Raw genomic sequence first — 72089 nt, 5'->3', positions numbered from 1 at the left:
TATTAATATTAATTACTATATGATACACAGAATTCAACTATCGAATTAGAAATCATGTCTTCACAAAATAAATGTGCTTAAAGCAACAACTTTAAACCACTCTATAATTTACTTTCTCGACTTATTCCATACAATTACCCAAGTAACAACAGTTGTTGACACCTTGTGAAATCAAGTGTCAAGCTAGAGATAATCACAACGAATTTAAGTATAAGATTGGTGTTGACTTTTATATCAGTGGCCTGAATAATGGGGACTAATAAAGAATAAAACAATGAATTGGGATTGGACTGAATCTGATTGTCTCAACAGTGGATAAGCGGGTCAGTCTTAATTCTGGATCATGCAATCAATGATATAAAGAACAGAAAATTCCGTTGTTTTAAAAATAGTCTTAATAGCGGAGTGGTCTTAATTCCGGTGGGTAAGGTCTTAAGTAGGGATTCTAATGCATATCGGAATTATTTTGCTCTTCACAAAGTAAAAGATATATTCGTGCCAAGACAATAGGAATATGATGTTTGTCTGAAATATCTTGCGTTTAAGTTTCATGGGTCGCAAACAATTTGCAAAGCTTCACAAATGTCTTGCAATTTTTGTGAGACATTGTGTCGCACGAGTTTGTTTAACAAGTTGAAAATTTAAGCATCAAGAAAACAAATCATTTAATATGAAGCTTGTAAAGCTTTGACTTTAGAAAGGGTGTGCTTATAATTCTTTAGAAGTTGCGCTTTTATTGCGACTTATGTGAGAACTCTCTTAATATAAGCGTGACATTCCCTAAACATTTTGGGCGACATATACATTGGTACGTTGATGTGAACTTGTGCTGATTGTGGAAAAGATTTGATACAATGTCCAGATTGTGTAACCAAATTCAAGAGAAAATGGAGACGTCACATCAATGCTGAACATGCTACCAATTACTGTTAAGGCAGAAACAAATGAAATTTATTATATTACATCATTTTGTCGTCGGTTATGTTAGCATTTATTCATACAAAAAAGTATTTCATACCTTATTATTGGTTAAAGTAAGCTTACATCTATTTCATTAATTTGTTTTCCACATCATAGTAGGTTTTTATCACAAGTTACATGCCATTAAGTTTGCATAACAAATTATTTAAATGTAGTTGTGTTTTGATATCATTTTGATTTTCGGACTTGCAGCTTTGAATAATTTTACCATGAATAGATTTTGCAGATATGGTCAATCTTAAAAGTATGTGATTGTTTTCTTTTAGATAAGTCGTCAGAGGAAAAGTGCCGTCTTAAAAATATTATTTTGAATAGTTTGTGATATTCAATCCTTTTAAGTGCCATAACAAAACCTGATTTCAGGTAGAAATGTTTCTGTACAATGTACAAAACTTTAAGCTATGTAATTCTACAACAGCTGATTTGTTTTCATGTTTTTTGTTTAATTGTTTATTGCATGTAAATACAATGCTAGTGTCGCAAATAAATGGTTTTGGAATTCTCGGTTTCATTTAGTAAAGCGGAAAATAGAGATATCAAATTTTCTATTTGTATATATGGCTTTCTGTTTTATTTCTTTAAACGAAAGAACTTTCATTCACAACCAATCTGTTTTGCGACATTTGATATCTTCTGTTTTTATTTCTAAATGTTTGCTCTTTTGATAAACTCATATGTAATTTCTTCAGAATATAATCATTTAACTTACTTGAGTAATAAAACATCTGAATCGTGAATTCTACATTACATATAGCGCTCAAACCCAATTGGAAATTGACATTGGAAAGCTCAAAGTAATACGACTCCATTTAGCCTTGCAAGGAAGAAAGAAGAAAAAAAAATATTTGCAATCATAAGTATACACTCGACGATGACAGTCACGTGTCCTCTAGCAGGAAAACATTCCCATTGCCCAGCGTTTCTTTAGGTGTCGAATACACATTTAAACTTGCTACAAATTGCTTAGCAAGTAACAACAAAGTATGGTGTTTTATTGACAAATAATGTTTCAATGAATGAATTCCCTTTGAAACACATAAAAGGTGAATTAATATTGAACTTTAACTTTGAAAATAAAAAATACTTGTTCATTTTATACACATCATAGTAGTTTAAGGCCAGCTGAAGCTGACTGTATACAATTTGGTTATATTATTACACTGCATAATGACATAACATGTTTGTCTAAAATATGAAGATCAAAAATTTATATGGATACATTTAGATCAGGACAATTTATCTTTAGAACGAATGAGATGGTCATCACCTTAAAAGTTTTTACAATTACTGGTACTAACATTTACTTAGGGCCTTTCCTATCTATAAATTTTATTGACAACAAAATAGACAGGGAACTTGCAACAACTGTTATATCTTACTGTATTTCATCAAAGGGAAGTCTCCAGAAAAAGAGGTGTCATCATAATAGTGATGAGACTTACATTGTATCATGAGAAAGGAATGGATAAAGTGCATTCCGTGAGTCTACAGTTGTACTCATTATGTTTTAACAGAAACATTTTTCACATTTAACCCAAGACAAAATATGAAATAGATTTGCATGCAGGTTTCAAATTACACTTTCTATCAGCCCTAGAACAACGCGTATATATAACTGAATATACGCTCGTATATCAAAACTTTGCTGCAATTATATCTACTTATACCAACGAAATTAAAACATGGATTGATTCATCAATACATATAAGGCCCTCAGATTTATTTACCCTATCAAAATGTTTCATAGTTACACGGATCAATTAATTTATTTTTCTTCAACGTATTTTTTGATATGAAGAATAATCCCTTATAAGATGTTTTTCTTTCAGGAAAATATTAAATTAAATAATAAGTAGGTAATTTGGTATAAAACAAACAAAACATAGTTTAAAAAGTTTTTTTAAGCCTTTAAATCATATTTTTGGGTGTTCTCTTTTGTCCCAACATAAATGCCTAACACACATTGCAATGTCTGCACTTATTTGGACATTACAGCGTGGTTTTAAGTAGCTTAAGGTCTTCAGATACTTGATGTGAACGTTGAAGACAGACCCGTATGACTGATATATAAAACATTATGGCAGGTGTTGCCACACGTATCAGCAATTAATTCATCTGATACCACATACAGATTTATAAGTCTTTGTACTTCTCCTATATAATATTATTCAGACATGTGCAAGAACTTTAGTAATACAACAGGGCACTCGCTAGTCATAGTTATTGCTCCCTTTTATAAATGGAAGGATGAAAGTTACACATTTTTTTATGAACGTTCATTATTTTGCCAGTTTAAAAGCGGTATATTGCCAGTTAGAATAGAAGCCGGTCGCTATATAGGAGAAACTGTTGAACAGAGAATATGTATACTTTGTCCCTCAAACGAGGTAAAAGACGAAAAACATTTCCTCTTACAGTGTGCTATGTAAAATATTCAAATATATACATACTGCTCTCACAACCTTTGTTAACCTAACAGACGTTTGCAAATTAAAACATGTAATATGTGAATTTCCTAGAAAATGTGCTAAATTTATTGTAATTGCTTATCTCCACAGACGTTCTGTTATTCATTGTAACTGTACCCCTACTATTCAAATATGAAAGACAAACTGTATTTGTGTACGAAATGATAAGATCATATAACATATTCTAGACTTATTCATGTTTCCATAATTACGCTCTTTTTTTCTAGATGTAAACACTTGTACCTAGGAGTGTCAACTTAAGTCTTATTTTTCAATGTAAAAAGTAAACAAAATCCATCTTCTTTGTTTTTCTGTAGCATGATGTTCAATGTGAAGATGCTCTGTAAATATGGCCGTTTGTTGTCATTGTTTAACCCATAACGCAGATTGTCCGTTGAATCTTTTTCACATGTTACGTTATAAATAGGTTTGGTATTAATTTACAATATTGGTATGGTGCTACTGAAATACTTTCTTTATAATCTTTATACAATCTTTAAAGAATTTTTTATTCCTCTTTAAATGTTTATCTCTATATATTGTTATACTGTTTAAATGTTTTGTATTGTGAAAAAAAATCTGAAAAAAGTTTGGTTTAAACAATATTTATTTCTTCTTCAATATTTACCAACAAAATTTCAATGCATAAATTGCATTCAGGATTGAGTAGGAAGCTTAAAGAATAAATGAAACTTTCTCCTGTAAGGACATTTCAACAATTTATGTTAGTAACAACATAAAATAGCTTTGTAAATTCAGTTCATTTTATTTGCATTCAATAACTGTCATATATTTACAAGCAGATTATAAATAACTACTACGTAGACCGTTATATGTAAAAGATCCTTACGAGGAGGAGCTGAACATGTCAGATGCGTAAGATGCAATGTCTATATCAAATTTAAATGATTTCTTGACATGGGAAAACGGGAGATCATTAGATAAAAATGAAAATGAAAAAAAAGCAGAAAATCAGAATTGGGACTCAGAAAATGGAGTTATGGGGTCGCTGTGACTTAATGGCGGGGGATGTTGTCCATGTGTTATCAACAACACAACTAGCCACTTACAAAAGTCTGCAGTGGTGAAAGCATGACTATTTCACTTTCAATTTATCAATGATATTTACATATTATCAACATATTTACATGCCTTTTGATATAAAAAAGAGCTTGGTTTTAAATTTACTATATTACTTCATGCAAACATGATGGATATCGAAACCTTAGTATTCAAACGTTTAAGGCGGCGTATAAATTCCAAGTTTAAACACATTCATTTAAACAAATGTTTGAACAAGTTTTTTTCAAAAACACACCTCTATATTTGAATTATTTTTTTCAATTTTGAAGATGGTCCTTTTGCTCTAAGATGGTTTTCCTATATATTTTTGGTTTTCTATTAAGCTGATGTTTATGATCTCGGTTAAAGTATTTGAGGGGTTCTCATGATGTATTATTTGAAATTCACGGAGGATCTTCATGGTTTTGACTTTCAAAGTGCTTGAATCGCAAGAAATGGTTTATTGTTGTACAATTTTAATTTTGTGGAAAAAACAATTATCTGCATTTGCTGCACATTAAACATGTAAAGTTTCTGGACCACAAACAGTTTATTTTCATCAATCCACTTAACTGGTATTCAGAAAAAGGGTGTACAATCTCCATGCATAGTTAAAAAAACAACTTTATGAATACGGCCCCTGGTCAATAGAATGATGGGATTCTTATCTTAAATAAAAATACTTTTGAAGGAGTAGCAAAGAAATAAAAAAACATAAATAAACGCGCGAATACGATAAATAGCCAATCTTGATTTATTATCATGTAAATAATCTTTCAGGATTCCTGTACAAATAGTCATCGTGAAACTGCGTTTAGCTTATTAAGTTCCTTATTGACGTTCCCAAATTTATCACATCATCTACTGATACCTTTTTAGAATGTTTCCTTTGATTAGCACCTTTCACAGTATTTTGTACAATATTTCTTATAGTTGAAAACAACAATCTATATGAGGTCAATTGTAAATGAAAACCCATCCCATCCCGCTTATGAACCATGAAAAGAATAGTAAACAAGCGAACTAGAAATACTTCAGTCAACTTTTATTTGTAAATGCTACAGGCTGGTGCTTTTCATGTTTAAGTGCTAACATACTAGTTGACATTATAAAATCCCATCCCATGAATTTTTTAAAAATAATTCGCGGAGGGTGTTTTGATGTCTATTTTTGTTGTTGTTGTTTTGTTTTTAATATAATTTTGAACTTTAATGAGTGTCCTTTCGTGACTTTTGTAAAATTCGAGGAGGTTCTGTAACTGTATTAAATTTAAAAAAAAAAAAAAAAACATTCGCTAAGGATCATGCACTTTTTGTTCTAAATAACGGATGGTTTTTGGAGATTCTTCTGGCTTTTGATTTAAATTTGCATAGAGGATTGGTTGGTTACTTGTTGTTCGGGAGCATACAATTTATTTAGATGAGCAATAAAGCCGCATTATTACCATTGCATTGCGGAAATCGCCCGAAAATAAGACACCACGGTTGAAGTTAAGATAAAAAAAAACATTAAAAGTATATGACATTATACCATAAATAGTCCAATTGCTATTATGAAAATAACCTTTCTGAGAATATGTAAAAATAACCACAATTACACAGCAGTGAATGACATTCAACAAATCATTCTAAAATTGATCATTTACCGTCGTATAGGGCATCAAGTGCTAATATTTTTTATAATGCTTACAAATTTTAATTCCGTTTGGTTCACACATCTGACAGAATAAATGCACACGTCATTTTTTTAATGTAAACATTTGTCCCTAGGACTGTCAAATTAAGTCTTATTTTGCAATGCAAAAAGTAAACAAAATCCATCCTCTTTGTATTTCTGTAGCATAGAGTACTAAGTGCAGAAGCTCTGAAAATTTTGCCATTGTTATCACTGGGTAACCAATAACGCAGTCTTATTGTAATGTAAAATGTTAACAAAATCCACCCTCTATGTTTTTCTGTAGCATAGTGTTCTCTGTGCAGATGTTCTGAACATGTGGCCGTTGTGGTCACCGTTTAAGCCATAACGCAGGTTGTCAATTGACTTTTTTTTTAATTTTAATTTTATGTTAAAAATAGGTTTAGCATTGATTAAGTTTTACAATATTGGTAAGCCACCTACAAAAAGTTAACAGTCCTGCAAGCACGCTATTTCATTTTCAATATATCAATGGTATTAACATATTAGCAGCATATTTACATGTACTTTAGATTTTAAAAAAGATAACCATGGTTTCATTTGTAATAGGCTCATAATCAGTATTACTTAATTTAAACAAAATGGAAATTAAATCTTTAAACTTCAAACGTTTAAGGCAGTGTATAATTTTTCAGTTTGAACACTTTCATTTAAACGACATGGTTGAACTATTTTTGCAACTAGAAAAATACAATAAAAAAACCCTCTAAACATGAATCCATGTATGTGATGAAGAGGACTTCCGGTGTTTTTTATTCGTAAATGATCCTTTAAGACCTTTGCTAATCCATGGCAAGATATCTATGTTTTTTATTTTTATTTTTTTAATAAATATTGCAGACGGTCCTTTACTGTAGGAGGGGTTTCTTTTAATTTCGGAGGAAGGGGGGAGGGGCTTCTTGATGTATTATTTAAAATTCATGGAGGATCTTCTTAACACTTAATCGCAAAGGTTTTGAATTTGAAAACAAAATGCTAAAATCGCAAGAGATGATTTATCGTTGTACATTTTAAATTTCTTGAGAAAAAAATAGATATCTGTATTTGCTGCACATTATTCAGGTGAGGTCTCTGGACCATAAACATTTGTTACTGCATTCAATTTACTTAACTTGTATTTAAAAGTATACAAACTCCATACACAGTGAAAACACAGAACAATAGAGCGATGGGATTAATTCCAATCTACACCACTTTTGAAGGAGTAGCATAGAAAATAAACTGAAAATAAACGCGCAAATACCATAAATAACCACTCTAAAATTATAATCATGATTATAATCTTTAAGGATTTATATAAAAATAACCATCATGACACCGCTCTTTTAAATTAGCAAATTAAGTTCGTTATTGACATTGCCAAATTCACCACATTATCTACTGATACCTTTTTAGAATGTTTACAGAATTGAGCATCATTTGATTAGCAGCTTTCCCATTAATTTGTACAGCATTTCTTTTAGTGGAAAACAACAATCTATATAAGGTCAGTTGTTAATATGAAAACCCATCCCGCTAATAAACGATCAATAGAGAAACATGTAACAAAATTGTAAACAAGCATGGTGCAAGTATGCTTGTTCCGCCTGGCATTGGTGTGTTACAAATCAAAACCAATGACTTTTTTAAGAATTCGCGGAGGGTGTTTTGGTGTCTATTTGTTTTGTTTTTTAATAAAATTTTGAACTATACTGAGTGTCCTTTCGTGTCTTTTGTAAAATCAGCAGAGGGTCTGTAACTGTATTTTCAAAAGCAATTCGCGAAGGATCTTGTTGTTTTTGGTCGAAATAACGGAATGTTTTCTGATACCCTATTTGCCATTAAATCTTGGAGGTTCTTCCGGCTTTTGATTTAAATTTGCACAAAGCAATTGTACAATTGTTTGTTACAGGAGCATTCAATTTCCGTATTATGACCATTTCATTGCGGATATCGCCCCAAAAATAAGACACTAGTGTTGAAGGGGCAATAAGAGTCAGAAATAGATGACGTTATATCATAAATAGTCCAATTTGTTATTATGAAAATAACCTTTCTGATTATAAGTAAAAATAACCGATATTATACAGCAGTGACGGACTTCCACGATCATTCTAAAATTGATCATTAATCGTCGTATACGGCATCAAGTGTTAATTTTTTTTCTCATGTTTACAAGATTATAATTCCGTTTGGTTGCACATTTGAAAGAAATAAACACATACGCTATTTTATCTAGATGTAAACATTTGTACCTAGGAGTGTCAACTTAAGTCTTATTTTTCAATGTCAAAAGTAAACAAAATCCATCCTCTTTGTTTTTCTGTAGCATGATGTTCAATGTGAAGATGCTCTGTAAGCATGGCCGTTTGTGGTCATTGTTTAACCCATAATGCAGGCCTTTCCATATGTTATTTTATAAAAAGGTTTGACATTAATTTACAATATTGGTATGATGCTACTGAAATACTTTATAATCATTATACAATCTTTAAAGAATTTTTGTTCGTTTTTAAATGTATATCCCTATATATTGATTTACTGCTTAAATGTTTTGTATTAGTTTAAATTTTGGTTTAAACAATATTTATTTCTTCTTCAATATTTACAAACAAAATTTCAATACATAAATTGCATTCAGAATTGATTAGAAAGCTTAAAGAACAAATGAAACTTTCTCCTGTAGAAACATATCAACAATTTATGTTAGAAACAACATAAAATAGCTTTGTAATTTCAGTTCATTTTATTTGCATTCAATAACTGTCATATATTTACAAGCAGATTATAAATAACTACTACGTAGTAAGTTATTCGTAAAAGATCCTTAAGAGGAGCTGAGCATATCAAATGTGTAAGCTTGAATGTCTATATCAAATTTAAATGATTTCTCGACATGGGAGAACGGGAGATCAATAGACAAAAATGAAAGTGAAAAAAAACAGGAGATCAGAATGGAGACTCAGAAAATGGAGTTATAGGTCACTGTGACTTAATGGCGGGGGGATGTTGTCCATGTGTTATCAACAACACAACTAGCCACTTACAAAAGTCTGCAGTGGTGAAAGCATGACTATTTCACTTTCAATATATCAATGATATTTACATATTATCAACATATTTACATGCCATTTGAATTAAAAAAAGAGCTTGCTTTTAAATGTAGTAGGATCATAATCAGTAAACATGATGGAAATCGAAACCTTATAATTCAAAAGTTTAAGGCGACGTATAAATTCCAAGTTTAAACACATTCATTTAAACAACTGTTTGAACAAGTTTTTGCAAAAACACACCTCTATATTTGATTTTTTTTTTCAATTTTGCAGATGGTCCCTTTGCTCTAAGATGGTTTTACTATATATTTGGGTTTTCTATTAAGCTGATGTTTATATTCTCGGTTAAAATATTTGAGGGGTTCTCATGATGTATTATTTGAAATTCACGGAGGATCTTCTTAGCACAAAATCGCAGAGGTTTTGACTTTCAAAGTGCTTGAATCGCAAGAAATGGTTTATTGTTGTACAATTTTAAATTTGTGGAAAAAACAATTATCTGCATTTGCTGCACATTAAACATGTAAAGTTTCTGGACCACAAACATTTTATTTTTCATTCAATCCACTTAACTGGTATTCCGAAAAAAAAGTGTACAATCTTTGTAAAAATATATTTAAAAAACAACAACAGATCAATAGAATAATAGGATTCTTATCTTAAATAAAAATACTATTGAAGGAGTAGCAAAGAAATAAATAAAAACATAAATAACGATCAATAGCCAATCTTGATTTATTATAATGTAAATAATCTTCCAGGATTCCTGTACAAATAGTCATCATGAAACTGCGTTTAGCTAATTAAGTTCCTTGTTGACGTTCCCAAATTTATCACATCATCTACTGATACCTTTTGAGAATGTTTCCTTTAATTAGCACCTTTCACAGTATTTTGTAAAATATTTCTTATAGTTGAAAACAACAATCTATATGAGATCAATTGTAAATGAAAACCCATTCCGCTTATGAATAATGAAAAGAATAGTAAACAAGTGAACTGGAAATACTTTATTCAACTTTTATTTGTAACTGCTATACGGCTGGTGCTTTTCATGTTTAAGTGCTTACATACTAGCTGACATAATAAAATCCCATCCCATTATTTCTTTTAAATATTCGCGGAGGGTGTTTTGATGACTATTTTTTTTGTTGTTGTTTTGTTTTTAATATAATTTTGAACTATACTGAGTGTCCTTTCGTGACTTTTGTAAAATTCGAGGAGGGTCTGTAACTTTATTTAAGAAAAAAAAACATTCGCGAAGGATAATGATATTTTTGTTCTAAATAACGAATAGTTTTGGAGGTTCTTCTGGCCTTTGATTTAAATTTGCATAGAGGAATTAAAGCACGATCACCATAAGTAACAGTCCTACTACGCAGTAAAACAAGCGCTAAGCAATCATTCTGGGTTCTAAGTTGTCTGGATGAGATATAAATGTCTACCATGTTTCGTATGTACGTACGTGCCTGTCCATGAAGTGCCTTAAACACATATGTTAGGAGTTTGTACTCGACTCTGATGTGCACAGGAAGCCAATGTAGTTCCTTTAAAACTGGGGCTATGTGGCAGTTTCGCGGTGTCCTGGTAATAACACAAGCTGCCGTATTTTTAAAATTTTGGAGCTTGTTGAGAACGTACTTTGGAGATCCATATAGCAACGAATTACAGTAATCTAATTTTGATGTCACTAACGAGTTTATCAAGGTCCTGATTAAATCAACAGTATGGTAATTTCCGAATTTGAACCATTTGACGTACAATGTATTCCATGAAGCATGAACGAGAAACTGAGTTCGCATGTTGTTCTATGTCTACATGAGAGTCCAGTACGTCGCCAAGGTTTCTAACTGTTGTTGACGGTTTTATTACAGAATCACCGACTCTTACAATAAGATCTTCAACATCACTTCGTTTTGGTACAAAGACGATCACCTCTGTTTTGCCCACATTTTGGAAAGTTATTATTCATCCATAGTATGTTGTAATTCAGGCATGCTTCAACCCGTTTCATTTAAAGTTCAACGCCCTTAAAACTATCAAAAGTTAACACGAACCATTTTATAAAAGGTTCAAGGCACTGAAACTATTCAGTGTTAATTTTGTAAATTGCATATATGTTACCAAAATGATGACTACATACATTTCCACAAAAGTATGAGTGATGAAACTGAAAATTTCGAAGTTTTCCAACATTCAAGAGAGATAACATTGTCCAAAATCATTGATCCACGACCAAATACAAATTGAACTGCTTATTCCTAAGATGTATCTATATGTTGAGTTGAATGTGAACAACCATTTGGGAGATAATTAACGGAAACTAAAAGTTTCTGATTTTTTTCGAAGTTCAAGAGGGATAACTCTATCAGCTATCATCAAACCATGACCAAATTCGAACTTGACCTGTGTATTCTTATGATATATCCATATTTCAAATCTAAGTTGAATATGTACAACTGATGGGGAAAGATAATGGACGGTAACTGAGATCTTTCGTTTTCTTCAAAGTTAAAGGAGCATTGCTCTGCCAAACATCTTTAAACTATGACTTAAGAAGTTGACCTGCTTATTCCTTTGACGTATCCATATGTCAAATTTGAGTTTAATGTTTAATACTGTTGGGAGATTATGAACAAAATGGAAAATTACATATTATTTTTTAAGTGAAAGGGGCTTATCTCTGCAAATAATCATCGAATTATGACCAAATTCAGATTGGGTGCATTCCTTTTGTCGTATCTGTATGTCAAAATTGAGTTGAATATGTAATCACATTAAGGAGATATTGAAAGGAAACTGAAAATTTAATTTTATTTTCAAAGTGAAAGGGGCATAAATCTGCAAATAATCATCAAACCAAGACCAAATTCAAAGGCGACCTGCTCATTCCTTTGACGTATCCATGTCAAAATTGAGTTGAATGTGTAATACTGTTGGGGAGATAATGAACGGCAACGGAAAATTACATATTATTTTAAAGTGAAAGGGACATGACACCAAAAATAATCACCGAACCATGACCAAATTGAAACTTGACCTGCAAATTGTATAGCGGGGCATAACAAAATATTCCTACTTTGTTTTTCTGTAGCATACTAGTAATGTTAAAAGTGCATAAACTTTGAAAATTTTGCCGCTGTAGCCACGGTTTTACGCATATTAAGTTGTCCAATGCATCTGTTTTTATTGTTTATTGTTATATCAAAAGTAAGTTTGGCATAAAAAACGTTGTGCAATATTGGAAAATACTTTCTTGATAATATTTGTAGAATCTTAAAAACAAATTATTCCACTTTAAATATATTGTGAAAAAAAGAAATCTGAAAAAGAGTTGGGTTAAACAATACATTTGTATTTATTTTTTTCTTCAATAATTACAAACCAATTTTTAACACATAAATTGCATTCAGGATTGAGTAGAGAGCTTAAAGCTTATAATTATTATGAAATTTTCTCCTGTAAAAACTTTTTACAATTGATTTTATGAACAACATAATATAACTTATGTATTTAATGTATTTACAGTTCATTATACTTGCATGTAATTCCTTCCATATTATAACAAGAAGGTGATGAATAAGTATTACGTAAAAAGTAATTTGTAAAGGATCCTAAAGAGGAGCTAGCATGACAAATGCAATGTCTTTATCAGATCTAAATAATTTTTCGACTTGTGAGAAAGGAAGATAAATAGACAAAAAATGAAAACAATATTAAAAATATAATGGGAAAAACGTTGTCCATGAGTCAACAACAAATTAACTGTCCATTTACAAAAGTCAGACGTGCAAACACGACTAAATGTATTTATTTTCAGTATATCAACAATAATAGTAACATATTATCAGCAAATGCACATGTGCCGTTGTGCTTTGATTTAAATGGAAAAAACGTGATTGGTTTTAATTGTAATAGGATCATAATAAGTATTACTTCATTTAACGTGATGATGAACAAAGCCTTATAAATCAATCGTTAAGGCGCCGTATGAATTTCAAGTTTGAAAACATTCATTTAAACAACGTTTGAACAGGTTTTGCAAACTTAAAACTTGAATATGTGATGAAGTGGACTTCCGGTGTTTTTTGTTAATTGCAAATGATCCTTTAAGACCTTTCCTAGCCCATGGAGAGTTATTTATGCTTTTTTTTCATTTCATTTTTATTCAATTCTGCAGATGGTCCTTTGCTGTTGGATGATTTTCCTTTGTATTTAAGATTTCTATTAAGGTGATGTTAATAATTTTGGGGAAAGGGTTTCAGTATTATTTTAAAACACACAAAGAATCTTCTTTTCACAAACTCACAGGTTTTGAATATGATAACAAAGTGCTGAAACCGAAAGAGATGGTTTATTCTTGTACCATTTTAAATTATTCATAAAATATGAATATCTGCTTACATGTGTAGTTTCTGTACCATGAACATTTTAAGTGCATTCAATCCCCTTAACTTGTATTCAAAAAATAACTTCTACAAACTCCATACATAAACAAACAAACAAAACAGAACAATAAAATGATTGGGATTCCAATCTAGAATACAAAATACTATTGAAGGAATAGCAAAGATAGTAAAACATAAATAAACTCGCGAATACCATAAGTAGCCAGTCAAAAATTATTATGTTTACTAAGATGAATGAAAAAGAACCCATCATATGCATGACACCGCATTTTAGCAAATTAATTTCCTAATTGACATTCCCTAAATCACCACATTATCTATTGATACCTTTTTAGAATGTTTACAGAATTGAGCCATCATTGATTAACACCTTTCACTGTATTTTGTTCAGTATTTCTTACAGTGGAAGACAACAATCTATATAAGGTAAGTTGAAAATATGAAATCCCATCCCGCTAATAAACAATCAATAGAGAAACATGTAAAAGAATGGTAAACAAGCATGGTGCCAGCATGCCTGTTCCGCCTGGCATTGGTGTGTTTAACTGGGTAGTTGTTGAGGTTCCAGCACTTGTCATGGTGGTAGGGTCTTTATCTACAGAGATTGAAACCATTGTTGAACCTGTCAATGGACCGGGGTTAACTCCACCATCAGTAGCAATGACCATGAGTTCATATGATGATGTTGATGTTTCTTTCAAGTGTTTGGCCAATGAAAGAACTCCAGTTGATGAATCAATGGTGAATTCGTCATGAGTGTTGTCATCTACAAAAGTAGCAGAAATCTGTCAATAGTCATTATAATAGTCATTATGTCCAATAATATTTGACTTGTAATCAAAATAACCATTAAGGTATTTTTTCACGACTTTAGAATCAGACCAATTCTACTTGAAGTCAGCATTCAACAAGTTAAAGAGTTAAAGAAAGGTATTAGTGTTACGAGGAATGTAGTTACTGAAATATTCATACTGTTTCTGTTTGCATGACACAATATTACGCAATCATGAAACTGAATGCGTATTGAAGCAATTAGGTTCAAAATATAGTCGGGTATGCCTCGTAAGTAAATTGGGTGTTTTGTTGCTTTTTTTTTACATAGAATAATCTTCATCGTTCACCAAAATAGCTACAGTATTGTCCTATTTATGTCGGGGGTGGGGGTTGCTTTGTACGAGACTTGAGGCATTTTTAAGATTCCTTGAGGCATATTTAAGTTTCATTGAGGCATATTTAAGTAACATTGAGGCATGTTCATGTTTTCCTGATGACAGTTTCACTGGTTTGTCAAAGGTTCGTCAAAGTGACAAGAATTGTATATAGGTTTTATGACTTTTCATTTTGGTTTCACTATTGTTGTAAAATGATATGAAAGCGGTAAAATACCAGCAAATGTATAAATAACTTCATTGTTGGGGGCTGTGCCATCGCTGTCTGTTGCTTTCACAGTAACAAGTATGAATCCTGTAAAATGTAAAGCAAAAAAAAAAAAGAATACACACATAAGCAAAAGGTGTCTCATTAGTCAGAAATGGCTGGTTCTTTCAGTAGGGATGACACTATAATAAACAAGACCTTTACCTTTTACCATTTATACTGATACAACTATTATAATATGCACACACATGGATATAACTTCAATATAATTATACATATATAGATAAGTAGATTATTTGATGTATTTAGTTTTCTAAGTAACCGATCCTTAGCTCTTAGCTCAATGTTTTGTCTATGTAACAATGTGCAAAATACTGTCAATAAAGGCATTTAACTCACCTATTGGGCTGGAGTCGGAAACGACCTCTTTGTAATTAGATTTTTCGAAGACGGGTGCATTATCGTTGATATCTTCAATCAAAATTGTCATATTCACTCTTCCTGTTTTTGCCGTACTACTATTGTCTTTAGCTCTATGAAAAAATAGTAAATGGGATTAAATTGTGCACGACTCGAAGTATGCCAGTATGCTCAGCACTTGAAAATAATCTCAATTAGTTTAAAAATCGCTGAGCGCGTTTAATATGGCAAGAAAAAAATACCGGTGTACCGGTGTACATATTACTGAATATCTGTATATGAGTTTTCATTATTTACCTTACAATTAAAAATAATATCTACATTCATTTTGTTAAAATTCGTATTTTATAATACTGAAGTTTCTTTAGATACATTACTGAAATTATGTAATTATGCTTACATTTAATACAGTACTTTTCTTATTCACATAATTAATAACATTAGGTGACTTACTCGACTAAAATAGAAATGCTGGAAACGACTTCAAAATCTATTGGTTCCTCTACAATAAGCGCATTACCGTTTGGCCCTCCAATCGAAAAGGTTTTCTGTTCACTCTTTATTTTATAGGTGATGTTTCCGTTGCCACCAAGGACTCGTAATTTGATATTTGTAATGGTTCCCTTTTCTGAATTTTCTTTTACTTTCAATGAAGCAGTACCAGACCCTATACCGCTGTTAACTGGTGGCTGTTTCCATGACGAAAACGTTTCGACTTAAAACGAATGATAACATTATGTAAATTCTGAGCAAACCGCAATAAAATTATGTCTAATGTTTGTTCTTAGAATATTTTGTATGTTACTTACCCTATGCATTACGTACAACCTCAAATTTATGTTTTTTACAGTATCAAAATTGTTTGATAAGCAAATAAATATTTGGAAAATTGTCGATGAAATGTAAGGAATCTACGAGTAGTTCATGACTGTTCTACTGCATTTCTTGTTCTGTCTGTATGCATAAGTGTATAAGTTTAAAGATCCTGTATGTTATAATTAAAGATGGAACATACAGATATGAAAAATGTTATATAATTATGTTATAATTATTCTTCTATAACAATTTCCAAACACCCATGAATATGTTAAACAGCAGATGTTTATATACATTATAATAAAACGTTAAAGTTTATGCTTTCTATTTATAAAATAATGTTCTTATTGCCTTCCTTTTAATTACATGAACTGTTAAATTTGGTAATATCTTTACAAATAATGCTTTTTGAAACTTACAATATTGATAAATCTTCATTTGAGCATCAAATTTATGATATAAAACAATATAAAAAAATGCTAACAGGGTCTATAATTATATTAATAATCTTACCATCGATGATTTTTACAAGCATTGTGGTTGTTCCTGTCAACGGAGAAGGGTCGGTACCTCCGTCAACGCCAAGAATGATTAGTTCATACTGCGGCATGATATCGTATCCATCAAGTTGCTTCGCCATTGCAATGTTACCAGTTATTGAGTCAACCATAAACGCACCGTTTGTGTTTCCGCCTACCAAAAACATAATTGAAGGATTATTTTATACTTCAAGAAATGCTTAACTTTGTTTAATATTTATTATTTGTTTGTTTTTGATTTTCCTTTTTATTCCTCGGGCATATAGTAATTGAACCGTCCGTCCGTCTGTCCGTTTGTCCGTCTACCGTACGAGGTTAACCTAGAACGGCAAGTTGAATTTTTCTTGAGTTCTACCTGTTCCAATGGCTTCTTAGTTTACACTCTTACTAATCGATACAAAGTTCATGATCTGGTCATGTTACATAACAATGACTACCATATTAACCAAGTTATTGCCCTTTTCAGCACTTAGAAAATGAATAATGGTTAACCTAAAACGGAAAGTTTGAAATATCTTAAGTTCTATCTATACTAATGGCTTCATAATTTCCACACTTACACACATACAAAGTACATGATATTGCCAAGCTATATGACTGTGTCATCTTTATTTCCCAGTTATTTCCCTTTTTTCACTTTGAAAATAGGGCCTCGTCTGGTAAACCTATTCTGGCAAGTTGGATTTATCGTAAATTTCTCTTAATTGCTTAATTCATTTAATGATATCTTGCATATTTGGCAAGTGGATACCTGTAATGGTCCTCTACTTTTTGTGGAGTAAGTGGTCTCTAGGGTCAAAGTCAAGGTCACTGATTTAGAAAATAAATTTAAACATTTTTGCTCATACAGCCTTAATTTTTTGGTTGATGTCTTTCATGTTTAATACAAACATGCCAAGGGTGGTCCTACTTCTTTTGGTATAGTAAGGGGTCATTTGGGTCAAGGTCAATGTCACCAATGTCAAGGTCATCAATGTTAAAAATAGATTTTGACATTTTTACAGGTGTATTAACCATATTCTATAGACAGATGTCATGTATAATTGATAGGAACATAAAATTTGATGGAGTTAGTGGTCAGTTTGGTCCAGATCACCTGTGCTAAAAATAGGTGTTTACACTTTTGCTCATACAGCCTTTATTTATTGACAGAAATATTTCATATTTGGTAGGAAGATAACTTGCATGGTATTCATCCTTTTGATTGGGATAGGGATCAGTGGGTCAAGGTCACTTGTGCTACAAATATATGTTTACACTTTTACCCATATAGGCTTTATTTATTGACAGGTGTATTTCATATTTGATAAGAAGATAACTTGCATGGTATTCTTCCTTTCGATTGAGTTAGGGGTCAGTTGGGTCAAGGTCACAAGTACTAAAATAGATTTTTACACTTTTGCCCAAACAGCCTTTATTTATTGACAGATTTATTTCATATTTGGTTGGAAGATAACTTGCATGGTATTCTTCCTTTGGATTGAGTTAGGGGTCAGTTTGGTCAAGGTCATCAACGCTAAAATTGATTTTAACATTTTTGCCCATACAGCCTTATTGACAGGTGTATTTCATATTTGGTAGGAAGATAACTTGCATGATATTCTAAAGGTGTCAGTGGGTCAAGGTCAAGGGTGCCAAGTATAGATTTCTTACATTTATATATATTTGATAAAGTTGAATATTTATCACTTTACAAGTCATAGCAATGACTTGGCAACTTATATATTTCACAATTACAAAATGCCATGACTCTGTCAAGCTATATAACTTGTGTTTACAATTTTTGGCAATGCTTCTGTCCATAACTGAGTGAATGGGTAACTTTTTTTAATATTGCTACTGACAAAAACCGGAGCCGGAGACATTTGTGTTAAACAAACACGTTCTTGTTTTTTAATATTTTTGCAATTATCATTGTAATATTGTTATTGTTGTTGTTGTCGTTTGAGAACGATCATAATTGTATATCGAAACGCAATAATCATCATATATGTTACACTAAGATATTTATAGACTGTGTCACAAAGCTTTAAACAATCAAATAACATCACGAATCTTTCAATGCACATCATTTACAAACAATTGTTATATTTATTGTTTTAAAATACAGTATAAATGTCCTTGTCTTTCGTATCGGACAATGGATTGATTAATTTCTCTTGACATGATTTTCATCAATTTTAGACATTTCTTTTCCGTAAACGTTATGTCAATTTAATATTAATAATGATTATAAACCTAAGAAAAAAGCTAAATGTTTGGTTTCCAATATATTATTGTTTAGTTTCTTGACTCGTGTTATTAAGGTAGTCTTCCTGTTATGCTTTCCCCGCCAGAAAAATCTAACATCGTCCAATATCGTAGCAAATTGGTTATTTTTTCAAAATGTTGGGCATTATATTATTTAAAATCACTCATCCTTTATCGCTATGTACTAAATGCCGGTTATGAACGAATAAAAATTGTTGAATACCGAAGATCGTGAATAGTAACCTTCCGGAAATAACCGATTTATTACGATATTGGCCGGTGTGAGATTTTATTTGGCGGGAAAGCATTACAGTAAGACTACCTTTATAACATTGAATGAACTCCCTTCTGTTTGTATTACCTTCAATTGAATATACCACCTTGTTGTTAGGAGGAGAACCATCTTCATCTGCTGCATGAACCATAGCGAATGGTATACCTGCAAACAGAGAGAGACAGAACGATAAGTGAATACAATATTTGCTATGAATTGATTTAGACATACCAAATGAGCTATCTTTTCTTTAAGTGTTTAAACAGTAAAATTGGCTATGAATTGAATTTCACATATGAAATGAGTTATCAAAGTTTTCTTTAAGTGTTGAAACAGTAAGAATATGGCTATGAATTGAATTTCACATACGAATAGTGCTATAATCAAACACGTTGTTGAAACTTTACTTCTCTAAAAGTGCTGGAACAAATATTTTTTTCATGTCATGTTTTATATTTATGGATTTTCATTCGATATCAATAATCAGGATTTGTCATAAACAGATTCATAATAAAGGAAATATCTTTTATCGTACGAATGAATACCGGTAAAAATATCGCACATTCGTTTAAAAAGTCATTTTCATTTTAGAGATGAGATTTACGGTTACAGAGTAATTACCTATATCAGACAAAGGGGATATTGTGACTTCGTACACTTCCTGTAGAAATGTAGGGGCATGTTCGTTCACGTCACCAATGAAAATCGTCATGATAGCGCTTCCTGTTTTCTGCGGAATACCTTCGTCGAAAGCTCTGAAAAAACGTCCACATGGTGAAACTCAGTATAACATACAAACAAAAAATATACAGCTTTACTGTAGAATGAATAAGTTTTCGAAACTCATCTGTTATACCTCTTTGATATTTTTCAGCAAAAATAATATACTTTATGATGTAAAGGCTCAAAATTACACGTACATTACTGTAACTGTTATTCTGTCCAGCTTTTCAAAATCAATTGGTTGTACGGTTGTTATTTCGTCTTTATTTGCCCCACCGACACTGAAATGCAACGGGTTAGGTTGCTGTAGAATGTAACTGATTTTTCCTGTTCCGCCAAGTACTTGCAGTTTTATCCCCGTACTTGTTCCAGCTTGGCTATTTTCACGAAGTGTAACTGTAGCATTGCCTTCACCTATGCCGGAGTTAATTGGGGGCTCTTTCCAAGACGAGAAGAAATTATCCGATTGTCCGTCTGTGTGAAGAAATATATAAACTTGTCTGTGTGAAGAATATATACACGTACGTTTGATGCATAAGCTGCATTTATCGTACCAATTATCATATAAAATGACATTAAAGGTCTAGCAAAAAGAGATCCGCCCAGAGACATAAAACAAAATTTGCCGATAGGAGAAAAATTTAACAACACTTAAATAAAGTACGGTGCAAAAATCTGTCAACAGCTACCAACACGGCAAATAATTAAATCTTAAATGCTTTACCTGTTTGGTGGATGCCATTTCCAATGAAGAAAATTAACAAGAAAACGAGAAACATTTTATCCCCTGTTTACTTACGACTGAATTTATAAAAAAAAAACGAACTATAAGTGAAATCATTTTGTACTTGAACTTCGGAAGTTAGTACATCCGGGCGATTAGACATATCGTTAATCATCTTCTTAAAGCGACGGATAAAATAATTAAACAATAACATATTTTATGAATCAGTTTATAAAATGTGTTATTGATGAGAAAACATGTAAAGTTTATATGATACATATACTCATGAAAAGTTGATGCTTTGCCTTGTTTAATTATGAGAAAGAATAGAAAGAATAGCGTATTCACTTGGTAGTGATGTCATTTAATTGTAATAATGACTTGAAGAATGGATGATAAACAAACCGTGTGAACTGCTTATTAACAAAATGCATCAAATTGCTTGAAAAAATGCATCAGTCGGTGGAACTTTTCAGTCGATCCCGATTCCAAGCATATCGTTTTCTTGTTAACAAACTTAATACAACCGAGTTTGCAATGTTTAGGAGGCGGGATATCTCTCCTTTGTAGATTTCTAAAACTCCCCTAAATAAAACCAGGTGTTAAGCGTTGTGTGGCAACTATAAGAAGATGCCCCGTACTTACTTTTTGTATTCTTATATTTGCTCTGGTGCTAAGGGTTATTGGCTTTAGTGCTTTTAGTGTTCAGAATTTGATACCGCTGAACCGGTGCTGGTGCGCGTACTAGTTGTTTCACGCATTATGTGTCTCAGTAAAAGGGAGTCTGAGATTTTCAGAACAGTTTTCTTTGTTGACTTAATTTGTTTTCTTTTTTAACGAATAATTTTAATGCATTTTATTCAATATTGCATAGGGACTGTCAAGGATAATCAAATATTTGTAATGAAACTATTAGTTTTAAAACATAGTTTGTTTATGGCCTGAAGTACAAATGTATTGTGGAATGTATTGTGGAAAACTGCAAATCGGTTGAGCATGCAGTTGTGATAATTGATACATATGAGTTGTTTCTGGTCACAAAGAAATGAGTCAGTAATGCACCAAGGTCGACAACTTTCCCAACTTGGACAAGAAAGGTTAAAGCACAAGCGGGAAGAGAAAAGAAAGTTTAAGGGACTCTTAAAATTATTGGTTACATTTGACGTTCATTGATGATTTGTTCAAATAAAGCACCAGAAGCTCCAGAAAGACATTAATAGTAATTTATAGTGATTTATTATGCTTTGAAATATATGCAATTCTTTAATAGGATTGATACAGAGTCGGGCATCAGAAAGAAAATTCGTTAAACTTTTTATAAAAAATGCATTGGTAGTTCAATAAATGAAATTCATTATCTATCTCTAAGTTTTTTTTTCAGAACTGTACCTGCGAAATGATAATTAGAATTATCGAGAAAGTGTATCTTGGCGAGCTTCTCAACAATATATCCGATTTATCCTGCCTGTTTGAGATTATCTAAATGGTTTCATTCATTTTCCATCCGATGGAAATGTTATGTTATGCTGCTAACCATGTGACGTCATCATAGGCTAGCATAGTGACGTTATGACTGGAGAAAGATAAGTTTATCCAGCTGATAAAACTGACAGTAGCAGGATAAATGAACCTTACTGAAGAAACCTGAGAAAACAAAGTCTGTGTTTATGACCATTTGAACATCGAACTAGGATAACTCGTTGACAAATAAAAGCAATTGTGCCCAGTAAGTACTCAACACTTACCTGTTAGGATTCCTGAACTTGCCTCAATCATTCATATTTGCTGATTATTTACTGGTTTCATTTGATAAGATAATTTTCGGTTGAAAGAAGGTATTTGTATTGAGGGTATTTGAATTTTGAGATTGCAGGACATTATAGGACACTACAAGGAGGTTTATCTTCAAGAAATTTTAAATTTTCTACTTTTGTTCATCTTTGCATCAAAATGACCGATAAGAGTTTACCATCTCGAACATATACAAAAATTATCATTTTACATGTAACAACAATGAATATAATCCCTATTTACCTCAGATGTAAGTTATTTTCCAAATATTTAGCTGGCATTGCTGTTTTTCACAATAATTTTTATAGCCAGTATGACTTCTAAGTTTTCAGGAGGGAAAACTCAAGTTATTGGCACTTGAAATCTTTTTATATCAATAGTTCATTTATTTTTAAACTAGAACCGTGATTTTTTGGTCCAGAATTTTAGTACATTAAGTTAAAATGTCAAGATTAATGTTAAGATGGCTGCCATTTTAATAAAATTCCTGTCAGTCCTCCAGGACACATGGAATGTTATGATTGGTTGATTTTGAAATTACTGGCTATTTCAGAATCTATAAAGGTAGCCATGATAGGATGTTTTCAGTTTAGATTTTGACTACTCGCGCAAACTAGTGACAAGAACATTTTGTTATATTTTTATGGAACTTTCTAATTTTGTAAATCTAGCAAATACAGCGCTTTTTAGTGTTGAATAAAGATATTGTTGATTAAACGTCTATTCACTGAAGTAGAAGTTTTAAAAAAGTTTTACTTAGTTAACAATAGATCAAGTTTTAATAAGTAAATTGATAAAACTCATTGTGTAAGATATGTTAGATTAAAACTTTATTTTTTTTGTTCGAAGAAAGGAAGTAAAATTTAATTCATTGAAATATAAAAAGCAGATAATTTAGAACTAAAGTTGGGATTATTGAAAGAACATTTCCAAAATAAGACTTTTATAGACTGAATAACAAAAATGACTGGTAAAGATTTTTATACATATTTGCACGTGATGTACTGTCTTTAAACAAATTCTTTAAAGTATATTATGTCTCAGACATCAATATTTTTTAATTCTTTAGACATGTCAAACATGACTATTGCATTTAAAAATGTTTTGATTATAAATATAGGACATGTAAGATGTTTAACTACTGAAGAAAAAAAAACTGCAACAACATACAATTTACCAAAATTTAAAGAAAAAAAATTGAGAATTAAAACTAAATAAAAATTAAAGCATTTCTGAGGTAAAACTGACCTTTCAGGATAAACATTTTATTTAACATAGATGATTAACCAGACATTTTGATTTCTCACTTTCATGTTTTAATAAGCAACACAGACAATTATACTTTAAGCAGAATTCCTTGCAGATGAGATAAGAAAATCAAATTTGAGAATAATGTACAAATAATTTAAGGAAAGTAAAATATTCAAGTAATATTTTTGCATACCTGTTTCTGGTAATTTTACGTAGATTATAAGTGTCGTTTGCAATGTGTAAATTACTTTCATTTTTCACTTACAATACATATAATACTTTTTAAAAACATTTATAAAATTGTCATGAAAAATTAGCATCATCTAGAAGCATACTTCTTTAAATCTAAATCTAAAAATAATTTAGAAATTAAGAAACTAGCATCGGAAAAGAAGCGACATCTTGGTGTTTGGTGAAGTTTTTTTTTTGTGTCCTTAATTGAAACAAAAATACACTTTTTAGTTAATAAATTAATAAAATTATCGAGTCCAATATTGATGATTAAATTCCTTTTTACAGAAATTGTTGTATATATTTGGCGCCCATCTGGAGGTGTTGTCGGCCATAGCTCCTTGCAATTAAGTGATGGTACCTACATCAGTTGGTGGCCTGAAAAGCCTTGTGGTGCTGCCAATCCTCGGGTTAAAGCTTTGCAGATTAATTCAGTTGAATGCGACATTTATGCAAAAGGCAATAGACAGCCTCATACTTACAAGATCAACGTATCAAAAGAACAGCAAAATGCCATCGTTCGGTGGTGGCAGATTACCACTTCGTGACAAACAACTGTTCAACTGTTGTCTTCTATGCACAAGAGGCTGCCTTCCCGTTTCTCTCAACACTAAATGATGAAATTCCAGTATGGGTACCAGAGGCTATAGAAAAAGTAGCTCACGATTTGGCTTCTGGGGAAAGGGTTTTTGGTCAACAGAGAATAAATGAAATAAAAAAAAGTCGCCGCAGATGAGGTTATAAGAATGACAGCTACTGAGTCAATGAAAGTAGGAGTAGTAGTAGCTTCCCGGTGGTGTATTATAATATAAACCTTAAAAGGTAGAAGGACAGTTGTTATAATTCAGTAGATAAATACAAGAAGTGTACATTGTTTAAATAGATGTTTTTGTGAGAAAAAAGCTCCCTTATCGAATATTTAACCATAAATTTTAAGAACGCCTTATCTGACTTTTATCAGTCTGAAACAAAAGGAATAGTTACTTTAAACATTATTTATTTCAAACAACTTTACGGTATATACAAATAATACAAAGTATTAATGTACACAATACAGACACGAATTGTTGAAAAGGATTTGGTCCGAAAGCTAAACTTATAAAGGTATTCTACAATGCATAAAATAATGTGTGACAGTATACGTGACTTTCTTGAAATATATCTGATTTTACATCCATATTTTAAATAATTAAAGTCAAAATTGTTTCTTACATTAAGTAATAATCTAAAACAAATTGATAGGCAATTAAACAAGAATTTATAATACAAGACATCATTTAATAGAATTGACATAAATTAAAGCAGAAAGAATGAAAATGAGGGAGAAACTTTCAGAAATTTAGAAAGAAGAAATAACGAAAATGTGGATCATTCGAATAATTCGACAATTTTGATAAGAACCATACAGTTGATGTGAGTTAATGTGAATATGCTGAAGACAATCTCCTGCTTTCTCGGATATAGGTATGAACGGCTCAAACAGTCTTTTGTTTGCATCATCGCAGATTCTTGGGTTTCCATTTAACAAAGTTTGGATAGTTGCTGAACAAATGGTAAATACACGAGTAGTGTTAAGAAGACAGGCCTTATGTCAACTTAACATTGACATTCTAAGAAAACATGGTAATTACTTTCCACTATGCCACAATGACAAAGCACGGGTATTGTGTGAATATTAAAATGTTAAACATTGCTTAGATAATTTTGTTGGCTGTCCTATATTTGAACATTCTCAACCTGCTTCATTTATTAAAAGAATTTGTCAAGATTCTAGTTATAAAATATTCCATTATTGTATTTGGATATTCAAGATAGCACTGTGAAGTTGGTCAGCCAACAGGACAGTATAAAATCTTTTCAGACTTAGTAAGTGCTGGCTATATTTTCTATTAGGTTAATGATTAATTTCTAAAAATCTAAAATACAATGCAATATATTTACCTACATGTATATTCCTGAACTGCGTTTACAAGATGTTAAAACAATTTACAGGATTATTTGGACTTTTTTATGTATGTGGTGCAAAGGGAATTACACACATAACTGCTGTTAACATTTAAAAGGTACACAACGCTTCTAACTTTGTAAAACTGTAATCAATATATAATTGGTGACAATGAAAAAGTTTAATATTATTAACATGGCTTTTCTCTTGTACTGTAATACTTTATATGAATTTTTTTTCGTATACATGTGTGTATTCATTTTAACATTTAATGAATATGTGATGCAAGTGTGATACATTATATACACTTTGTATATATTATAATGTCATTATTATGACAAACATGTATTTGGTATTTGTTATAACAAAATAAGCCAAATGAATCTTAAGTGTTTTATGGCGCACTGCGTGGGAACAAGGTGCACATGGTCAGTATTTTGAAAAAGAGGGGTATAGTGGAAAGCTGCTCTTTGGTCAGTACTTAGAACGTATGATTGTTCTTTAAAAAAGACCTAGAAAAAGCATAATAACATATAATCGAATATTTAAATATTTTTATACTTTTTATTTTTATTTATTGTGTAGATTGTTTTTTTTTTTTATATTCTTTTTTTTTTGAATAATAACAAACATTTTGAAATCTAATATATAATCAGTTAATGAACAAATACTTCAGAAAATGAGCACCAAACTACAAAAACACTTTATACTGTATAAGAAAACAATGAGCATGGGGTCGATTTTTAAAAATTCAACAAGGCGTTAAAAATTTGATGTCCACCATACATTTATAAAATTTCAAAAATGCTTATTTTAATAAAATGACTAGATTAGATAAGTCATTAGATATTAGGATAGATAGGCATAAGATAATCTGTTATCAGTAATTAAATATTGACTTGTCTCTTTAAAGCTATAACACTTAAAATAATGTAGAGTTTTGACTTAGCGATCTCCTCAAGATGTTGAAAAAAAGATGTAAGCGTTCTTTGACCTTTTTTATTTGCAATTTTCATTTATCACAATTAAATACTTAAAGAGATTAAAAAGAAGCACTTATAATCGAAGTACGCTATCGGCAAATGGTTACATTTGGGACATATACTAAATAAGCAAATGGAGATTAGAACTATCTTATCTACCCGTATCAGCAACGTGCACACGTTGCAACTTTATTTTGTTAATCATTAAAAAAAGGTATACTTGCGCAAGTAAAACGACTGTGAATAAGAGAAATATAATCAAGCTAGTGTAAGGTTTTAACAGTCTTTTAGTACTTGAATTACATATCATAATAATATGAAACTTTATCAAAGGATTTCTTTAGAATCCGTGAAAGAAAGAAAACAAAAAGATTGCAGACATATATGGTGTAAATCTTAGATGTACATCAATTAATGTCAATCAAATTCACCCTTTTTAATTTTTTTAAGATGTATGCATTTGTTGTATAAGCATAAAAAAGATTTGATTAATTTGTTAAATTTTTCGGTTTACAGACTTTGATTTCAACACACCTTTGATTGCATAACTGCTTTTAAACACTGTTCGTTGGTTTTCGATTGATAAACTGCCAGCCAATTTGACACCAACTTTCAACACTAATCTAGTTTGTAGATCTTTGCCCGTTCATATCATGTCCCAAGTGAAACCCACTCATTATTGTTAAATCAACCTTTTCTTGCCTTCTGAATGTATCAAATTTTTTTTAAATACTCAGTCCAGTCCATTCCTTCTTTTATCCTCAATTGTATTACAAATTCCAAGTCGGTGCCCCTTAGTGTGCCCTGTTATTTCAGTACACTGCAAATTTATTATCAGATCAACTAACAGAAAACAGGGCACAGACGTGCAGAATGAAATGCCCTACCTTCGCACTGTTTTTCATCTGAAAGCCCCAAATGTTTGAACGGCTCAAGTTACGATATCACTTCCAAGGCGGATGGGACATTGTAAATAATATATGTAGGCATAGCTGTCCATAAAACATTGGTTATCTCGGGTATTTCTCTTAATCCGGCAAGCACTTCATCATGCATATGAACACAATACCACATACTTGCTAGTCTGCGTTGGTAGTGTTGTTTGTATATTGAGCATCCTGGTTGGTTATTTTGTTGGATTTTGTTGTTCTAGACCAGAAGTTTACAATTTCAAATTCCAAAATTTCGTTGACAAGCTAAAGTAAAAGCTTTGATAGTCAGCATTCAGCATCATGGTCAACAATTTACTTCCGAAATAGATTATAAAAGCACGTGTTGTCCATTTATGGCTGACCTGAACTCATATGGACAATCTTTTTGATACGTGATCTGGTGAAGAAGAAAATCAATAGCAAATATATTGCAAATGAGAATATGGTTGAATAAGTATATCAGCTTTGAGGCAACAAACGGAATAAAGAGAATATATCTTCTTTGCACCAAGAAATGTCCCAAAATGCAAAATTCCGAAGATAAAGAACAATATTCTAACTAAAGCTAGAATATTGTTTTCCAGATTATATAAGTTATGTCAGATACACGGTGGCAAACATGATGAGTTCTTGTTTCAGTTCTAACACCAGGTATGTTCTTTTCCTGTCTAAGTTTGATTCATAACTAAACTTGTATGACTGATAATTGTCTTGTGTTTGGTGGAACATGCTTATTTCTGGTTGTTATTGTAATCAATGTTCAATCAGAGGCTATCAATCCCTTTCAGGGCTATGCTCAGCATCGGTTTTATACGAAAGCCTTGCCTCAAAAAGCCTTTCGTCAAAAAGAGTTTTATATCGTAAAAATACTTTTTATCTTAACACCCATGCATCACCTAAAGTATTTCAAAATGTAACAAGAGCCATGTCAACATGGCCATCCCCCGCCAAAAGTGCTCATTGGAAGAATGTATATGTAGAAGCGCATTAATTCAATTTTAAGGTATTTTGGTAAAGAAAACTGATGGCTGAAGTGATAACAGATTCGAAACCTATGTGAATACTGATGGCTGAAAATAACAAAGGGCAATAACTGAAATATAATGCAGGGTAGGTTATTATTTTTATTCATTGCACACCTTCTGAGTGAGATCTATGCACCTATGAAGTTTCATGTTGATATCTCAAATACTTTTTGAGTTATGCTCTGGACAAAAATTAATTTTGAAAAATTACAAAGGACAATAACTCAAAAATTATGCAGGGTATAATTATCATTCTTGTATACTGCACTCCTCCTCAATGAGATCCATCCACCTATGAAGTTTCAAGTTGATACCTCAAATACTTCTGGAGAGAAGCTCCGCACAAAAAAGTATGAAAAAGAACAAAGGGCAATAACTCAAAAATTGTAAAGGGAAGAGTTATCATTCTTGACTACAGCATTCCTCCTCAATATGATCTATCCACCTATGACATTTCATGTTGACATCTCAAACACTTTTTGAGTTATGCTCCACACAGGTGAAAAATTAAGTATGAAAAATAACAAAGGGCAATCACTCAAAAATTATGAAAGATAGAGTTATCATTCTTGTGCACTGCACACCTCCTGAGTGAGATCTATGCACCTATGAAGTTTCATGTTGATATCTCAAATACTTTTTGAGTTATGCTCTGGACAAAAATTAATTTTGAAAAATTACAAAGGCAATATTTCAAAAATTATTAAAAGTAGAGTTATCATTCTTATGCACTGCACATCTCCTGGGTAAGATCTATGTACCTATGAAGTTTCATGTTGATATCTCAAAGGCTTTTTGAGTTATGCTCCGGACAAAAATTAATTTTGAAAAATAACAAAGGGCAATTACTCAAAAATTATGCAAGGTAGTGTTATCATTCTTGTACACTGCACTCCTCCTCTATGAGATCCATCCACCTATGAAGTTTCAAGTTGATGTCTCAAATACTTTTTGAGATAAGCTCCGGACCAAATAGTATGAAAAATAACAAAGGGCAATAACTCAAAAATTATATAACAAAGAGTTATCATTCTTGCACACAGCATTCCTCCTCAATAAGATCTAACTACCTATGATATTTCATGTTAACATCTCAAACACTTTTTAATTATGCTCCACACAGGTGAAAAATTAAGTATGAAAAATAACAAAGGGCAATCACTCAAAAATTATGAAAGGTAGAGTTATCATTCTTGTGCACTGCACACCTCCTGAGTGAGATCTATGCACCTATGAAGTGTTTTGATGATATCGCAAATACTTTTTGAGATATTCTCCGGACAAAAATTAATTTTGAAAAATTACAAAGGGCAATAACTCAAAAATTATGCAGGGTAGAATTATCATTCTTGTGCACTGCACTCCTCCTAAATGAGGTCTATCCACCTATGAAGTTTCAAGTTGATATCTCACATACTTTTTGAGATATGCTCCGGACAAAAATGTCGGACGGAAGGACGGACGGACGGATGGACGGACGGACGGAAGGACGGACGGAGACTATTTCTATAAAAGGCGGCGGGGGATAAAAAAGGCATGCGAAGCATAACACTACAACACTTTAAATACCTCTGTAACTTAGATTTACTATTGATGGTTAATGACGAAATAAAATAAAAATAAAACACTTAAAAACCATGAAAATAAATAGTGTTTGAGTTGCAATTACAATCTCTACAATTGATTATGAATAGGTGGATACAAACGTGTTTTTGAAGTTGCATTGTATCATAAGATTTGTTCAACATGAACATAAGGAAATTGTTGATTAAGCTTGAGGAATTGTTAATTACTTTAAGATTACTTCCAGATTTCCTTGCATTTACAGGACACCCAATTCTGTGTGTATGCATATAACAATTCAGACATCACAACTTGAATATTTCTTATAATTATGGTAAATGAAATGCCTTTGCTCACAAGTTACACAGGAAGCCTTTTAAGGCATATATCAAAGTTATATTTGACATGATATGTGTTTGTCTTTTGCTTTATCTATAAATTATTGTTGACAGTATCCCGCTTAATATTATACAAAAAGTGTAGTAATGATCTAAATGCGTTGCCTGTGAAACTTATCTTTCGTTAACCACCTTATATAAGAGTACAGAAAGTAAATAATGGAATTTTAATTATTGATACTAATAAATATAATTCAAAATCACGAAGTGATCCCTAAAACAGACTGTTATCATTTCACTGAATTCCATGGAAACAGAGACAATAAATAACATAACAATGGTTAACTAGTATCCTTATCCAGTATTTTTATAAGTAATACAAAAATCTCATATTAAGTGAAAACTGGGGTAAGTTAGTTACTTCTACCGGATAAAGAAAGAATAAATTTCATGTCATGGCGGCCGTTTTAAAACATGGCTGCTATGGCATCCATTGTTCGGCTACAGACGATATACGTGACAAACCTTTTGTCTGAGTAGAGTTCATCAACAGCTTCGATATTGATATAGAAAATGTACATTCCTAATATCGGACACCTAAATATTATGAAAAGCCTTCACTGTCTCATGATCATAAAAATGAACGTTGTTGTGTCACTCGTTCTTTATACAATGTGCACTCATGAATATATTATGTGGATGCATCCTTATATGATTTCAACTGAACAATGTATGATGTAAATATGTCTTTATATGATGTCGAACAATCATAATACGATGTGCATTTATGAATATATTATGTGGTAGCATCATTATATAATGTCACCTTATCAATATATTATGTAAATCTTTCATTATACGATGTGAATCTATTATTATACGATGTGCATTTATGAATATATTATGTGGTAGTAACATTATATAATGTCACCTTATCAATATATATTATGTGAATCTTTCATTATACGATGTGAATCTATTATTAAACGATGTGCAAGACTTGAGGGAGTCCCGGACGGTTCTAAACTGCTTACGAATCGCTAAGTTGACTCTACATTAGGACGATTCTACATAATATAGTGTTGTTTTGAATCTATATAAAAATAGTTCCACATAATATATTCATTAATGCACACCGCATAATGAAAGATTGACATCATATAAGGACACATTTACATAATAGTTGGCTCTATATAAAGACGATTTTACATAATATAGTGTTGTTTTGACTCTATATAAAAATGGTTTCACATAGTATATTCGTAATAGCATATATAATGAAAGACTGACATCATATAAAGACAGATCGACATAATATACTGTTATTATGACCCTATATAAAGATGGTTCCACATTATATATTCATTAATACACATCGCATAATGAAAGATTGGCACCATATAATGACATCATATATTGCTCTATATAAGGATGATTCCTCATAATATACTGGTTTTTTAAGGATGGTTTCACATAATATACTGAAAAATGCACATCGGTTATTGATAGATTGACATGATATAAAGAAACATTGGCTTCATATATTGTTGACTCTATAAAAAGGTGGTTCCGCATAATATATTCATAACTTCACATCATATGATGACAGACTGACATCATATAAGTACAGATTATATAAGTACTGTTCCACATAATGTATTCAAAAATGCACATCGCATAATGATATATTGACATCATATAAAGACACATTGACATCATATAAAGTTCAGTTGACCATAGATCAGGATGGTTCCACATAGTATATTCATGAGTGCACATTGTATAAGGAAAGGTTGACTAAATATATTGCTATTTGGACATAACAACGTTTAGGTTTATAATTATAAGACAGTCAAGGCTTTCCATAAAGTATTCCTGTTGACTTATCATATCCGTTCCCAACTTTGTATAGGTTATTTTCAAACACAACTGTGTATCCAACCATTCTTAACCAAACCGGCTACAGTACCATATTGTAGTTGATGACTCTCTGTAAAACGGAAAGATTAAACTGAATTTAAATATAAATTGTTTATCAAATCATGACTGGACAAAATAAAGAACCGGCCCTTTATCATTTTCATCCAGTACAGTCTATTTTGCCATAAGGGCATCTATGTTACTTTGTCAAATCATAGAGACATTCGTTTTCCATGCAACACAGCAGTTAAAGAAGTGCAGCGATTTATATGTTTTGAAGTTTTGCCTGTTGTTTAAAGTTACCTTAGAGAACTTGCGACATTAAAAAATAAGCAACACCTTCGGAATTCTAGTTTAAATGACCATGTGCAATAGCTGAGACCCCATTCTAGAAATTAATACTTTTGAAAAATATATGAGCAGACGACACAGAAAAGGTCGGGAAAATTTATGTCTCCCAAAATTTTTGGGAGACATGTTGTTTTTGCCTTCGTCGTCTGCTTGTCCGTCCGTCCGGTCGTCCGCTCTCAAGGGACAGTAATAATGTGGCTAGAGGGACAATAGGTAATTGTTTTTTTCTAGCAAATAGGATAGGATGTGCTGTGATGTACGAGTACACTCGAATTGGTTGAAATTGAAGTCATTATTATATAATGACCACAATTTATGCCAAAGAGCCTCGTAGAGATTAACATATTTGTATATTTGTATACGTTTTTTTCTGTTGATATTTTGCTGTTGTTAGCTCATCAGTGTGAGCTATTTGTATCAAAGGGGGATGGTCCGGCGTCCGTCGTCCATCGTCATGCGTCAACAATCCTCTTCTTCTCTGAAACTGCTGGACAGATTTACCTCAAATTTGTTCTGTAGCATCCTTATGACAGTCACACATAAATTTGCTCATGTCATTTTAATTGGCCCCTTTTAGGGGTCAACACAGCTAAACATACAAAAAAAGCATTAAACATCTTCTGCTGTACTGAACTTATTGATGGATTATAACCAAACTTTGTCTGTAGCATTCTTAGATAGTCCGTTATCAAATGTGTTCAAATAAATTTGAATGGTCCCGTTTAGGGACCACTAGAACAGAAAATAGGAACAGAATCTAACAGCTTCTGCTACAGAGCTAATTGATGGATGATCACAAAACTTTGTCAGTAGCAGCTTTAGGTAGTCTTTTTATTAAATTTTCTCATATGAATTTGTTGATCCTTTTTAATAGCCGCTAAAGCTTAAAATAGAAAAACCTTTTTACGTCTCCTTCTACAGGACTTATTGATGGATGACCACCAAACTTTGGCTGTTGCATTCTTAGGATTTCTTTTATCAAGTTTGCTCATATAAATTTGATTGGCCCTTTTTAGGGGCCGCTAAAGCTAAAATGGTTCAGACCATGTCATTTCTTCAAGTTATAGTTTATTCATGAAAGGGAAACAACTCCTGTTGGAATGTCTTCCCGATATGTGTACATGTTATGTATTTTTTCTAAAACAAAAGATTCAATAGCTGGGAGAAAATCTGAATGTCATGACCTGTTTGTTTAAAAGAGATATGGAAAAAATGATTTGAGGTCATGTGCTTTGTTTCTGAACAGTATACATATCTGCACATTGTCTTTCATTTGACATGCTAAAATAGGACCTCACTAGACGGCAAAGTGCAATTGTATAGAAAAAAATCTATTTCTGGAACTATTTAGTGTTCACAAATGCAATGGTAAAAAAAAATTGAACTTCTGTTTGTGTTAATCGCTTTCAGGTCTAGAATTTGAACAGGCATTGCATCATTGTATTAATCTTTCTGCAGGGTCATTTGTTGGTCCGTGTAGATAATTTTTTTATCCAGGAAATGAAATTAGGCCTAAAGAAGATACCATTTGTTTTCTGTACCTTGCTAATATGCTCATTTTTTTATTGAATATTGTTAAAAATTGTTGTATTTTTTCAATTTTTGTTGAATTGGATCCAAATTGGAGAAAGCAAATCTCAATAAATATTGGGACATACTGTTGAATCTAATGTTTATAGTGCATGGCATAATGTCACTGTTTAACAGATATGTGATTGTTTTTGTTGTTGTTTTTTTTTCACTGAGACTCTTACCACTTGCCCCAAGACCCTGTGGGTTCGAATCCCGACAGGGACTTTGTATTCTTTCATGTGAGGAAGCTATCCAGCTAGCTTACGGAACGTCGGTGGTTCTACTCAGGTGCCCGTTCGTGCCTGAAATAATGCACGGAAGGGCACCTGAGGTCTTCCTCCACCAGTAAAGCTCGAACGTCGCCAAATGACCTATACTGTGTCGGTGTGACGTAAAACCCAAACAAACAAAACAAACAAACACTAAGACTCATTTACAGTATCTCTTGTATTATTTGAGAATATAATAAAAATATAATGAATAGCCTGATCTATGGACCTGTCAGCCTTCCATTAGCCTGTACTGGTATTCTGCAGCTGCATGGCCACTTTCCCTGATCTCAGTTATTTGTTTGTTGTTTTTTTTGTTGTTTTGTTTTTTGTTTCATTCAGTAATATTCAAATATTTTTTTAATAGAAAAATACTCAAGCTAGTAAATTAAATGTAAATAAATTTGAATTTAATTCATAATATAGATATGGCTAAAATTATTTTTCACCTTATTAGCTCGACTTTTTTTTTTGGAAAAAAGTAGAGGTATTGTTATAGTCTTGGCGGCATTGCCGTTGCCGTCCGCAAACTTGTACCTTGATCATAACTTTTTAAGTTCTTGGTGTATTGTCTTCATACTTGGCCACGACAACCCTTCGGACAATTGCTTTTCAGTAGACCAGACTTACATTTACCTTCATCCCTAAATGACATTGACCAAGGTCAAATGTCCTGATTTTGCAAATTTTTGCTATTATTGTCTATAACTTTGTTATTTTTAAATGGATTGTCTTCAATCTTGAACTTATTGATTTTCAAGGATAGCCCTTTAAGGTAACTAGACAGGCCTTGACATTTACTAATAAATGACCTTGACTTTGAAGGTCAAATTATTGAAATTTTCATATTTTTTTCACTAACTGGCTGTAACTTTGTTATTATTGAATGGATTGAATTCATATTATGACAGAACATTTTTAGGACAAAACCTTCACCATATCAAACTCAAATTGACCTTAGCTATTTTATGACCTTGGCCTTGAATGTAAAATTATCGACTAAACTAGTGTGACATGACAGACGTATTAAAATTATAAAAGAAAATGTTTCTTCAAACCGTTTCTTTATTTGCTTTTAGAAAAAGTAAAATGTGGAGCGTTGCCCCCACCCAGTGGTGGCTCTTGTTTTTCTTTATAATCTTTTGTAACTTAGCATTTTACATTAAGGAACAAAACTTTATTTTAAGTGAAATAAATGTCAACTTAAGCAGTTTTTCTTGCTTGTCTTTATGTAGTTTGTCATATTATATTCTTTTTGCTATTTTAGTATCGGTTTTAATTACTTGGTTATCACTTTTTCAAAGTAATTATGCATTGTTTCATACAATTTCACTTTTAAGTCGAAATAAAATACTGCCAAATTAGTCTTAAACCGCACATAACATTAAAAATATATCTTGGATCTTGAATGTTTTTACCTTTAAATCTTACATTTTTCTCAATATTGATTTTCTTGAAATATTTAGGCTCATCTAAAGGCGTGCGGCTTTAAGTTTCCACGTAATCTACACTGATCCTACTTGTAATTAAAAAGGTAATGTGATACGAGGGGTTGCAAGAAAAAATATATTAAATTTGGGCAGCCAACAATTCTGACACTGGTAAACTTAACCTGCTTAATGTGATAATGCACGTTTCAAGCTTCCATTGTTTATAACCTCTCTAACAATCTGGGAATGTCAAGATAGAAATTCCTGGTGTTAGTTAGCCGTAAGTATAGAAAATTCTGGTAAAAGTCAGCGGTAATTACAGAGTCGCTTAAGTCTGCACGTATGTCCAGTCTGTCTAACATGCATCTCATTCAATTCGGTTTCAGCAGTGTAAAAATACAGTGTTGTTATGATAGTTCATTCATTAATTTGTGATAAATTTTGCCTATGAGTGTCTTTACATTATCTAAGTATTTAGATTTTCATTTATAATGTATGTCAGGATGACACCACCGGTCAATGACTTAAATTATTTACACACCAGTTACCTGTATGCAAGTAGATTAGATGGTTGAAGGTAGAACAATTTTGAGCTTGGTAAGTTTTATTCTGCAATCAATTGCTCCACAATATATCATAGAAAATTATGTCTGTAAAAAATCTTGGTAATCTGGTTTAAAACTGGCATTTATATATAAAGTTCTACTTGCACCAAATTGTTCTACTCACTACATCTTAATAGGGAAGTTTATATCTGTGTCACGTGCAACATAACAACTGTTACATCACAGGTATCTTATGGAAACTGCAAAGTTTGCTTTTATACATATAATATACTGATGTTTTAAGGCCCGTGTTGTGTGGGAGAGTGGTTTATTAGTGTTACAAGTTTGAGAGTATATTTATAAAGATTTTTAAAAATCCTTTTTTTTTCACTCACATTCCAATTGCCTGAAAAAGTCAGGCTTCGACTATATGAATTAAGCAATCCTGTTACCGCATGCCTTTCTGTCTGGTCAATCAGTCAAAGTATATATTCTTCTAATTAATAAATTTATGTTACTTTCAGTTTGTATATTTCTTCCAAAATCTGTACATTAAATTGCATTTTCAACACTGTGTCACATGTTTGTTTATGAAATCATAATGAATTTGTTGGTTCAAAGGAAAATGCAAAACTTCTTATAAAATGGTATAAAAATGAAAACATACAGTATCTGCCTCCCTATCATACACATGGTCAATATTTTTAACAACATGATTCAAGGTTATCAAAATAAAATGCATCCTGATTTCTCTTAAATGTTGGCCTCACCTACATTCTGGTTCAAGATAATGGATATGAAATATATCCTGGATTTCTCTCTGTTTGCAAGAGTAACAGATTTTTATGTAAATGTCAAAAATTCCATTTATTTGAATTATGCTAAGTGACAAGTAACTGAAATATTCATGATGAAAAATGCAGGTGTCATGACCTTATCTAGCTTTGGCCTTAATTTAAACGGAGACAAGTTTTAGAATTTGGCAAAATGTTGCCTGAAAAAAAGCTAAAAAGTTAACAAACATATCATAACTTCCTAGAATCCTGCATTAACAATAATGAATACTTATTATGCTATTATTTCATTATAATCTATCACAAATCACGTTCGCAAGTTCATATCGTGACCTAGAAAATTATGTTAACAAAACACAAGAATCGGAAGTAGATCTAACTGATATAATAACTTCTTTCAATAAAGATTACCATATAACTTCTTTCAATAAAGATTACCATGAAAAACTACAGGGTGGTAAAGTGTTGAAGAACTCTCGTGTTAATGCATTTTCAAAATTGAATATTTATGATACTTACCCTTGTAGTCTAATTTATTGACCACTGCTCGCACCCAACGTCCTCGATGTGTTCAGCTCAACACGCGGTATGACGTCATAAAAATAGTTCTTCTTTTGTAAATGCGTGAGGTATTCTAGAATTTCTGAGTCACGAAAAACTTTGATATGTTGATAATAATGTTTTGTTTTATGGAGATATATTTTTTTCTACTAATAATTTCTTGGAACTATTGAGCTAACACCTTAATTATAGCATGATTTGCTGTCCTTTTTTTCGAGAGCTGTAAATCGTCTTTGAATTTAATGTGCATATTGCGCAATAATACTACATCGTTTTTATTAATCATATACGTTCATATTTTAACTTGGATAACTTAATTTGAAATGAAAAAAAATCAAAATACGGACGCTTTTATGATATCCCGACAGAGTATGGGAGTTTCATAGGATCAAATTCATGTAGTATTTCTTTTGGGCTCTTATTCGGTTGAGGACACTTGCTCGATTGTAGCCGTCGAAATCCCATGTGTAGATGACTTAACTCTGAACGCGTCTAAGGGCGCGTCCGTTGCAAAAAAGAAAACAACCAGAAATAGATGCCGTTATACCATAAATAAACAGTCCAATATTGTTATTATGACATTTACTGTTTTATTGTGTTACTATTTTTTTCATGCTTACAAAATTATAATTCCGTTTGCACATCTGACAGAAATAGGACATTCAGATACAAACATAGTTTATACGTTAACTTATTCAAATAAGACATATTCAGGAAGATAATAGATTTCAATTTTCTGAAATAAAAGTATTTTACCCGACGATGAGCATAGTTATCTTTAACAGTAAGTATAAAACATGAAGGAAAAACCAACGTGTGAATAAGCAAAAATGGGCATTAAATGCTTATAGTGTTAAGAACAAAGGGGCAATACTCTACCTCGCTGTCGTAAGTGCAAGAGATTAAGAATATAAAGCTTTTATCACCACCATAAAATGTTTACGGAATGTGAGATCTTATAATTCTTTTTGTTGTTTTCACTGGTAAATCACTTAAACACATCTATGACAATGTGGTTCAGAGATCTGAAAAAAAAAAACAAATAAATAAATAAATAATTAGATAAAAATTATGAACAACGAAAATAAAATCAAGTACTTAAACTTACATAATGCTGGATCTATCAAGACTTAAAAACAGACCATTTTTTATATCAATTACCATTGTTTACATTATCCGGGATCCTGCTATTACTTCAAACTTTCGTAACTATTAGTCAAATCCGCTGAATCAGCATTTACAGCTACGAAATCAATTCTATTGGTGTAATATGTTGGAATCTCAACGTCAGTTGTGCTATCTTTGAGCGTTTGTCTTGCCAGATACCTGAATTAAATAATAAAATTCATGACATTATTATACATTATTACATATTAAGTGTATTTTAAGTAATACGTAAACATGCAAACAAGTAACAACCGACATAATGAACTTAATAGTACAAACATAACAATTAAATCATAATTAAATAGCGACAAAAACATCATGCTTATTTTCATTATTATTGAAATTCACCTATAAAGAGAATTTGTTTTACATAAAGAACACATGCAAATCTTGTAAAGTATGAAATAAGTGAATAAATTCACCTTCGTCTTATTAGCTTAAACAATGCAGCAACTGACACTATGGCAGCACACGATCCGAATCCAGAGAAATAACCAATGGTAAATATATAAGCTTTATCATCACGTTGCACATATGTTTCTTGTTGTGTAACAATTTCGGCTGACATTGTTGTCGTCACTGATGTTTCTGTAGAAATAAAACATTAACTTGTAAAAAACATTACCCTAACAACGCTCTATTGATTACTGGAACAATTTTCATGTCATAAATTGGACACAAAGTCGCTGAAGATACAGTCAGTCCGCATTGCTTAATCACGTGGGAGTGAGACTTGTGATTTTGTCATTGAGGTCTCGATCGCCAAGTTGCCTAACTAAAATTACTAAAACAGTCTTTCAGATGAGAAAGTAAATCTTTGTCGCGTTTATGGGTAGTTAAAACCATGAAAATCTTCTGCAATTTGGATATCTTTCTGTATCGGTATCATGCTCTATCCTCAAAATAAATAAACTCCAATACAAACACAAGTATTAGATTATTCATTTACTTAACTTCATTTGAAAGAGTTAAGTGGTAATAACACTTTTGCCGGCTCGCCACGGCGAGCCGGTATTACGGTAGGATTTTACTGAGAAACAACCTAAAACTCCGAAGCCATCCAAAAATTTAATCGAAGCTTGGCTTCCAGCTTTCTACAAAATTTATCTATCAGGGCTAGGATCCAAAATTATTTAGCCAATCAAATTTAATCTTACATAGCGTCAAAAAACCTTCAATTTTCACGCCATTTTTAAAAATCAGCAAGTATTGTTTTGAGCGCAAAGATATAATGATGATTAAAATGTTTGTCTTTATGAATTCTTTTCGATAAATCATATTTACACTGACTTCTGATTTAGCGATTTCACCTGTTTTCTCTGTAGTAAGTTTTTCGTTTGGTTAATTAACATAAGTGTACATCTGGTTCTGTGCATTTTTTTTTTTTTTCCGGTCATTTTATCCTTTCTGGTATTTAGTGTATGTATTTACTAGCCGGGATCCGGGACGCCCGGGATCCGGGATCGTATAAGATATGGAGGAAAAACCTAATGAACTATATTTGTGTTGATTGTTGTCGTAATGAAAGGCCATTAAACGTTAATTTTTTTATTGTATATAATGAACGTTAAATTAATTTAACTTAGAATATAGATATATTTAGAGCTATTTATTAACAAACTTAAAATGCGGAAATCACAATACTTATAATTATATGCCTAATTAATTGGAAAAATCAAAGACTATTTTCTTGAATTGGCCAAATCCCGGGATCCCTATATGTTTTAAAACGATCCCAGCTTTTCTGAAAACTATATACTTGAACTGGCCAATCCGTGAGATCTATTTACATTTTAATACGATCCCGGCTTTTCTGAAAACAATATTCTTGAACTGGTCAATTCCCGGGATCCCTATAGGCCTATGTTTTAATAGGATCCCGGCTTATCTGAAAAACATCTTCTTAGACTGGTCAATTTCCGGGATCCCTATATTTTTAATAGGATTCCGGCTTTTCTGGCTGAATTGATTGACAACTTGTGTTTACTTTAGGACTTGTGCCTCTCATTCCAATACTAAATAACATATATGTATTACAACTTAATTTTGTATAAAGAGACATCTTTATGAAATCTACCTATCTAACATTTTGTGGTCAAGGTCAACAGGCCATATAGTAAATGTGCATAGACATAGGTTCTTCATTCTATCTGTTTACATGCACCTTCATATATACTCATACTCATCTTGGTTAAACTGAGAGAACTTTATATGTCACTTTCAGTCAATGAGTTTAAGATTTTGAATTTACTGGCCCGAATTCCAGTTTTGAATTTATTCTACTAAATAATTAACAAAATTTTCTTAAATTTACACTGGCCTGAACTTATATACACTGGCCATCGGGCACCGGGCCAGTGTTGACTTCACTTTTATTTTGATGTTCGCTGAAGTCTCTTCAGCTAACAGAACTGTCATTTTTACATTTAAACACACCCCTTGAAAAAAATTACGAAGCGAGTCGCTACTAGCTTTTTTAAAAGCTAACCTTGTTACACGTATTACGTCATTTTTATAAATGTAAACAACTGTCTATAGGAGCGTCAACTTAAGTCTTATTGCAGTGTAAAATGTACACAAAATCACTTTCTTTGTTTTGCTATAGCATAATATTCCAAGAGCAGATGCTATGAAAATTTGGCCGTTGTGGTCCTTTTTTAACGTGTTTAAGGTTGTCAATTGAATCTTTTTTCTAAAGTTATATTAAAATTAGGTTTGGCATGAATAACGTTTTACAATATTGGTAAGATACTATTGAAATACTTTCTTTTTATTCTTTGTAGAATCTTAAAAGAAATGTTGTATTCCTCTTTAAATGTATAATTGTATGAATATATACGCATTCATATTTTGTATTGTGAAAAAAAAAAAATAGAAAAAAAGGTTGGTTTAAAAAATATTTGTTTCTTCTTCTATATTTACAAACAATATTTTCATACATCAATTGCATTTAGAATTGAGTAGAAAGCTTTAAACTTATATGAAAAAACATTTCAACAATTTATTTTAGTAACTATTTAAAGTAAGTAACTAAAATAATAATAATAATAAAAAGATATAAAATATATAATGGAATTTTTTTTATCTATGTGTCATCAACAAATCAACTAGCCAATAGTCTAAAGTGGTGCAAACACGCTATTTTACTTGCAGTATTTACATATTATCAGCATGTGCTAATGTGCCGTTGTGCTTTGATTTAAATAGAAATGAGTTTGGTTTCAATTGTTATAGTATCAAATCATCATCATTATTACTTCATTCAAACATGATGGAAATCAAAGCCTTAGAATTCAAACGTTTAAGGCGCGTATAGATTTCAAGTTGAAACACATTCATTAAACAAATGGTTGAACAAGTTTAGCAAAAAATAAAAGAACTTGAATATGTGATTAACAGGACTTCCGATGTGTTTTTGTTAATCGCAAATGATCATTTATGACCTTTTCTAGTCCATGGAGAGTAATCTATGTCTTTTCTATTTCTTTTTAGTTCCCTACCGGTTTAACCGGAGGGGATTTTAGGTTTACCCTCCATCCGCCCGTTTTAGTTGCTATGACAACAAATAGACTGAAAATATGGCATATTTTACACATAAACCGGATTTAGTGATAATGCAAAAAATACTGAAAATATCAATTTATGAAACTTGAAATATGGGTAGATGGCAGTATGGAGATTATACACATCATTTTAATCTTGACTATAGGGAGTATATTGAGAGCTGTCATACTTACCAAACGTCGCCAACCTCGTCAAGATATCTGATTCTAGTTTTTACGCTTTTCCAGTATAAGTTCTTTATTTTATAAGGAACGTACTTACTTCAAACTTCAAATATAAGTTTCTGGTCATCAATCACATTATATTTGACAAGGTTTACAACTCTAGCACAAAAATTATCAGAATTACCTCCCTTGAACATAGAATTTTCATGAAAAAAATGTTGTTTTTCTAACATCTTCTTTATTTCTTAATGTATCTACTTCAATCTTCACATATATGTTTCTTATTATCACTCAAATCATTTGTTAGAATGTTCAATACTCTAGCAAGACTATTTCTAGAATTATGTCCCCGTTGAACTTTTTTCCGAGAAATTGGTATTTTTTACTCCAACTTCTTCATTCCTTATATGATTTACTTCAAACTCCCACATCATAATAATATGACAAGGTTTATAAATCTAGAATCCATATTTCCAGAATTATCTCCTCCTAAAACTTTGATTTTTTCTTATTCATTCTTGAACTTTCTTATTTTTTCATGGATTTACTTCAAATTCAAAATAATTTTTGTTTTTTTCACTTTTCTTCTTGGTTACTGTAAATGGTATCTTTAACTTAAAATACTTGTTCTTTGTTACACTCACATCATGTATGACAATGTTAATAAGTCTAGCATCTTTACTTCAAGAGTCATCTTCTCTTCAATAATTTTGTGTTAAAAAAACATTATAGTTTGGTAACAGGGGTGTTTATAAAATTACATTTAGATTGTCCTTCGGTCCGTCTGTCTGTCTGTTCATAACAACTGTTTCCAGAAATCACTTTTAAAGATCTTTTTCCTAACAAATTTACATTTAATAGAGAAAAGTTAAAACATTAGTTATACTAATTCAACCTGAGAAAATTGAACCTTTTGATTATCTGTTGTATAACATAATTTCCTTACTAGGCAGAGACACACATTTTACATGACTATGATACAGACAAACTAAGAACTCAAAAGATTTAAGTTCATTAATGTCATTCATTCATTCATTCATTCAATCAATGGCATAAATAATTGCCAATGGTCCTTCAAGAATGTTGCTGGGTTCTAACTGGTTGGGGACTTATGGATTGATTGTAATACTATGATAATTGCATGTTTTTTATTTCAATTTTGCAGAGGGTCTTTTGGTGAAAGATTGTTTTCCTTTGTATTTATGAGTTTTATTTTAAGCTGATGTTTATAATTTCGGGTCTCATGATGTATTATTCAAAATTCACGGAGGATCTTCAAAGCACAAAACCGCAGAGGTTTTGAATTTAAAAACAAAATACTTCAATCGAAAGAGATGCTTAATCGTTGTAGAATTTTATATTCTTGAAACAAATATCTGCATTTGCTGCACATTATTCATGTTTAGTTTCCGGCTCATAAACATTTTAATTAAATTCATCCCATTTAACTGGTATTCATAAAATAAGCTGTACAAACTCCATGCATAGTAAAAATAACATAACAACAGAATGGTGGGATAACTTAAAATCTTCAATACTTTTCAAAGAGTAACATAGAAAATAAAAACTGAAATAAACGCGCAAATACAATAAAAAGCCAGTCAAAATTTATTGTCAAATAAATTATCTTTTAGGATTAATTTAAAAATAACCATCATTACAGTGCAATTTAGCAAACTAAGCTCTCCAGTGACATTCCCAAATTTATCACATTATCTACTGATACCATTTTAGAACGTTTACAGAATTAGGCGTCCTTTGATTAACACCTGTCACAGTATACTTTCTTATAGTGGAAAACAACAATCCATTCAAGGCCAGTTGCAAATCTGGAAACCCATCCCACTAATAAAAATCAATAGAGAACAGTAAACAAGCACGGTGCTAGTATGCTTGTTCCTCCTGGCATTGGCGTGTTTTACTGTGTAGTTCTTCAGGTGCCAGCACTTGTCAACGTGGTAGGGACTTTATCAACAGAGATTGAAACTATTGTTGAACCTGTCAATGGACCGGGGTGAACTCCACCATCAGTAGTCATGACCATAAGTTCATTTGATGATAATCGTGTCTCTTTTAAGTGTTTGGCCAGCGATAATAGTCTAGTTGATGTATAAATAGTGAATTTGCCATGAGTGTTTTCATCTACAAAATTAACAGAAAAATGAAAATGCTCGTTATGTCCCAAAACATTCGACTCGTATTTTGTTCTTTCTACAAAAGTCGGGCAAATCAGGCAATTCTATTTGAAGATTGTATTCATCAAGTTAAAGGCATTAGTGTTACCAGGAATGTAGTGTCTGAAATGTTAATGCTGTTGCTGTTTCCGAGATAACGCAATCATGAAATTGAATGCGTATTTCAACAATTAGGTTAAAAAATAAGTCGAGTATACCTCGTTAGTAAGTTGGATGTTTTGTTTTTACCTAGAGGAATTTACATCGTGCAACAAAATAGCAACAGTATTGTCCAATTTATGTCGGGGGAGGGGCGGTTGATTTGTACGAGAAATAAAGCTCTTTGTAGGTTTCCTTGACTAATTTTTAAGTTTCGCATATTTTAGTTTCTTGAATCATATTTAAGTTTCCTTGAGGCATATATAAGTTTTCTTATGACAGTTTTACTGGTTTGCCAAAGGTTCATCAAAGTGGCAAGAATTGTTTGTAAGCTTTCTAACTTCCATTTTGGTTTAACTATTGTAGTATAAATTATATCAAAGTGGCAGTTATTATCTGTCAATGTATATATTACTTCATTGTTCGGGGATGTGCCGTCGCTGTCTGATGCTTTAACAATTGAAAATGTGAATCCTGTAAAATAGAGCAAATGGTATGCTCTGAAGAATACACACATATACTGATATAACTCTTATAATATACACACACATGAATATAATACTAACACGTACATGGATATATCTCAAAAATATATACTTTTTTTTTAGTTGGGTTTTACGTCACATCGACACAGTATAGGTCATTTGGCGACGTTCCAGCCTTACTGGTGGAGGAAGACCTCAGGTGCCCCTCCGTGCATTTTTTCAGGCACGAACGGGCACCTGAGTAGAACCACCGACGTTCCGTAAGCTAGCTGGATAGCTTCCTCACATGAAAGAATCCAGAGTCCCTTTCGGGATTCGAACCCACAGCGGTGAGGGACAAGAGGTTTGAAGTCAATATATACTTTAATATATACACACATATAAATAACTTCAATACATAGATAGGTAGATTATTTAATGTATTTTTACTTTTTTAAGTTACCTTTCCATACCTCCATGATTTGTCTATGTAACACTGTGCAAAATACTGTCATTGAAGGTATTCAACTCAATTTTTAGGCTGGAGTCGGAAACGACCGCTTTGTATTTAGATTTTTCGAAGACGGGTGCATAATTGTTGACATCGTTAATCAAAATTGTCATATTGACTCTTCCAATTTTGTCGTAATACTACTGTCTTTAGCTCTATAAAGAAAAGGTACGTGTGATTAAATTTTGCACGCCTCGAAGTATGTCAGTATGCTCAGCATTAGATAATGAAACTCAATTGGGTTAAAACTCGCTGAGCGCGTCACATATGGCAAGTACAGAATACCGTTGCACCTGTGCACATATTACTAAATATCTTTATTTGAGTTATCACTATTTACCTCACAATTATAAATAATATCGACAGTCATATTGTAAAGATTCTTTACTTAATGTACCGAAGTTTCTTTGAATACAATAGTACAGACGTTATATTATTATGATACATTTACTACAAAACTTTTGTTCTTCACATACACTTCATAAATTAAGTGACTTACTCAACTCAACTAGAAATGTTGGAAACGACTTCAAATCTATTGGTTCCTCAACAATAAGCGCATTACCGTTTGGCCCTCCAATCGCAAACGTTTGATGAGCACTCTTTATTTTATAGGTGATGTTTCCGTTGCAACCAAGGACTCGTAATTTTATATTTGTGATGGTTCCCTTTTCTGAATTTTCTTTTACTTTCAATAAAGCGGTACCAGTCCCTATTCCACTGTTAACTGATGGCTGTTTCCATGACAAAAACGTTTCGACTTAAAGCGAAGAGTTGCATAATGTATCTTCTGAGCAAACCGCAATTAAAGCATGCATAGTTTTTGTTCTTAAGAATATTTGGAGTGTTTCGGGACCCTTTTCATTACGTTCAACCTCCTTTTTGGGGATTATTAAAGATATTTGAAATGCAAATAAATATTATGTAAGGTTGTCGTTAAAGTTCGGCTGATAATTAAACAAACGAATCTAAATTCACGTCTAGTCATTAATGTATTAGTTGCAAGAACTTGTTTCGCAATCGAGCTGAAAAAAAATATGTTTAAACCAAATTCACGTCTATTCTAATGCTTTTCTTTTTTTATCTGTATGAACAATTGAATATGTTTCATTATATAAACACTCTTACCCTCGGGGTATAATTAACTATATTGATTATCTTACCGTCGGAGTATGAATTAGAATATGTTTAATGTTATAGATATTCTTACAGTCGGAGTACGAATAGTTATATTCATTATCTTACCGTCAGAGTGTATGAATGATTATATTGATAATCTTACTGTCGGTGTATGAATTATAATATGTTTAATAATATAGGTATTCTAACAGTCGGAGTATGACTAGTTACATTGATAATCTTACCGTAATAGTATGAATAATTATATTGATAATCATATCGTCAGAGTATGAAATCTTTCCGTCGGTGTATGAATGAATACTAGTATGTTTAATTATATTAATCATCTTACCGTCGACGATTTTTACAAGTATTGTGGTTGTTCCTGTCAGCGGAGAAGGGTCTGAACCTCCGTCAACACCAATAACTATTAGTTCATACTGCGGGGTGATATTGTATCCATCAAGTTGCTTCGCCATTGCAATGTTACCAGTTTTTGAGTCGATCATAAAAGAATCGTTTGTGTTTCCGTCTACCAAGAAAGTAAGTGAATAATGAGTTTACACTACAAAAATGTCATGCATTATTTTATATTTATTATTTGTTTGTTTTGATTTTCATTTCCCCTTTTTAATAGTTTTTGTCATTATAATTATAATTGTTTAAACAATTATTATCATTGTTATTATAAGTAGTATTAGTAGTAGTTGTTGTAAAAGTAGTAGTAGAAGTAGTAGTAGTAGTAGTCGTAGTCGTCGTCATCGTCGTCGTAGTCGTAATCGTCGTCGTAGTAGTAATCGTAGTCGTCGTAGTCGTAGCGGTAGTGGTAGTGGTAGTTGTCGTGGTCGTAGTGTTAGTGGTAGTGGTCGTGGTCGTGGTATCGGTAACGGTAACGGTAGCGGTAAAAGTAGCAGTTGCAGTCGCAGCCGCAGCCGTAGCCGTAGAAATGATAGTAGTAGCACTGGTAGTAGAAGTAGTATTAGTAGTCGAAGTCGTAGTCGTCGTCGTCGTCGTAGTCGTAGTCGTAGTCGTAGTCGTCGTCGTAGTCGTAGTCGTCGTAGTCGTCGTCGTCGTCGTCGTCGTCGTAGTCGTCGTCGTCGTCGTAGTCGTAGTCGTAGTAGTAGTAGTAGAAGTAGTAGTAGTAGTTTTGTCGTTGCTGTTGTTTTCGTTTGAGAACGATCATAATTGTATATCATCATAAAAGTTACACTAAAATATTTATAGACTGTCACAAAAACTAAACAATCAAATAACATCACAAATCTTTAAATGTATATCATTCACGAACAGTTGTTATATATATACAGTCGGCATCGTACATGCGTCCACCTTTATGAAGCGACTTTTTGATTAAGCGGCCGCATAAAATCCCTCCCTATGTTTTTTACTATATAAGTTAATTCCATTAAACGACGATATTATATCGCTGCCAGCAGCCACTAAATGTCGGCCCAAATGTACAAAATTAAGTGTTGAGGTATCTATTAAACAGCCGTGACAAACAATCGTCCCTACGGATTCTCACCTGTGTAATCAGCGAGTATGTTTATGTGTACAAGCAAACAAACAAATATTTTTCATGGTCATTGGTCTTAAAGTGTCTATTAAACGACCTCACAAATAATTGTCGTTTAAAAACGAATTGAATAACAATTGCAATCGTTTCAAAATCGGAAAGATAGAAAGTTTTCCGATCGTAATATATATTGCGACACATTTTGTCAGAGCAATAACGTATCATAACACCGCATTTGCACAGTTTTGTCATGTGCTTAGAGTGACCTCCCTTCCAGAACATCAAATCGAAAATGACGTTGGAACGAGCGAAAAAATGACAAACAACTTATAAGACCGAATAAATTGAATGAGGAAATCGTGCATTGAATTGAGTCTGAGTTAATTGCAAATGTCATCGTTTGTAGTCAAAATAAAACCGTGAAACATAGTAGACTAAACATTACGGAACCGAGCCTTTCATTGCTGATGGTGTAGGTGCTCATCTGATGCTTTATAAAATACATGTAGTACCCCATTAAATATGACCCTTCGACAAAAAAAAAGAGAAAAAAAATCTAGATCTCTAAAAACCTTATTGAATTTGAAATCGGGCTAGTGTGAAAACTAATTGCTGAAAATATCAAGAAGTTTAAAATTCATTGCTGAAAAATTATCTTGAGATGATTCGAAAGTATGTTCAGCAGGATATGTGTATGAACATATTATTAATATAAGACAATATGCTGTGTTTCATGGTCAAAATGACCTGTTGATAGTAATTTGAGTGTAGACCACATTTGTACAAAATTTCTACTAAAAAACAAAAACAAACACATATTGATGACTTTTTTAAAACAAGGCATAAATGAAATTATGAAACTGTAATACATACATAATATTGTACAGTTTGTGTTTTTACAAAAAGATGTTATTATATCTATGACTTGTACTATAAAAAGATTCGAATTTTCCAGAATTCTTTTGAGAGGCCACTTTATTAAAAGACTACTTTTTGGCAGTCACTTGAGTGGTCTCTTAATACAATGTCGACTGTATATTGATTTAAAATACGATATAAATTTTCTCGTCTTTCGTATCGGACATTGGATTGATTCATTTCTCTAAACATGATTTTCATTAATTTGATACATTTCGTTTCCGAAAGGGTTATCTCAAATTGATATTTATAATGTTTGTAAACCGAAGAAAAAGCGAAAAATCTGGTTTCAAATATAGTATTGTTTAGTTTCTTGATATATAGTATAAAGGTTGTCTTCCTTTAATGTTTTCTCGTCAAATATTCTAACATCAGCCAATATCGTAACAAATCGGTTATTTCCAGAACGTTATTTTTTTCAAAATCTTGGACATTAGATGATTTACAATCACTTATCCTTTATCGCTATGTATTAAATTCCGGTTATGAACGAATAAATATTATTGAATACCGAAAAGCTCGTGAAAAATAACCTTCCGGAAATTACCGATTAATAACGATATTGGTCGATGTTAGATTTTATTTGGCGGGAAAGCATTACAATAAGACTTCCTTAATACCATGAGTCAAGAAACTAAACAATAATATATTGAAAACGTTCTTTAAGCATTTGGCCGGAGATAGTACTTCAGTTGATGAATCAATAGTGAATTCGTCATGAATTTTTCCATCTACAAAAGTAATAGAAAAATGAAAATGCTCGTTATGTCCAAAAACATTTGACACGTAATCGAAATTTTTCTTTTTTTTCTACAAAAGTCGGGCAAATCAGGCCAATTCTATTTGAAGATTGCATTTATCAAGTTAAAGGTATTAGTGTTACCAGGAATGTAGTGTCAGAAATATTCATACTCTTTCTGTTTGCAAGACCCGAGATTATGCAATCATGAAATTAAATGCGTATTTCAACAATTAAGTTAAAAAGTTAGTCGGGAATACCTCGTAAGTTAGTTGGATATTTTGTTTTGTTTTTAACCTAGAGGAAACTACATCGTGCAACAGAATAGCAACAGTATTGTTCAATTTATGTCTTAAACGGACTTTTGGCATATATCCTAATAACAGTTTCACTGGTTTGTCAAAGGTTCATCAAAGTGGCAAAAATTGTTTATAACTTTTATAACCTTTCACTTTGGTTTTACTATTGTAACAGTAGTAAAAATGATATGAAAGTGATAGTTATTACCAGTAAATGTATATACAACTTCATTGTTCGGAAATGTGCCATCGCTGTCTGTTGCTTTAACAGTTGCAAATGTGAATCCTGTAAAGATAAAGCAAAAAGTATACTCTCAAGAATAAACACATATACTGATATAACGCTTATATTTTACACACTTATAGATATAATTCTAACACATACACATACATGGATACACCTCTAGAATATATACTTTAATATATACACACATATGGATTTAACTTCAATTTATACATATATTGATAGGTAGATGTTTTGATATATTTACTTTTGTAAGTTACCTATCCATAACTCAATGATTTGTCTATGTAACAATGTGCAAAATACTGTCAATAAAGGCATTTAACCCACCTACTGGGCTGGAGTCGAAAACGACCGCTTTGTAATTAGATTTTTCGAAGACGGGTGCATTATCGTTGATATCTTCAATAAAAATTGTCATATTCACTCTTCCAATTTTTGGCGTAATATTACTGTCTTTAGCTCTATGAAAAAAAGTAAATGGGATTAAATTTTGCACGCCTCGAAGAATGCCAGTATGCTCAATCTCAATTGGTTAAAATCGCTGAGCGCGTCACATATGACAAGACAAAAATACCGGTGAACCGGTGTACATATTACTAAATATCTGTATTTGAGTTTACAATTATAAATAATATCGACATTCATATTGTTATAATTCGTAACTTATAATACTGAAGTTTCTTTAGATACGTTACTGACATTATATTATTATGTTTACATTTGATACAGTACTTTTCTTATTCACATGAATTTTATAACATTAGGTGACTTACTCGACTAAAATAGAAATGTTGGAAACGACTTCAAAATCTATTGGTTCCTCAACAATAAGCGCATTACCGTTTGGCCCTCCAATCGAAAACGTTTGATGAGCACTCTTTATTTTATAGGTGATGTTTCCGTTGCCACCAGGATTCGTAATTTTATATTTGTGATGGTTCCCTTTTCTGAATTTTCTTTTACTTTCAATGAAGCAGTACCGGACCCTATAACCGCGGTTAACTGGTGGCTCTTTCCATGACGAAAACGTTTCGACTTAAAACGAATGATAACATTATATAAATTCTGAGAAAACCTCAATTAAATTATGCCTAATTGATTTTCTTAGAACATTTTATATATTACTTACCCTATGCATTACGTACGACCTCGAATTTAGGTTTTTTACAACATCAAATAAATTTGAAATGAAAATAAATATTTTATAAAATTGTCGATGAAATGTAGCTCACATTTAAACATCATGTCTGTTCAAATCTGTCTTTATGCATGATTGTGCATGTTTAAAGATCCTGTACGTTGTTATTAAGGATGTAACATACAGATATGCGAAGGTTTTATATATATGCATGTAATTATTCTTCTAAAACAATATCCAAATATCCAAGAATATGTTAACAAACGTTTATAATTTAATTTATATATGTATAACATTAAACATAATGCATTCATTTTATATCAAAATTAATTTCTTATTACCTTCCTTTTATTTACATGAAATGTTAAATTAGGTAATATCTTTAAAAATAATAATTTTGAAACTTACAATTTTGATAACTCTTCATTTAAGCATCAAATTTTTATATAAAACAATATAAAAATGCTTTAGAGTGCCTTTATTTATATTGATAATCTTAGCGTCGGAGTATGAATGATAGAATACTAGTATGTTTAATTATATTGATAATTTTACCGTCGGAGTATGAATGATAGAATACTAGTATGTTTAATTATATTGATAATCTTAGCGTCGGAGTATGAATGATAGAATACTAGTATGTTTAATTATATTGATAATCTTACCGTCGTAGTATGAATGATAGAATACTAGTATGTTTAATTATATTGATAATCTTAGCGTCGTAGTATGAATGATAGAATACTAGTATGTTTAATTATATTGATAATCTTAGCGTCGGAGTATGAATGATAGAATACTAGTATGTTTAATTATATTGATAATCTTAGCGTCGGAGTATGAATGATAGAATACTAGTATGTTTAATTATATTGATAATCTTACCGTCGTAGTATGAATGATAGAATACTAGTATGTTTAATTATATTGATAATCTTAGCGTCGGAGTATGAATGATAGAATACAAGTATGTTTAATTATATGGATAATCTTAGCGTCGTAGTATGAATGATAGAATACTAGTATGTTTAATTATATTGATAATCTTAGCGTCGTAGTATGAATGATAGAATACTAGTATGTTTAATTATATTGATAATCTTAGCGTCGTAGTATGAATGATAGAATACTAGTATGTTTAATTATATTGATAATCTTAGCGTCGTAGTATGAATGATAGAATACTAGTATGTGTTTAATTATATTGATAATCTTAGCGTCGTAGTATGAATGATAGAATGCTAGTATGTTTGATTATATTGATAATCTTAGCGTCGGAGTATGAATGATAGAATACTAGTATGTTTAACTATATTGATAATCTTACCGTCGTAGTATGAATGATAGAATACTAGTATGTTTAATTATATTGATAATCTTAGCGTCGTAGTATGAATGATAGAATACTAGTATGTTTAACTATATTGATAATGATAGAATACTAGTATGTTTAATTATATTGATAATCTTACCGTCGTAGTATGAATGATAGAATACTGGTATGTTTAATTATATTGATAATCTTACCGTCGTAGTATGAATGATAGAATACTAGTATGTTTAATTATATTGATAATCTTACCGTCGTAGTATGAATGATAGAATACTAGTATGTTTTAATTATATTGATAATCTTACCGTCGTAGTATGAATGATAGAATACTAGTATGTTTAATTATATTGATAATCTTACCGTCGGAGTATGAATGATAGAATACTAGTATGTTTAATTATATTGATAATCTTAGCGTCGGAGTATGATGAAGAATACTAGGGTATGTTTTAATTATATTTGATAATCTTAAACCGTCGTAGTATGAATGATAGAATAATTCTAGTATGTTTTAATTATATGATAAATTCTTATGCGTACGTAGTAATGAATTGATAAGAAACGTAACTAGTATGATGTTAACTAAATATTGATAATGATAGAATACTACTAGTATGTTTAAACATTATATTGATAATCTTACCGTCCGTAGTATGAATGATAGAAATACCTGGTATGTTTAATTATATTGATTAATTCTTACCGTCGTAGTTATGAATGATAGAATACTAGTATGTTTAATTATATTGATAATCATTAACCGTCGTAGTATGAAAAATTGAATTTAGAATACTAGTATGTTTTTAATTATATTGATAACTCTTAGCGTCCGGGTTAAAAATTTTAAATGAAAAAGATTAAAAATTTCTTAATTTTTGTTTTTGGATTTAATAAAATTTAAAAATTTTTTAAGCCCTCGGGAATTTTTTAATTTGGGGGTAAAATTTTCTTTGTAAAATTTTTTAAATTTTATTGAAAAATTTTGCCGTTTGTTTTAAAAAATAAAAAAAATACTTTTTGTATTTTATTAATAAATTTTGAAAAATTCTTAACGGGTCGGAAATATAATGAAAAGAAAATACCCAGTATTGTTTAAATTAATATTGATTAAATTCTTTTAGCGTAGTTTAAAAATTTTTTGAAAATGAATGAATAATAGTAATTTGTTTAATTTTAAAAATTTTTTTAATCTTTTGGGCGTCGGAGTATGAATGATAGAATACTAGTATGTTTAATTATATTGATAATCTTAGCGTCGGAGTAAATAAGTATGAATGATAGAATACTATAGTATGTTTAATTATATTGATAATCTTAGCGTCGGAGTATGAATGATAGAATACTTGTATGTTTAATTATATTGATAATCTTACCGTCGTAGTATGAATGATAGAATACTTGTATGTTTAATTATATTGATAATCTTACCGTCGTAGTATGAATGATAGAATACTAGTATGTTTAATTAAATTGATAATCTTAGCGTCGGAGTATGAATGATAGAATACTAGTATGTTTAATTATATTGATAATCTTAGCGTCGGAGTATGAATGATAGAATACTAGTATGTTTGATTATATTGATAATCTTAGCGTCGGAGTATGAATGATAGAATACTAGTATGTTTGATTATATTGATAATCTTAGCGTCGGAGTATGAATGATAGAATACTAGTATGTTTAATTATATTGATAATCTTAGCGTCGTAGTATGAATGATAGAATACTAGTATGTTTAATTATATTGATAATCTTAGCGTCGTAGTATGAATGATAGAATACTAGTATGTTTAATTGTATTGATAATCTTAGCGTCGGAGTATGAATGATAGAATATTAGTATGTTTAATTGTATTGATAATCTTACCGTCGGAGTATGAATGATAGAATACTAGTATGTTTGATTATATTGATAATCTTACCGTCGGAGTATGAATGATAGAATACTAGTATGTTTAACTATATTGATAATCTTACCGTCGTAGTATGAATGATAGAATACTAGTATGTTTAATTATATTGATAATCTTACCGTCGTAGTAATGAATGATAGAATACTAGTATGTTTAATTATATTGATAATTCTTACCGTCGAAGATTTTTACAAAGCATTGTGGTTGTTTTTTGTCAGCGGGGGAAAAGGGGGGTACCTCCGTTACGCCAAGAAAGTAGTTTCATACTTAGGGGTATATCGTATCCCTTAAATTTCTTTTTGGCCATTCAAGTTACCAAATTTTTGGGGTTTGATTTATAAAAGCATGGGTTTTTTGGTTTTTTCCGCCTTTTTCCCCCAAAATTTAAATTTAAGGATGAAATTTAAATTACAATAAATTTTTTTCCCCTTTTTTTAATAATTTTTTTTAATTTTGGGTTGGGGTTTTTTAAATTTTTTTTTTTAATATTTTTTAAAATTTTTTGTTTGCTGTTTGTTGTTTTCGTTTGGGGAAGATTAAATTAAATTTGGGTTTTTTTAAAACGCAAGAATCATAATAAATTGCTAACAGACTAAGAATATTTTAGACTAGTCACAAAGAACTAAAACAATCAAAATAACATCACGAATCTTCAAATGTATATCATTCACAAACAGTTGTTATATATATATTGATTGTGTAAATCCAATATAAATGTCCTTGTCTTTCTATCGGACAATGGATTGATTCATTTCTCCAAACATGGTTTTCATCAATTTGAGATATTTCGTTTCCGTAAACGTTATGTCGATTAAATATTTATAATGTTTATAAACGAAGAAAAAGCTAAATATCTGGTTTCCAATAAATAATTGTTTAGTTTCTTGACTCATATTATTAAGATAGTCTTCCTGTAATGCTTTCCCGCCGAAACAATTCTATCATCGTCCGATATCGTAGCAAAATGGTTATTTCCGGAACGTTATTTTTTTCAAAATCTTGGAATTAGATTATTTACAATCACTCATCCTTTATAGCTATGTATTAAATTCGTTAATGAACGAATAAAAAGTGTTGAATACTTGAGATCGTGAATAATACCCTTCCGGAAATGACCGATTTATTACGACATTGGCCGATGTTAGATTTTATTTGGCGTGAAAGCATTACAGTTAGACTACCTTTATAACATTGAGTTAACTCTCTGTTGTTTGTATTACCTTCAATTGAATGTACCACCTTGTTGTTAGGAGGAGAACCATCTCCATCTGTTGCATGAACCCTGGCGAATGGTATACCTCCAAACAGAGAGAGACAGAACAATAAAAAGTGTTTAAATAGTAAGATTGGCTATGAATTGAATTTCACATACGAATAGTGCTATAATCAAACACGTTGTTGAAACTTTACTTCTCTAAAAGTGCTGGAACAAATATTTTTTTCATGTCATGTTTTACATTTATGCATTTTCATTCGATATCAATAATCAGGATTTGGCATAGATATATTCAAAATAAAGGAAATATCTATTAACGTAATCTATAAACGTACGAATAAATACAGTTAAAAATATCGCACATTCGTTTCAAAAGTCTTCTCTATTTCAGACATAAGATTTACGGTTACAGAGAAACTACCTATATCAAACAAAGGTGATATTGTGACTTCGTACCCTTCTTCTAGAAATGAAGGGACATGTTCGTTAACGTCACCAATGAAAATCGTCATGATAGCGCTTCCTGTTTTCTGCGGATTACCTTCATCGAAAGCTCTGAAAAAAACGTCTACATGGTGATACTCACTATAACATACAAGCAAAAGAATGTACAGCTTTACTATTGAATGATTCCGTTTTCAAAATTCATCTATCATACCTTTTCGATATTTTTAAGCAAAAACCATTTACTTTTTTTATGTAAAGGCTCAAAATTATACGTACACCACCGTTACTGTTCTTCTGTCCAGCATTTCAAAATCGATTGGTATTGCGGTTGTTATTTCGTCTTTATTAGCCCCACCTATCCTAAAATACAATGGGTTAAGTTGCTGTAGAATGTAACTGATTTTTCCAGTTCCGCCAAGAACTTGGAGCTTTATCCCCGTACTGGTTCCAACTTGGTTATTTTCTCGAACAGTAACTGAAGCATTGCCTTCACCTTTGCCGGAGTTGATTGGAGGCTCTTTCCAGGACGAGAAGAAATTATCCGATTGACCGTCTGTATAAAGAAATATATAAACTTGTCGGTGTGAAGAAATATATATACTTGTCTATGTGAAGAAATATATATTCTTGTCTGTGTAAAGAAATATATATACTTGTCTGTGTAAAGAAATATATATTCTTGTCTGTGTAAAGAGATATATAAACTTGCCTGTGTAAAGAAATATATATTCTTGTCTGTGTAAAGAAATATATAAACTTGTCTGTCTGAAAAAATATATATACTTGTCTGTGTGAAGAAATATATATACTTGTCTGTGTAAAGAAATATATAAACTTGTCTATGTGAAGAAATATATATTCTTGTCTGTGTAAAGAAATATATATACTTGCCTGTGTGAAGAAATATATAAACTTGCCTGTGTAAAGAAATATATATTCTTGTCTGTGTAAAGAAATATATAAACTTGTCTATGTGAAGAAATATATATTCTTGTCTGTGTAAAGAGATATATATACTTGTCTGTGGGAAGAAATATATAAACTTGTCTATGTGAAGAAATATATATTCTTGTCTGTGTAAAGAAATATATATACTTGCCTGTGTGAAGAAATATATAAACTTGTCTGTCTAAAGAAATATATAAACTTGTCTGTGTGAAGAAATATATATATTTGTCAGTGTGAAGAAATATATAAACTTGTCTGTGGGAAGAAATATATAAACTTGTCTGTGTGAAGAAATATACATATTTGTCAGTGTGAAGAAATATATAAACTTGTCTGTGGGAAGAAATATATAAACTTGTCTATGTGAAGAAATATATATTCTTGTCTGTGTAAAGAAATATATATACTTGCCTGTGTGAAGAAATATATAAACTTGTCTGTCTAAAGAAATATATAAACTTGTCTGTGTGAAGAAATATATATATTTGTCAGTGTGAAGAAATATATAAACTTGTCTGTGGGAAGAAATATATAATTTTGTCAGTGTGAAGAAATATATAAACTCGTCTGTGGGAAGAAATATATAAACTTGTCTGTGTGAAGAAATATACATACTTGTCTGTCTAAAGAAATATATAAACTTATCTGTGTCAAGAAATATATATACTTGTTTCTCTAAAGAAATATATAACTGTGTCTGTGTGAAGATATATATAAACTTGTCTGTCTGAAGAAATATATATACTTGTCTGTAGGAAAAAATATATAAACTTGTCTGTGTGAAGAAACATATAAACTTGTCTGTGTAAATAAAAATATATACTTGTCTGTGTGAAGAAATATATACTTGTCAGTGTGAAGAAATATATATACTTGTCTGTATAAAGATATATATATTCTTGTCTGTGTGAAGATATATATAAACTTATATGTGTGAAGAAATATATAAACTTGTCTGTGTGAAGAAATATATATACGTGTCAGTGTGAAGAAATATATATACTTGTCTGTATAAAGATATATATATATTTGTCTGTGTGACGAAATATATAAACGTGTCTGTGTGAAGAAATATATATACTTGTCTGCATGAAGAAATATATATACTTGTATGTGTGAAGAAATATATATACTTGTCTGTCTGAAGAAATCTATATACTTGTCTCTCTGAAGAGATATATAACCTTGTCTGTCTGAAAAAATATATAAATTTGTCTATCGAAAGAAATATATAAACTTGTCTGTGTGAAGAGATATATATACTTGCCTGTGTGAAGAAATATATAAACTTGTCTGTGTGAAGAAATATATATACTTGTCTGTGTAAAGAGATATATAAACTTGCCTGTGTGAAGAAATATATATACTTGTCTGTGTGAAGAAATATATATACTTGTCTGTGTGAAGAAATATATATACTTGTCTGTGTAAAGAGATATATAAACTTGCCTGTGTGAAGAAATATATATACTTGTCTGTGTGAAGAAATATATATTCTTGTCTGTGTAAAGAGATATATAAACTTGTCTGTGTAAAGAAATATATATACTTGTCTGTGTGAAGAAATATATATACTTGTCTGTGTAAAGAGATATATAAACTTGTCTGTGGGAAGAAATATATATACTTGTCTGTGGGAAGAAATATATATACTTGTCTGTGTGAAGAAATATATATTCTTGTCTGTGTAAAGAAATATATATACTTGCCTGTGTGAAGAGATATATAAACTTGTCTGTGGGAAGAAATATATATACTTGTCTGTGTAAAGAGATATATAAACTTGCCTGTGTGAAGAAATATATATACTTGTCTGTGTGAAGAAATATATATTCTTGTCTGTGTAAAGAGATATATAAACTTGTCTGTGTAAAGAAATATATATACTTGTCTGTGTGAAGAAATATATATACTTGTCTGTGTAAAGAGATATATAAACTTGTCTGTGGGAAGAAATATATATATACTTGTCTGTGGGAAGAAATATATATACTTGTCTGTGTGAAGAAATATATATTCTTGTCTGTGTAAAGAAATATATATACTTGCCTGTGTGAAGAGATATATAAACTTGTCTGTGGGAAGAAATATATAAACTTGTCTGTGTGAAGAAATATATAAACTTGCCTGTGTAAAGAAATATATATACTTGTCTGTGTAAAGAGATATATAAACTTGTCTGTGGGAAGAAATATATATACTTGTCTGTGGGAAGAAATATATATACTTGTCTGTGTGAAGAAATATATATTCTTGTCTGTGTGAAGAAATATATAAACTTGTCTGTGTGAAAAAATATATATACTTGTCTGTGTGAAGAAATATATATTCTTGTCTGTGTAAAGAAATATATATACTTGCCTGTGTGAAGAGATATATAAACTTGCCTGTGTGAAGAAATATATAAACTTGCCTGTGTGAAGAAATATATATTCTTGTCTGTGTAAAGAAATATATAAACTTGTCTGTGTGAAGAAATACATAAACTTGTCTGTGTGAAGAAATATATATTCTTGTCTGTGTGAAGAAATATATAAACTTGTCTATGTGAAAAAATATATATACTTGTCTGTGTGAAGAAATATATATTCTTGTCTGTGTAAAGAAATATATATTCTTGTCTGTGTGAAGAAATATATATTCTTGTCTGTGTGAAGAGATATATAAACTTGTCTGTGTGAAAAAATATATATACTTGTCTGTGTGAAGAAATATATATTCTTGTCTGTGTAAAGAAATATATATACTTGCCTGTGTGAAGAGATATATAAACTTGCCTGTGTGAAGAAATATATAAACTTGCCTGTGTGAAGAAATATATATTCTTGTCTGTGTGAAGAAATATATAAACTTGTCTGTGTGAAGAAATACATAAACTTGTCTGTGTGAAGAAATATATAAACTTGTCTGTCTGAAGAAATATATAAACTTGTCTGTTGGAAGAAATATATTTTTACGTTTGATGCATTTATCGTACTTTTGGTTCTTACATAAATTATCATATTAAATGACATTAAAGGTCTAGCAAAAAGAGATCCAAAATTTGCCGATAGGAGAAAAAAATAAAACAACACTTAAATAGAGTACGGTGCAAAAAAATATCTGTCAACAGCTACCAACACGGCAAATAATTATATCTTAAATGTCTTACCTGTTTGGTTGATGCCATTTCCAATGAAGAAAATTAACAAGAAAACGAGAAACATTTTTATCCCCTGTTTTCTTAAGACTGAATTTATAAAACAAACGAACAATAAGTGAAATCATTTTGTACTTAGTTATATCGTTAGTCATCTTAAAGCGATGAATAAATATGTCTAAAACAATTACATATTTTTTTAATCAGTTTATAAAAAGCTGACTTGATGAGAAAACATGTAAAGTTAATATGATACATATACTCATAAAAAGTTGATACTTTGCCTTGTCAAATAGCTTATCCACTTGGTAGTAATGTCATTTAAATTGAAATAATGTCTTGAAGAATGGATGATAAACAAACCGTGTGGACTGCTTATTAACAAAATGCATCAAAATGCTGGAACAAATACATCAGTCGGTGGAACTTTTCAGTCGATCCCGATTTCTAGCATAGGCTTTTATTGTTAACAAACTCAATACAACCGAGTCTGCAATGTTTAGGAGGCGGGAGATCTCTACTTTGTAGATTTCTAAAACTCCCCTAAATAAAATCAGGTGCAAAGTATCGTGTGGCAACTATAAGAAGATGTCCCGTACTTACTTTTTGTATGCTTATATTTGCTCAGGCCCTTAGGGTAATTGGCTTTAGTGCTTTTAATGTTCAGAATTTGATACCGCTTAACCAGTGCTGGTGCGCGTACTAGTTGTTTCACGCATTATGTGTCTCAGTAAAAGGGAGTCTGAGATTTTCAGAAAGTTTTTCTTTGTTGACTTAATTTGTTTCCTTTTTAAACGAGTAATTTTAATGCATTTTATACAATATTGCAAAGCGACTGTCAATGATTATCAAATAATTGTAATGAAGACATTAGTTTTAAAACATAGTTTGTGCATGGCCTGAAGTACAAATGTATTGTGGAAAACTGCAAATCGGTTGAGCATGCAGTTGTGGTAATTGATGCATATAAGTGTGTGCTGCAACTGCTCTTGTGCTCTGGGTAGCGTTTACCGTTGGCTCTTTTCGCTAATCAAATTTCGTTTGGTGGAATTTCTTTCCGGTCCTAGCAGTTTCCGGTTAGTCGTGCCGTGCCGTTTGCTTGTTGTATCAAGCTCCTGAATATTTTGTATTTGTGTGGTCCAAATTTGCCCACACGGAGTAAGTTTGGTTTGATTTATGACATATTTATAAGATTTATCCCATACATGTGTACCTTAAAGCTTAACGAATGTTTAATTAAGAAAACTGGGCTCAGAAATCGAGCATGGTTAACCCACCCAAATTTTCAGCATTGGAAATAATCATTTCGGATAAACTTAACTTAACTTTTGTTTTAAAGGAGTTTATAATCATGCCATTAGAGACCTATGGCTTATTATGCTAAGCTTTTTTACAATATAATTGTACATGTCAATGTCAGTTTATTCAAAGTCAAATTGTATTATTTCTTTACCTATTGTGAAACATAATTTTATCAAGAATTTACTTGTATTTGCAGGTCTTTACCACATAAGCTTGTGTCAATAAAGAAGTTTATTAAATCGACTCAGGCGTTCGTTATAAGAGCTGTATCATGACAGCATAGAGGATATCTTTGGTTCTGGATACAAAGAAATGAGTTGGTAATGCACCAAGGTTGATAACTTTCCCAACTTGGACAAGAAAGCTTAAAGCACAAGCAGGAAGAGAATACAAAGTTTGATGGACTCTTAAAATTATTGGTTACGTTTGACGTTAATTGATGATTTGTTATATGTATGACTGTTCAAATAAACACCAGAAGCCCCAGAACGACAATAATAGTAATTAATAGTGATTTATTATGCTTTGAAATATATACAATTCTTTAATATGATTGAAACAGAGTCTAGCGTCAGAAAATTATTCGTAAATTTTTTATAAAAAATACATTGGTAATACATAAACAATGGATCAATGAAATTGATACAAAGTATAGCAAGGTTTGGAATAACATAATTTTACATGAAAAATGGTTCAATGGAATTGATAATGAAATGACAAGATTATTATTATTATTATTATTATTATTATTATTATTATTTGCTGTATTTATGTGTGGTGTTTGTCGAAATTCATAGTTAGAAATGGCCTGGTTAACCAAAATTCACTATGTGGACCATTTTTATTAGCAAACTTGTTTGCATTTATACATTGCAACGCTTTCACTCATGTTGTGGAAAATTAGATTTGGAATGAAGAGACATTGACAGTCAATTGTTGAAAGGGAATAATTAGAAATTATCTGTGCAAATAATTAATATATAATTTCTGAGTTTTGTTGAATATACCTTATCAAACACAATAATAAGGATAAGAAATGAAAACTAACAACGAGTGACTGCTTAAACGAATAAGTGGACATTTGTTCAACGGAGACATTGGAGAAATAATACAGATAAATGCTTGTCGAAGGAAATGACGAGTTACCCTCATCTGAGGAAGATCTATTGAACATACAATTATACTTTATATAGTGGAACAGTATAAAGTGATTTATGTTTGTACAGTTTCATCTTATTTTACATCTTAGCACATTTAAGGCATTTCTGGTGTTTAAACACTTTTCGGTGTAATTCTATCTTTCGGATCATAGAAAATTTTTCACCACTAGGTGTCGCACGCAAAATTTTTATCTGAAAATTTTTTCACTCTATTTTATATTTTATTTATTGCTCGTCAACAGTTATTCTCAATAATTATTTATTTGGGGAAGCTTATTTAATCTACCACGTAGTCGCAAATAGCTTCTGGTTAAAAAGCAGTTAGTTTTCTCGGCGACAGCTTCAACGACGAGCGTGAGTGACCTACTTAGGACAGCGTGGATAGCGTGGGTTTGTTACATAATTTGTATCGTTCCTTTTCATTAATCTCTTTGTTTGAGAATAGTTATGAATGTTTTGTTACTGGGCCACTCTTTTACAAAGCGCCTCCAGAGATGGTGTGGTACTAGTCCTATAAATATGACGTCGCTTTGAGATATTTTTGCTTCTGGGCAAAGCAACGTCATATCGAAATTGCTCAAAAACCCATAGCATGTTCCGCCAGAAAATCGGGCGGAACGAAAAACAATGAAGACAGCGTGCATTTACATAATTTTTGACCTATTTATGAACACAACTAAAAAATAAATACCTTTTGTCAAAATAGTTAAACTGTCATATCCGAAAAATCATGATTTAATCCTCTCATGTATTTCAATTCCTTTTACAGCAGATAAACAAATGGCGGCCGTAAAGTGCGCGAGATCTGATTGGCTAATTCAAATGCAAGCGTTTAACTGAGTCAGAACAATCTAACGGAATATTTTTTTAACGAAATAATTGCCCATGCACCGTCAGTGTGTTCGAAAATATTTTTCCGTTCAAAAATTTTGAATCAATCTGTAAAGCACCTTGCTTAACCAGTATGGCTGATAGACAAAAATAGATTGATGTTTATATTTTATTTTAAATTGATAAGTACACTGTTTGAGAGTTTTTGTGTATGATTGAGCATGAAATTGAAAGAAAAGAAGATAAGCTTTTGAATAAAGCTTGAAAGGCAAGACAATAGACATTTTTTGAATTTTTTATGATGCTATGCGTTTTTGAGCAATAACTATTAGACGTCAGGCTTGACCGACACAAACTATAACAAGCCTGTATCGTCTAATATATTGGACTAGTGTGGTACGAAATGTTTGTTGAATTTGAATTTAGATTCGGACCGCGTGCAAGTTTATTGGCATGGAGTGGGCGGAGCTTATGTCGCGTCAAAGTCTAAAGCGAAATCAATTTGGTGCGATGTTTATTTGGTAAATGAATTGGAGATAAACTGCACAGTTGTTAGATATTGGAAGTAATGATTTATGCATTCCAAATTTGCAGCCAAATCAGTTGGTGGATAGCATTATCAGTTTTATGTTCAAATATATTTAGTCGTGGTAGTCAAGTTGTTGTCATCTATGAAATTTTTACATAGAAGCTGGTGACCATGTATATAATGCCAAGGCTGACACAACAAATCAGTTATTCAAATCATATTGTGAAGACAAGCCTTCCCTAATATTTTGGACTCACAACGGAAACAACTTCAACCCGTCGTTTTTTTAGGGATTATGCTGCAAATGATGGTGTCCATGTTGACAACCAAAAGGGCATGCCTCGTTACTATGCTTCAGTTAGAGGCTCCTTTTATTGGCTGAAAAATGTTTTTATCACAATAAGTTTCCTGTCTTCACATGTGTATATATTTATATATATTTGTATATGTATTTCTTTTACATGTTCTTTTTTATACATTGTTGTTTCAGATTATATACACTCAACTTGACAAAACAGTGAATGAGTGATAGTTGTGTGGGACATTTATTTCATGCAAAGATTTGATTTGGTATACCTAACATTAAAAGATTGCCATAGATAAGTAAGTGATAATTCAATTTGCCTTTCATTGTTGCATTATTTATGAATTGTGTTGCCATACAATTCTCATCTATTCTGTTTAGTTTTGGACCATTATCCTAATAAGGTCCCTGTTAACAACATTTAGTGCCCTGAGTTGGCATTGTTAATTTTATATACCGACACATCCACCAGTTGATAACCAGGATATTCGTTGTATGGTTGACCATTTGAACATGGTTTGCTCCTGTTTATACATTCTGCTAGTCAGATATTTACACGTGCGTGTGTTTGTTTGGGGATGCACAATTATACCATACTATTTACACTATTTATTTAATTTTATCACCTGCGTGTGAATTTTTCCGGGTAACACTGGTTGGATACTTTTCTACAAGTACACTTTTTTACACTGGTTTAACAAATTGGTTCCAGTTGGTTATATTCACTTATTGTACATGTAGACTATTCTTATACCATATCAAAGTGGGAGTATCCCAACATATTCCCACCTATAATTAATTCTTGTAAGACATTTCATTTCAGAATGCCTAAAGTCGCACCAAACAAAGCCAAATCTGGCAAGAAGCAGAAGAAAAACGGTAGCAGCAAGTTGGCACAACTCATCGCCACTGCCATCAGCAAGGATGAGGAAGTGCTCAAGGAAATTGTGGATTTACTGCCTACCACGGATAAAGATGACGGTCAAAGAAGCCCTTCAACTCGCTCCTCATCTAAACAAATGCCCAGCAGCCATTCCACTGTCAATGACTCCATGGCTATTGCTGAAATAAAAGGCAATTTGGTAGCGGCGTCCCTAGCAAGAACTACCAGACAAGCATATGACAGGTTTTGGGCAAAATTTTTTGAGTTCCTAACAATCAAATAATTCGTACCATGACATGCCTTTTTCTGCCACTGTCATTTCTGCTTTTTTGTGGCTTATTTACATTTAAAAGAACTATAAGCAATCTTCAATTAGCAGTCACTTATCAGCAATAACTTATTTCCACCAAGTGGCTAGGTTCCCTGACCCTTGTTGATGATGTAATTGTTAAAAGGGAATGATCCTGGGGTGTAAAAAAACTAACCCCCTCTTTTGATCAACGTTTGCCTTTGTTAAAAGTCCACATAAAGAAAACTCATAGTGGCCTGTGACCATATCTTTAAAAGACAATATGTAATGATAGATATCTGTACAAAGCTATAATACTGGTCACTACAATGGGTTTTCTTTAGAATGGGTGAGCTTCTTCCAAGAAATTTAAAGGAAGTGCTAACCAAAGTCATTCAATTCAATCATGTTCATCTGACTAAGTCCCATGTATCTTTGAAGTTACATAATAACAAGATAAAAGAGAAGGCTAAAAAAAACTCAGACAGGTCAACTCACTGTAAGCCAATTGATAATGGGTTACACATCTCGTCACAATAAATTCATACACGAACAAAACAAGCGTTCTTTGTCCAAAGTTTTAAATCACCACGTAAAGAGTGGATATTACTGTTTGGCAAGTGTGTTCCATCCAGGGGTTCTTCACTGTGATTGGCCCCCTCTTTATTTTGTTGTACGATTTGCTCTATTAAATAGGCGTTGATATTCGTTTTTCACTTTTCAAAAAGTTTTTCAATATACACGGTGTTTTTTGATTAACAAAATGTGTACACTTTTGTAAATAATTGATTGTTTTTTGGCATTCAGCCGTCAGTTTTATCATCTCTCACAGCTTTAAAGGATAGGGGCATGTACACAAGCTATTTTGTTCCCAAGGGAATTTCCCCGAACAAAAACCATTTTTTATGCCAAATGGGCAGATGGAAATTTTTTCAAATTTTGCCTTTTAAAAGATACATCCCAGAACTAAGGCTAATGTAAAAGAAATCCTTGTTCTTTGGGGTCAAAAAATCCTTATCGGCTTTGCCCCTTTTAAACCCATTATTTTAAAAGGCCTTTCTTGTTCATTTGGGTGGGGGACACAAACATGGTGTTTTCATTTTAATGTCTTATTGCTCCCCTTTTGTCCCATTGGGTGTTGAACACAACCATATTATTCTTATTTCAATATTTGTTTTGGCAAATTTTACTTTTGTTGTGCATCGGGGGGTGATGCAAAAATAAAATTGACAGTTTCTGTTCATGTATAATATATATGACTTTTGTGTGTCATTGGGTGTACACGATCAATATTAATCTTATTCTAGTATTGTGTAGTTTACTCTTTTTGTGTCATCGGGGTGTGATACAAACAAATAAAGCTGCTTTTATTCATGTACATACGCCTTTGTGTGTCATTAGTGTGATTCAATTAAAGGGACTTGGTTTTACTCCGTATATGCATTTTGTGTCATTGGGCAAACACAAATAAGTGACAATTGTTTTGTTAATATGTATTTGCTTATTGTGTCATTGGGGTGTGACACAAATATCTTGATGCTGGTTTTGTAACATTTTTCTAATTATTTACAACTATATACATACTCAAAATATTGCTAGTTCAAAAATGAAATCCATTGCAATGCTTCTTCAATTGCTCCTTATTGAGCCGAAGATCTGTACTTTTTGTATTTACTTTTTATTGCTTTTTATATTTATGTATTGTAAATTTTTACTATCATAACTAGTCAACATAATTCTAGTCTGACAATTTGTCCTCACTATTATTCCAGTAAATAAAATCACATATTTTTTGTCTAACATCGTTTTAATAAGCCTCCATAATAATTTAATCTAGTCGAAAGTGTTTTAATAATAAACCTGCTAGCGGCAGGGTCTACCCCTGTTAACTTCTATATTGTAAGTTTTTTACTTTCAAGCACTTGCTCATTGTGACAAGTTTTAATCCCTTAAAAAAATAATACAGTTGTTAATACCCATTTTGTTGTAAATAGCTTTTGTTATAACTGTAAATATTTTTCTTTCTCATGTTACTTTATACATATATATAATCTATATATATTAGTTACACATTATGACTACATATATGTAACCTGATAGGAATTCCAAATTGTTCCACATTAGTGTTCTCTACTATGATTTGCTTGATCATACTCATGTAGAATTTGTTATAACTTTCTCTAGAACTTGCTGTAACATATATTTTTTTTTTTCTTTTGGTTGGTTTGGGAAAGTGGTAGGCATCTATACAATTTAAATTTCTTTGTCGTCTAAATTTGCGCCTGTCAAGTCTCTTTGGTTGGACCAGTGGTGGACGAATTGCTGTCAAACTTTATGTCATGTTTTTTACTTATATAAGGCTTTATATGCCTTTCTTTTTCTTGTTTTTTAAATAAACAGTCCAGTGCCCTCTGGGCCTGGACATTTTTCATCCAATTTGGTATTTGTTTCTACTTTATCTTGACATAAATAAACTGCTGAGTCTTGCCAGATGCAAACATAAAAATTATACTTTATATAGTGGAACAGTATAAAGTGATTTATGTTTGTACAGTTTATCATCTTATTTTACATCTTTAGCACATTTAAGGCATTTCTGGTGTTTAACACTTTTTCGGTGTAATTCTATCTTTCGGATCATAGAAAATTTTTCACCACTAGGTGTCGCACGAAAAATTTTTATCTGAAATTTTTTTTTCACTCTACCGCCACCACCCCACCACAACTCCTTGCCTAGTTTTAATATTGTTTGTTTTAATACATGTTACTTTTATATGTACAGGACGAATTGCTGTCCAACTTTTATGTCATGTTTTTTTTACTTATATAAGCTTTTATATGCCTTTCTTTCTTGTTTTTTTAAATAAACATGCATGCTGTCCAACTTTATGTCATGTTTTTTACTTATAATTTAAAAGGGTTTTTATTTTTGCCCTTTTTTTTTCCTTTTGGGTTTTTTAAAAAAAAGTTTTAAAGGTTTTTCCCTTTTGGGCCTGGGGGGAAAAATTTTTTAAAAAAACCAAATTGTGGGTTTAAAATTTTTTTTACTTTAAAAAAATTGGGGCCCTAAAATTAAATTGCTTGAAAATTTTTGCCAGGTTTGCAAAAAAAACAAAAAAAGGTATTGAATACAACTACTTAAACTAGGGTTTTAACCTTTTCTTTTTTACCTTTAAACTTTTTTCAAAATCTAGTCCAAAACAAATTTCTAAGAGTTTGAAAAAGAAAAAAATTTTCTTTTAAAATAAGGAAAAAATTTCTTTTTTTTTAAAAAAAAATTTAAAAAAGATTTGCCTTTTTCCCTTTAATTAAAAACCCCCCGGGAAAAAAGGGTTCTTCTAAAGGTTTATTTTTTTCCTTTAAAGTAAAAAAAGAAAAATTGAGGAAAAAAACAAAGGGGTTGGGGTTTCAGTTTTGAGGCCCAAAAGTTTTTGTTTAATTTTAAAAAGTAATTTCCCTTTTTAAAAACGGGTGGTTTGTTAGTTCAATTTATGGTTTTCAAATTTTTTCCTAAAAGGGTTTATTCTTTTTAGCCCCTTTATAAAAGGCATTTTTTGATTTTTTAATTGTTATTTTTTTTCCGGGTTTAAAACCCTTTTTTGAGTTTTAAAAACATTTTAAAAATTAACCATTTTTTGGAAAAATAAAAGCAAAAGGTATTTTTAACATTTGGTTTCAATTGGCTTTTTTTAAGCGTGACCGTAGATAAAAGGGGCACTGGGCGGGCACTTAAATTTTTGGGGTTGGTAATTTTTAAAACCAACGGGAAAATTTTTTCAGATTGGGGAAAAAGTTTAATGGGTACATGGATATAGATGTCAGTTTAGAAAATGTTTTGTCTGGTGCTTAAACGTACTTGTTTGAAAACTTTTAATCCCTTTTTCTGAATGTAATTTGGTCCCCGAAAGAAATAACAATAATCGTTTTCATTGTTTAAAACCATCTTTGGCATGCCAGTTTGAGCGGCTGGCGCATCACAGTTAATTTATTTACAGAAATGTTTTTGTCTGTGGTCATCCAACCGATCAGAAACACCCACTTTACTCTTACTTTACTTTTTTATTCTTTACTTCTTAATTTATGGAGTTTACAATAAGAAAAAACAAAAATTGGTCATTTACATGTACCATAAAAAGTAACCGAGGTTCCGTGTGGGGGATTAAATCCATAAAGCGAAGCAAATTATATATTTAAATTTTATGTCTAATCAAAACTTTATTTATTTTTATCATACGATAAAACAGTAATAGTATATCGAACTCGACTGTTATGCGGAAACATAATGGCCTGGATCATTTTCTGTAGAGATATTTCCACATAACATTCGCCTCGCTATACTATAACTATAACTTATAAAAGCAAAACTTAGAAAACAAACACAAAAGCAAAACTAAGAAAACAAACCAGACAGGAAACATTTAAATAGTATTAGAGTATAAGGAACAGTGAATGATTTTTTTTCAAGGACCTTTTAATGAATATGTCAGTTTAAAACAAAATCTGTGTAATGGCTATATGATCATCGAACTAGGATAACTCGTTGACAAATGAAGCAATTGTGCCCAGTAACACTTACCTGTTAGGATTCCTGAACTTGCCTCAACCATTCATATCTGCTGATTATAATTAATTGCTGGTTTTATTTGATAAGATAATTTTCTGTTGAATGAAGGTATTTGTATTGAGGGTATTTAAATTTTGAGATTGCAGGACATTATAGGACACTACATGGAGGTTTATCCTCAAGAAATTATAAATTTTCTACTTTTGTTTATCTTTGCATCAAAATGGCCGACGAGAGTTTTCCATCTTGAACATATACAAAAATTATCATTTTACATGTAACAAAAAAGAATATAATGCCTATTAACCTCAGATTTAAGTTATTTTCCAAATATTTAGCTGGCATTGCTGTCTTTCATAATAATCTTGATAACGAGTATGACTTCTAAATTTTCAGGAGTGAAAATTCAAGTTCTTGACACTTGAAATCTTCTTATAGCAATAGTTCATTTATTTTTAAACTAGAACCGTGATTATGTTGGTCTATAATTTTAGTACATTAAGTTAAAATGTCGAGACTCATGTTAAGATGGCTGCCATTTAAAAAAAATCATTTCAGGCTTTCTACGACACATGAAATATTATGATTGGTCGATTTTGAAAATCCTGGCTATCTCAGGATCTATATAGGTAGCCATAATAGGCTGTTTCAGATAACATGTTGGCCTTTTGCGCAAACTAGTGACAATAGTATTTTGTTACTTTTTATTTAAATCTAGCAAATACATGTACAGTGTTTTTTAGTGTTAAATAAAGAAATCGTGGATTAAACGTCTAT

At 31.3% G+C, this 72089-nt stretch overlaps 1 protein-coding gene across 2 annotated transcripts; it reads right to left on the bottom strand.

Moving 5' to 3' along the window:
* Window positions 1–13575: 13575 nt before the first annotated feature.
* Window positions 13576–61538, bottom strand: LOC132715892 (protocadherin Fat 4-like). Of its 2 annotated transcripts, none has more exons than XM_060698994.1 (9): window positions 61463–61538; window positions 20247–20523; window positions 19948–20081; window positions 19414–19491; window positions 16777–16956; window positions 15901–16162; window positions 15427–15560; window positions 15037–15114; window positions 13576–14416 (listed from the first exon to the last, which is right to left on the bottom strand). In XM_060698994.1, exons 1-9 carry the CDS (start codon window positions 61515–61517, stop codon window positions 14106–14108), a joined length of 1509 nt encoding a protein of 502 aa, XP_060554977.1. In that variant the 5' UTR covers window positions 61518–61538; the 3' UTR covers window positions 13576–14105. The 2 variants fall into 2 exon arrangements, with proteins under 2 accessions (XP_060554977.1, XP_060554976.1); XM_060698993.1 differs by lacking the exon at window positions 61463–61538 and adding an exon at window positions 20774–20932.
* Between the last annotated feature and the right edge of the window lie 10551 nt (window positions 61539–72089).

Source organism: Ruditapes philippinarum, unplaced genomic scaffold (assembly GCF_026571515.1).
Source record: "Ruditapes philippinarum isolate M1 unplaced genomic scaffold, ASM2657151v2 ctg5919_1_1_1_1, whole genome shotgun sequence".
Lineage (NCBI taxonomy): Eukaryota > Metazoa > Mollusca > Bivalvia > Venerida > Veneridae > Ruditapes > Ruditapes philippinarum.
This window is presented reverse-complemented; position numbering and strand designations above follow the sequence as displayed.

Excerpts from the sequence above, each read along its gene's own strand:
- LOC132715892 (XM_060698994.1), bottom strand. The coding sequence starts at position 61,517 with ATGTTTCTCGTTTTCTTGTTAATTTTCTTCATTGGAAATGGCATCAAC. Across the intron at positions 19,492-19,947 it reads ATCCCCTTTGTCTGATATAG|GTATACCATTCGCTATGGTT; the intron begins GTAATTACTCTG and ends CTCTGTTTGCAG. Across the intron at positions 16,957-19,413 it reads GGTGGTATATTCAATTGAAG|GCGGAAACACAAACGGTGCG; the intron begins GTAATACAAACA and ends TGTTTTTGGTAG.